We start from the raw sequence: 67,329 nt of genomic DNA, 5'->3' as shown, positions 1-67,329 counted from the left end.
AGGCTTTATTTACGTTACTGATTGGCCTGATTGACGCCAGAGATAAAAAAATCAGCCCCCTAAAACCAACTAGATGAGAAATTATTTATTATTGGACCATCATGATATGATCACCGTTTATCCTAATTCGTAGTGCATACTTATTAACATATTTTTACCTATTTTCTAAAATAAAAACTGATGGGAGAAAAGAAGAAGGAAGTAAAAAGTTCCGATGAAAATTGAGTGAGTAAACTTAATTAAAGTGTGGAATTATGGAGATCCTTATTTTGTCAACGCATCAGTAGCGTTGTGGGAAAATTTTTCTGGAGGGGCCAAAATCAATGTTTTTAAATGGCGCCCCCCCCCAATTTTCCAAAGTGGTGCAATAGTGGGTGTGGACTAGTTTCTAAACTTTTACTAATTCATTTGCCTAGGCATAATGAGGAAGGAAATATTTAGTAGAGAAAATTTATGGAAACAACTGATCGACCGCCAAGATACCCTAAATCACTAAATAAAAATAGACAAACTTGACACTTGCTAGAGTGAAAATAAACTTAAAGAAACAATGTGTAATGCGAGCGAAGCGAGCGAAGCGAGCGAAAAAATTGATGTTTTATGATTTCAATATTGTTGTCAGCAAATTCGTCTTGAGGCACTGTTAGATTTTCATTTAATAATGCTATATTGTTTGTACACAAAAAAACTCGTAAATTAGTTAGATTGCAAAGAAGTTACCCGTTAACTGTATTGCGAGCGAAGCGAGCGAAAAAGATTGCATATATTTTGAAATTATCTCAGTAAAATTGGTCCTGGGCGCAATTTAAGGCGCATAAAGTATGATTTTTGAGATTGGGGCGTTTAAAAAAATCTCTTTTGGCGCCCCTTGCTCTTCGGCGCCCCTTTAAAAAAGCTCTGCTGGGGGGGCCATGACTGCAACGCATCATGATATTTGACACTGAACAAATATCAATACCGTGATTTTTTCGTCAATCAAACAGAGAAAGGAACGAAAGAAATAATTGTAACATCTTCAAACCCGTACATACCATACGCCCAAAAGATACACGCGTTTTTTTATAAGGAACCTAAGTTAAAATTAATCTAAAATTTATTATAATTTCTAAAATTATTAACTCTTTATTTTATTTACTAACTTCTATGTTTCCCCAACACATTCTCATACTTATTTCTACCATATGTGTAGATATTAGATGTCCTCCGCTAATTCTAGCCACTCCACGTCCAATCCCAGGGGCGGGGGGGGGGGAGTGGTCGATTTTTCTGACAATTTGTTTTATAAATTAAAACTTTGAATATTATATATTTATTTATTTTAAGTATTTTAATAGGGATAAGAACCATTGTACAAGTATGTTAGATAAAAAAAGGAACCTTAACTGGGCTCCGAACCTGGAATTCCTTATTTCTCAGAGAATTTCAGCTTCAAATTCCTTATTAGCTGCTAAATAGGATTTCCTAAGTATACAACCAGCCTCAGCAGTTCCTTAACAATTCCTTATTTTTTCAGGACCATTTTAAGCCTCAAGTTCCTTATAAACACCCCTGTGTCACAGACCCGCTGGGGCTCCAGCCCTACTGTAAAATTTGGCTAAAATTTCTTCCTCGGTGGGAAAAAACCCCTAGATTTCAGCCCCTCTGAGAAATGGACCTTGATTTCATCCCCATTCGAAATCCATAGTTTAGAAATTGCACTCCGAAACCATCCCACTGGATTTTTTAACCTTGGAACAATATAAGTTTTATCTCCCCATTGAGATTTCAATCGAAATTTTCATCCCCGCTGTAGGAAAAAGTTCTACCGAGGCTGTGAGACAGGGGTGTTTATAAACGTGTTCCTTTATAAAAAAAACGTGTATTAGAATTTTTTAATTTTTGTCATAAAATTTGAAAACACAACAAAACACCAATAAACTGATCAATCGCTGTATTTCCTTTAGTTCCCATCCATTTTCTTTGTAGTAAAGGTATATAGCCTTGTTTTCCATGTCTACCGTAATTTCCTTAATTTAGTGCGGCTGGAAAAGTAAAATTATAGGACAATTTACGTCTAGATGTACTAAATTGGAGGGAGAATACACAATTTTTATTTATTTTTCTGTTTCTTTTCTTTTTTAAACTTTTTTTCAATCCCCTCTTTTCACCTATCTTCAAATTTTCTTACTTAGTTATTGCAGCGTCTTCTCCTTCATCTGCCTGTAAAGTTTTTATGGTTCTTTTTTTTTGAAGAATTAATTAGAGAAAAAATAAATAGAGACGTTGAAAGAGACGTAATTCATCAAATCTTTCTCAAAAAATGGCCACGTGCCGCAATCAGATGACAGAGTCAGGTTCCGTCAAAAAGCGTGAAAATTTTAAATGAAAAATTCTGTAAGGGACCTAAATGACGCCAATCAATAAGGACCGGCATAAATAAAACGGGACGGTAAGATAGATCGTATCACGCCTTTGGTACGATGCTGAGAGGGTCATTGTTATTTGCCTATAATTATCGATTGGACTAAAGAATCGAGAGTGTTATGAGTGGGTATTAAAGGGACATAACAGTAGTAAAATGTAAACATTGCGCGAACCACGTGTCATTAAAGAGAACAATTAAAATCACGTGTCCAAAACAAACTTGTAAAACAATTGAACAATCAAAATTAGCCATATTTGGTTTTATTTTTTATTTTGACATGTGACATTTGTTTTGATTTTGTATCCGCTGCATACAGTTTGTTTACAAATTTCGCAAGTACTGTTATGTCCCTTTAAATGAAAAAATATTCAGTAAGAAATCCACGCCTGGCATTAACCTAATAACACGAATGAAAATGTATGGGTACTGTACGGAAAATTCCCTGATATTTAATGAACGATGGAATTCTAGATTCTTCACAGCCCAAATTGAAGTTTCTATTCACGAATGCTCTTACCCAGAGAAGACAAGCTAAAAATCACATACATACTAAAAAGAAGGTTCTGCGTTTCAAACTAGGCACAGTTTTGCGCGCTGTCAGAACGTGAATTAGGTAATGAGTACGATGTGTTTCAACAATATGAATGTGGCTTCGTAACTCATGCTGCTGGCATCCACTATAAAGGGATAAGTGATCCTTTTGTAGAGGTCTGCAATACAGTGTGTCCCTAATAAAAGTATCGAGTTTGAACATGCGATTGAGTAGAAAGTTTTAAGTGTGTATTCACAAAATTGTATTCTAAGCTCTCCCTCTTTTTTCTTTGTCATTACGTAACAATAAAAACATACTCTGCCTGTTTACAAATGCAACGAAATTACGATCATGATAAAAAACGCAACAATTAAAACATGTTTGTAAAGAATCGTATGTAAAACTATGAAAATAATAAAAATGGAATGTATGGAACAATAAAAAACCCAAGATGCATCTCACTAAAGCCGATCATTAAATAAAAATTGTTTTCAAAATTTTGATGACGTCAGCAGAATTTAGTAAAAAACGAAAAATCCTATTTTTTGCTGACGTAATTAGAATTTTGAGTAAAATTTTTTTTTTATTGATCGACCTTAGTAGGATACATCTCTGTTGAAAGTTTGAAAACAATTGGATAAACAATCCTTGAGAAATTCAATCTTTATTTTTGATGACGTCATCGATTATGACGTAATTATCAGTTTTTGCGGTTTTTCGCGAAAATTAGCGAAAAAACAATTAGGTTACACATCAGGTTAGAAACTACATCATAGTACCCTTCATGTTCAGTAATTTATTTGGTCGTTTTCTGTCGACTAATGCGATCTAAAAATTATGGTAATATGGCCATAACTTACCCGAGTGCTCGGAGGTCAAAAAATTTTCACCTAAAAATTTTCACACCTTGAGCATGATGACATTTCTGACAGTAAGGTGTCACAAAAATTGACACCTTTCCAATACAAATTTATTTTTTATGTCAAATATATCGTTTAAACCGTATAATTTATTGAATATTTAGGATAAAATAAGCATTTTAAACTCAGGCAACTTTTTTTTCTAAAGCCTTTGTTAGAATACAAAAGCTATTTATAAGAACAAAGGAAATTTTCGGTATAGCATGATGAGTGACGTCATTAAAAATATTTTTTGTCAAAAGTTACCTTATGTGACAATAAGGATCTTGTGTGCCAAATTTCATCCAAAAAGACCAACTAGATCACAAGTTAAGTGGTGGTACAGCAAAAGTCCCCTAGTTTGGAACCGCCCCTAAAAGCCTAGTATGAAATAGGGTTAAATCACGAAATCACGAACTTGAAAAACGGCAATCATGCCATCACGAAAACCGCTGGGGGGGTCTTGTATACCGTTGTTTTTAAATTTCCCATTCCCGCATAAAGATTCTTTTGCCACTTTTCTAGCGGAAAAAGACCAGGACTTCGGGTAGTTGATAAATAAGCTTCGGAAAGTTAGGCAGTTTTGTATGAGATATTCCGTGCCTTTAGAAACAACCCCTTTCCAATCTCATGCCGGTTATCCAGCAAGAAATAACGGAAAGATTCTGTAAAACTGACAAGAATCTTAGTGCGAAAATGGGAATCTTATACTCTTATACAAAACGACGTTAGCCAAATGGAGTTAGAGCCAGATTTGTTTGCTACAGAATTCCCATTAGTCTTAAACCTATTCAGATTCTCCTGTCAAATCAATTTCTATGTCTAAGAAACATTGACGCAATACAGCAGTACAGCAAATTAACCAGTAACTATCAAAGTTTCAAGTACGCCTACTCCAACAACAAAGTCAATTTCATCACAAGCCTCTCTGTAACTCAAGCGCACAGATTTTTATCATCATAACGAGTTTCTTTTCATATTTCAGCAAACAAGCAATATTTATATTTCTCATATGCAAAATAGTAAAGGAGTAGGCGCAAAGACAAGTATAAGAAGCTCATTTCAAATATAATTCTCTAAAGAAATGATTAAAAAGATGTTTTTTTTGTCTTTTTGTGTGTTAACGATGTTATAATCTATGAATGTTGACATAAATCACTTTGCGACTTTTATTGTAAGAAAATTGATCAAGGTCAACTAACTGTTCTTATTATCAGTTACTGGTTCTCTCGAGCTGCTTTTTGAGAACTCGAATTATAACTTTTGACTACTTGAAATCCCTAAAATCTTATTTTCGACTCGAACACATGATAAGATGTAAGCTAGAAGTTTATCAATTAACTTAAAAAATATAATATTCTTTCCAAGAAAAGGAGAGTTGATTTTCTTTTCAAGACCAGCCGTCAGCTTGTCATCACAACTTCTTTTTGTCACCCAACTCAACTCACAGTTATAAAAAATTAAAAATTTAATATTTGTAAGCAAGATTTTCAAAGATTGGTTTATAAACTTCTGTCTGTGCTTACTACTGCTTAGAATCACCCTCGATATTAAAACAGGTCCAGCGGAAGCGGGGAGATTGGGGAAACTGGGGACTACTTCAACCTCCCCACTTTTCACAAATTCCAACTGAATTTTATCTCATTTTTAGCATTCAGCCTCCCCACTTTTATGTTTGTTCCACCGGGTCTGTAAAACATAACATATACCAGATCGGTCGAGTGGCAAAGCACTTGATTTCTGTCTATAGTTGTTAAGAAAACTTTAACTTTTGCTTAAAATCAAACAAAAACATCCAAAAATATCAAACAGCGGTATGGCAATCAATTTTTTCCAAGCAAACTTTGTGGTACAAACGTATATAACCATTAAAACAGCAATGTATGTTCAAGCTGCCAAGAATGCATACAAACACGTCGAAATAATCTACTAAATCCAACGTGTTTTTTTAACCCTGTTTCGATTTTGCTGATTTTCTTAATCAAGGGCTGAAATCAACCAATGAAAAGCCTACAGCACAACAAAGAAATATGCAGTATTTTTTAATTCGTGGTTAATTGCATGCAACCGCAAGGAAGAAATACAATAATATGAGACGCTTGCCATCAATTAAAAAGAGTTAATGTCAGAATGATCAAACATACCTCTATTGTAAGCATCGCCAAAAGAGAAATTGAATAATTATGTTCATACCACAATCCACTTTCTCATACCATGGAGATATAAATAAAAGAGGAGTTGAATCTGTCGGTAATTGGTCGTTAAAGTCTTTTGATTTCTTTTATAAAATGTATCAAAAGAAATTCTAAGCTCGCCCGACGAAATAAGACTTTTTAGTAGAGCTCAAGTTTGCTCTGAACATTCTAACTATCAGTATTGAAGTTTTCTAGCCTTCTAATATACGAGCAATAAATAAAACTTATCCCCACGAAATAGGTTTATGTTCAATTTCGTTGGATAGCTTAGGGTCTCTTCTTTCTTTCTATTTGCTTGGCTTAAAATCTCGCTGGAAAGACTCACTTTTTATTTTTTTTATTTGCTTGACCATGAAACCCAATCCAACTCCTACGAGTTAGACCAAAAATGACGATTTCTAACTCAAACTGTCTGTATACCAGACAATAACACTCAAAAGGTTAAGCTAATATACGAGAAATCAAACTTAGCCCCACGAAACAGGTTTATGTTCCATTTCGTTGTCCGTTAAATTTTGATTTGGAAAGATATTTTCTTAAGGGCTCTGACCATAGTGAATTTTTCATAATTGCCGTGTTTAAAATGTGTTTTCTGACAGATGTGACCAACAAAACTATGGCATGTTATACATTTTCTGTTAGACAAACTATTCCTGAATCTGAAAATTCAAAAATTGCATTGAAAAAATTTGATGAAGAAGAAAATGAAGACTTGTGCGAGGAAGAGTATTTCAACTTTGAAGAGCTTAGTTTCGGCGAAGAAAAAACATTTTGAAAATTTTTTCGCAGTAGATGGTGTATCTTTTACCGAACAATAAAAACTTTTGCGGAAAATTTTTGTAAATGCTTCTTTGTCTCGAAATCTTCAAAATAGTGGTTTTTCATCAATTTTTCATCTGGATTTTGCTTAAAAAAACAGTCATAACTTTTGACACATCTTTTTAGAAAAATTTTCCGCAAAATTTAAAATAGTTCAATTCTTTGCAGACAGTGTAAAGAAATTTTGAAACAAAAAAGTTAATTACCCATTAAAACTAAGCACTTTTTGTAAAAGAGGGTGATGCAACATATTATTAACATCTTTTTAAAGTTCATAACGACATTTTTGCAATCAAATTCTTAATTACTCTTAAGGGATTCGATTAAAAAGCAATTTATAAAGGCAATCCTTTGTTAAAAGTGTTAAGGAACCTGAAATATAACTTTTATTTTCAAATACCAAAATCAATTTTTGGACTACGGTCAGAGCCCTTAAGCCAGAAAATGGGAAGTTCTTTTTATGCACACGCGAATTCAGACTCAATTTTTGGAGAAAAAGTTGCTGGAGAATTTTGGGAGGAAAGTATACGAAACAATAGATTTAACTTTGAAGAAAACATTGATCGAAAAATCTTATCATTTGACGAAGGATTGTCAAGATTTTACATGCCTTTTTTAAATCCAAATATTTTCTTACAGAAAGAGTGGATGAGAAACAATGGACCTCGTTTCATCTAATTTCTAACACTTAAATGAGCCAATAAGATTTCACCATCAATAGACAAAAGAACTCATTAAAAATGCACGATATATGAGATTATGAGCATGCAAACCTGGTAACTTTTTTTAATCGTAGGGTGAGGGTGGTTATAATAGCATACATCGTATGTATCCTGTTTTTCTTAATACGAGTATGGGTACATAGAAGGAGATGAGTTGGTAGACAAATTGCTGTCAAACAATGGGAAAAGACATAACTTGGACCCCCCAACATGGACCCCAATATGAACTGTGTTATGGACCCCATTATGGACCCCAATATGGACCCCTCCTCAAAAATATACAACGTCTTGCAGTGACTTACATTTTTCTATCTAACCTGAATCATTCATGGCTACCTAACACTATCAAACTTCAAAAAAGATTCAGAAAGATATTTTTTATCACCAGGTTTCTAAGATAGAGGTGAAGTCTGTCTCAATATAAATGTGCTCGTTACAAAGATAACCAGGAGTGGAATATTTTCAAAACATTTGGAATATGAAGGTGAAAAAAGCTCCCTATGGGGTTGTTGTGCTAAGATCACTGCCGCTAAGACCGTCACCTTTAGAGGGCAGAGCCGATCACTTTTTCAAATTTAGATTTAATAAAAAAATCACAATTTTTTAAAACCAATATTTCAATAATTTCATTTGTGGAGAAAATCAGTCTGAAAAAGAGCACTTTTAAGGCACATTATGGGTTCGCTGCATAGTCTCTCCATCTTTTACCCCTGCATTTTCCGGATCATGGTGTGGGTTTGGAGAACATATATTTATAAAGCCCGAAGGGCTAGATGTCGTGCTTTGGCTGAAAAGTGTGCCGTGGTTAGGTAGAAAATCCTACCAAGTCACGTGACTTTACAATAGAATTTCAGCGCTTGACCACTCAGAAGCTTTCGCGGGTTTTTGAAAACAATAGCAACTATCGCTAAGGATGTCAGGTAGTGTTTTCATTTGCGGCGTTGGAGAGAAAAATCAGAAAAACAGAAAAATGAAATAACAAATTTCAGTCTTAAATATTATTAAAATTCATTTTAGAGCTTTTAGTTGGTGATAAGTATCTGTAAATGGAAACAGAGAAATATTCCTTCTGCTGCTCAATTAAAAAGGGGGAAAAAAAGACTTGTTAATGTAGAAAGTAGAAATACCAAACTGAAAATTTTAGGATGTGTATCAAAGATAGTTGCGATAAGAATGTTTCTTCTGAATTAAGAATTATTGAAAAATGAAAACTTTAAAATAGCCGAAAAAGGGAATAGGTTAATGAGGTCTAAAAGCTATACTACTGTGATATCCCGCCAAGTTGGTTGAATATAGGCTTTATTTTAAGTCAAATTTTATTAAGAAAGAAAAGTACAGTAGTAAACAAGGTGAAAAAACACCATATGGTAAAATACAGAAAATAAAGAGAAATTTGGGAAAAAGCATCCTGTGTGTTTTGTGTGCATTATAATGCGATAAAGAAGAAAAGAAGAAAAATTATTTATTGTTCATTTAAAATGCTGAATTTAGTCCCTCTTTAAGAGGGCCTTTGAGAAGATTTTTTAGATTTACTTGAATGTTGATTCTCAATATATTTGTAATCAATTGAATATTTGAACATCGGTGTTTTGAGTATTTTTCCAATTTATCAAAAAACACCCCTGTCTCAGTGATAGCTGTCTACCCGAGGGTATGGGAGGGCGCCACTCTTTTTTCCTGGATTGCCTCCACTTTTCCTTGATAGTGCTGTGGATTAAGCAGACGTATCAGTACCATTTTGTGCTAAAGTACTAAGTCTTCGGTAGGACCCGGCAAGAAATTGAACCAAGGACCTTGCGCACCGTAGCCGAATGCTCTACTGGTACTACGGAACGCTAGAGGTGAAATTAGCATGTGATGTGATTTCGAATATTTTTTACGGCATGAAAATCCAGAGGAGATGCTTAAACTATTTTCTTCCACTTTGGGGGTAACCTTTTACCGGAGTTGAAGAAAATTTTGGTTTTCTACAATTGGGGTAGATTTTTCTGGCGATATTGCCAGTACAAAATGGCTAGGGGGTTCACACAGGGTTTGTGGCATACGTTAGTGGTAATATGGTGCACTGTTTTCTTCTTGATTACCAACCCTCGTCGGTCTGCAAGACACCCCTGTCAACCGGGAACTTTTTTCTTCAGTAGTGATGAAAATCCATATTGAAAACTCAATGGGGATAGAAATTTTACTGTTCCAAGGTTTTGGAGTGCAATTTTTAGACATTGATTTCCCAGTGGGGCTTAAATTCAGTAGGGTGGGTATTTTCCCACCGGGGACCAACTCTTTGTCAAATTTTCCAGGGGGCTAGGGTCCCAGTGGGTGTGACAAAGGGGTGTTGCAAGAGAAGTACCTTCTTCGTGTAAAGCTACTGTAGGTCAAATTGAATCAGTGCCGTAGCCACCGGGGGGCCGGGGGGCCTGGCCCCCCAATAGATTTTCAGATTATGGTGTTTTTTTAAAAAGGTGTAAATTTCGTCAACGTTGTCTGTATATTTACTTTTTGAAAATGTAATACACTAACTATTTAAGATGATAGTCTTATGATTTGAAAATATACTAATATGCACGCGATTTCTACTTGCCTTTTGCCAAAAATTGACTTTCGGAGAGGCAGTTTTAGCCAATCTGGAGGGTATGAAGTCCAAAAATTTTTCCAACCATGGTGGGGCCTCCTTAGGTACTATAAACTTATAGGCCCCCCTAAAATATAATTTGTGGCTACGGCACTGTGAATAAATACTTTTTATCATAAAATGTATCATCTACTTTACTCCTTTATGAGAGGAATACATTAGTAGCTTAAAGTGGTAGGTGATAAGGAGCTGTAAAAATGAGAGATAGAGAGAAAAAAGAAATCAGTTCAGCTGCCACGTTCGCCGTTTGAAACAGTAGAGTATTGACTTAAAATACAATATTTTAGTCTAGAAAACCTAGAAAGGTTTTCACAGGCTATGAAGAGGTACACTAGAGTTGAGTGCAAATTAAATCTGTTCTGCTAAATGAAAAATATATGATCTAGAATTACTTACTTAAAATTTGGGAAGTTCTTACGAAAAATCTACAAAAAATGGGAAATATGTAAGATATATATGTGAAACATCGGTGTAAAAGTATGTTGTGTAAAGATAAAGTAGTGTTGAGTAGAAACGCGAAGAAAAGGGTTATTAAAAATATTGTTAGGACCAAAAGGAAAACATGAAATTGATTGAGAATATTTGAAATGAAAGTTGATGTGGTGTAGTAGAGTTAGATAGATTTTGCACGAGTTTTCGGTCATGTTGTTTTTACTCACCCAGCTGGCGCACGTTGTTTCAACGTTCATTTAACGTTGCATGGACGTTGTGAACGTTAGATAAACGTTAAAACGACGTTGTGTGTCAGCTGGGCATCGAAATGTCTTTATGGTCTGCCAGGAAATCAGTTCCACATTTCTACAACACATCTAAAATTTTTGTAGCTTACGGATGTTCTTCCGACGTTCTAAAATTTTTTGAAACTAAAATTGTACCTTTTTTTTAATTTCCTAAAAAATGGGGCGTTTTAGAGTCGGCAAAGCCTTAGAATGTTCTTAACTTGTTCTTTATATTTCGGTCATTGAAGTCTTTTGTTAACTTGGTTTGTTCTTATAAAAAAACGTGTTTGTCCTGCTATGTGTCTGTCTCTCAATAGTGTTGTAGAGTTTGAATCTACTAAAAAGTTGAGAAAGTCAGTATGTTGAATTTGCTGCAAAAGGTTCACTTGCCAATACAAGAATGCAAGAGAAGCAAAAAATATTGCAAAGACCTATATATATTGCTTTCTATAGTTTGCTGTATGCAATACCCGATAGACGAAAAAAATAAATTAAATTTTGTTTATTTTTTCTGTTGGGTCACTAGGAGAGATTTTTAGTTGCTTAGTTTTCCTACAAATACTGGTTTAGCTCAAAAATAACAAGAAGAAGAAGAGAATAGAGAAAAAATGGTCAAAACAAGTTAGTTGTATTTGATTGCTTTCTATTCTATCTCATGTTTTCTTTTTCATAATTTTCATGTTTCGTCTTTTCATTCTTTCACGACAGTTGGGTAGAAATGAGGAAAGATATTTTCCTTCAAAAAAATAAAAAAGCTCAGCTCAGTATGTGGCAGGTCTGAAAGATATTTTTTATTATATCTTTGCTGATAGAAATTTTGTTGAAATGCGTTGTTATGTTGTTATGTTAGATATTACTTGAAAATTTGCTTAATTTTTCTTGCTTCCACTGTTTCCCAGTCTTGGGTGATCGCTCTCTATCAGAGTCAAAAAGACTTGAAAGAAATACTTTGGAGTAAGCATCTTCTTCAATACAGCAGTCAGTGTTGAAACTGTGTTTCTGTAAATCTACGGACGGTAGTCATCAAAAGAACCTCTGATCTAGTTATCATTTAATTTAGGCCCAGGGGGGGGGGGTAATACCCCTGCCAACCAACGAGGGTGCCGCTGAAGTTCGAAAAATGGACTGGTTTTTCTATTTTGGTGAAAAAAGGTAAAAAAAGGTACCCTGACCAGCGGCACATTCCCGTACCTGCCCATACCCCTTCTTGCCCAAGAACCCTCCCCCCGGAACGTAGGCTACTGTCATCCACTAACGGATTCGTTCTCCTTTCGTTTTATTCGCGGTTTGTAGAGGTCTGGCGATTCAATCTACATAAAGTGTATTTCTTTTCTATCCATCCTGCTGGACATGTTACGTATCGTCTCGAAAACCATAAAAATTGCATCAATAAGTACTAATAGGGGGTTTATCTAAAGAATCCTGCATTACTAAAAATAGACAAAAAGAACGACAAATTTCACCATTCACAACCCAGACCGAAAGTGACTGTACCACCGCTAGCGATTCATTCCCCTTCGTTTATCACGGGAATTAACTTACATGTGGTTTAAAAGAACGACAAATTACGTATGCGTGTTACAATGCAGGATTCTTTAGAGAAACAGACTGTAATAGCCAAAACTAATATCGATTGTACCAAATCTTTTAGATTGCAGACAACAAAAATACTCACACAACATCAACAAAAAAAAAACACAGATCCACCAACCTATATTCATGCGAATACAATCTTCAAAGTATCGTCAAAACTTGGCTCGACATCAAACGAGTATAATAACTAGTTGATCCAATCATCTAAAAACACTCTGTATAGCTCATGCCACGATAGAAATCCATGACTGATACAAGCTAATGCACTTCGTCTCGCATAATGGAGAAACAAAAGAGAGAATTCGAAATCACCAGACCGCGTTTAAGACTGGGTTCGACTTCCAGTTCAACCTGTTCTTCATCATTAACAATAGGCAGTGATGATTTAGTTACAATTGGGTTAACAAGCGTTGAAGATAACAAATTTCACCAACAATTACCAACGCACGCACCACTCCAAAGGCGCGAAACGTTTCCTCCCATCAACACAAATGCGGCTAGTTTGCTTATCAGTGATTCTATAGAACTCAATGTTGGAGGGACCGTTTATACGACTACAGGCTGGATATTAGCCCGTGAACACACATCATGGCTTGCCAAAAACCTTGAATCGATGGCAATGCTTGATAGGCGTGGTCGATACTTTATTGACAGGGATGGAGGCCTGTTCCGGTATATTTTGGAGTATCTGGGAACCGGGGAGATCCGGATTTCAAAGAATTTTCCAGATATTGAGTCTTTGCGGAAAGAAGCCACTTTTTATGGATTGAAAATAATGAAAAGGATGCTGGATAAGCACTTGATAAATCAAGATAACTGGGATCCAAATAAAGGCCATTATATAACATTGACTGAACATGCAACATACAATGTCAAGTTTCGTGATAACCTCAACGTTGTTTTTAAAAGGATTTCCAGTATAACTGTTGCAGGGCATGTGAAGAGTTGTCGGAAAGTCTTTGGTAATAAATTGTCGTTAGACCGAGATTCGAACGAGAATTTAGATCGGTATTCATGTCGCATGTTGATTGTACAGGGTAATGAAATGACAGTTTTTGATACACTGAAAGACAATAATTATGAAATGGTTTCGAATAATAAAACTGATGCCGCCTCACTTGGGCGGACGGGATTGGGCGAGCGAAAAGGTTCGTTAGTGGATTTATCGTTCGAACAAAATAAGAGATGGATCCATGTGACGAATTATTATTTCAGACGGAAAAGTGTGAAATGAAAATGGTAAAGAAGTAGAAGTCGTGGAAAAGAGCTAAAGATATGATGCGTAAAGAGACAGATAAATCATCGCCCAATTGACCTTAATGCAGTAACTCCTTTCAGCAGCTCTAACCGAGGGGTAAATCACTCGAAAAATGGTGTACGAGATTTATGATTTATTTTTGATTTTTGATTTATTTTTGATTTATTTTTGATTTATGATTTATTTTTGATTTATTTTTGATTTATGATTTATTTTTGATTTATTTTTTGATTTTTGATTTATTTTTGATTTATTTTTGATTTATGATTTATTTCTGATTTATTTTTGATTTATTTTTGATTTATGATTTATTTTTGATTTATTTTTGAATTATTTTTGATTTATTTCTAATTTATGAATAGGAGTAATTTTATGGAAAATTTTTTAAAATCATAACGAACTGATACTCAAAATCATTGTCAAAAAAATAAAAAAAGTTGAAAAGTCAATTTTTTTTCGAAAGATTTTTTATTCATTTTTATTTATTCATGATTTATTTTTAATTTATTGATTTATTTTTAATTTATTGATTTATTTTTGATTTATTTCTGATTTATTTTTGATTTATTGATTTATTTCTGATTTATTTTTGATTTCTCATTTATTTCTGATTTATTTTTGATTTATAAAATTGTGTACGAGATTTATTTTAGTGATTCGCCCTCGGCTCTAACCAGAATTTACAAGATATTACAAGACTTCCCTTTAGAAAAATAAGCTTATCGTATATCGCATTTTCCCCATTATAACCCTCTCTTATAACACCACACCTAAAATCATGAAACTACTAAATAAGCAAACTGGCACACAACATTGTTTCAACGTTTATCGAATGTTCACAACGTCCATATAACGCTATCTAGATGAACGTTGAAACAATTCTGGGAGCTGGAAAGCGCAAGGAAATACAGAACGATATAATAAATCTATTCATAAAGTGCTAATGTTATAATATTATTCATTTAACATTCTCTAGAAAAGTTGTAGTAGAATACATACATTTAACTGAAGTTATACTAAAATCTGAAGAAAATAACATCAATCTTACAATTAAATTTTGTATATTGGTCTTTTCACTCTGAAATCATTACAGTGTGGCCCAAAAAAGTGGACAAAATTCTCAACATTCATTATCGAAAGTTGGTTTAGAATAATTGAAGTAAGATTATAAAAGCATCCAATTCCCAAAACGATTGAATGGATTTTTGAGTATACAAGCCATTGTATAGATTATAATACTTTTCTTTATATACAAAATTTGTCCGCTTTTTCAGACACACTGTACTTCAAACTTAAAGATCTGCTGTTTATTTTAAAGCCTATATTTGAATAAAATTGGATTCTTTTCACTGAGTTCTTGAGTTCGCCAAAAGGATTTGTGTGCAAAGGACCTGCTAGACTGAGCAACCAGAAGTTGCCTACAAAAAGTTTTTGCGTCAAAAATTATAAAAACCGTTACATGTTTTTTTTTTATAAGCATTGCACTTATAAGCATATGTAGGCTCAGATATGGGGAAAAATTAAGCATATGGCAAAGCATTGCTTGAGCCTACAAAAAATATTTTTTCCCTGATTTTGGCTTTTTTTGGCTGGAATTTCACGGATTTTCAGTATTTCCCTAAATTTATGCTTTAGATTTAAGCATCCCCTCAAGCATTTTTCAGCCTTATTAAGCTTTCGAACTAAGCATCTCTGAGCCTGTTTTCGGATTTTTGTATGCTTATATAAAAAAAAACATGTAAATCATTTTTATTTATGAAAAGACGATCTTAAAATTTTCAAAATTGCTAAATTTTTCCAACTTCGATACCAATAATCAATTTTTTCGATGGAGTTACTAGAAATTATAAGCATCCTCAGTTTCAAAGCCAAAGTCTTTGTTATACTGTTATAAAAATCTTTACAGTACTTTGATAGAACTAAAAATGGAGAATATAGCTCAGTAATTTTGACAATTATTTGTTTGGAATAGGTTTGTTCGATTGAAACAATAAAAATTATAATAACAACTTATAATACCAATCGTAATATATATAATATCTATATAATATATAATACATAAAACATATTTACACCCAATAATATCTTTGATCTTTATTATTATATTGAATTAAAGTGTTGTTTTACTGCAGTATGTTTAATGCAACGCAATCAATAAAATATCTATTATTCTAGAAATTAAAAATGGATTTTATAAAAATGGTAACGAAAGTTAAAAATTAAATAAATATGGCAAAACCTTCCACCCGAGAAATATTTACGGAAAACTGGGCGAACTTCGAACTTTTACCTGGATTTAAAATTGAAGCATATAGACTAGAAAAAATGATTACGAGACCATTTGATTTGTTGTTTTACGGGCCCGACCGACCATGGAATTCTAAAAGTCGAAATAAAAATAAAATTGATTTTTTTTCTTCATTGCTTTATGGACTGCCAAATTGTCAAAATTTTGATAGTTTTCCAAGGTTTTGAGAATTTATGTTCAATGTTTCCTTTTATCCATGAATTCGAGCTTTTGTGTCTTTTTATTTTCTAGTTCGCATTTTTGTCAAGATGTAGTAGCTTTTGCTGCCTTTTTAGGAGATTTTATAGGTGAGATTCTACTTTTATTATTATTTTTTCGCAGACCGACCGGACCTCTTTATTGGGTAGCTTGGCCCGTAAAACAACAAATTAAATTGGCCTCGCCTTACGAGCAACCAAAAAGGGTCTTGCACTTTCCAAATTAGTACATCGAACATATCCTTTTTGACCCTAATGAAATATGTTCCAAGGCTCTTATACGAAATCAATTATAAAATATGATATATAGTTTTCTGTTAATTGTATTTACAATCTTTGTAAAAAAACTCAAGGAAGCCTACTCTCGGGTACCTAATAGCCGGGGGGGGGGGGGGTTGGAAAAAATCTCCAACTTAATAAGCTGGGGGATGTCCTTGGTGGAAAATTTTTGAAAAGGAGGCTAATACAGCACAATTAGGACAAAAGAGGGGAAATTTCAAAAACATTTTCCCAAAACTTAATTAGCGGGCAGGGGGAGACGGCTATTAGGTACCCGAGAGTACTTGAAATCACTAATTAGTTTAATGGTATACAACTCAAGGTAAATCACAATTTTCAGGAACATTTTTTAAAAATGAAACAAAATACAAACAAAACACATTAATAAAAACAAAATTTAAAAAATTGTCATTAATTTACCCTTCTGAGTGCAGAAACAGGGAATCTGCCTCTTGAATTTAGGACCGATAAGAGAGCATTGTAATTGACTTTTCCCAACAAAATTGTTGATTATCCTTTCGTTTCTTCCAACGTATTCTTGTAAGAATTATATTATCATATATTATATTATATATGTTATCGATCCACTGAAATTTCACCTATCTTCTATAAAGGAGTTGTTTCTCTGGACAAACCATTCTAGACACTACTTTCTTTCATTAGAAACGGGAGAAAGCTGTAAGACGATATCTGTGCTTTTTAGCCGATGACTGCTTAGAATGAAAAGACGTAGTAGCGACGAGTCCTCCATCAACGACACTCCAACGTTTTCGGTTTTATTGGTTGTACAATGGTCTGCACGATATTTTCACTTTTTGCATGTTTCAATTTAATCATTACGTCATTATAGCAGTAATACAAGCAAGAAATGCAGTAAAGATACCAAAAAAACTGAAGCGCCATAATTGATGGTTCCGCTACCGTTGACTTGTTTTTGTGTGACCACCGGCTTACTCGTGGACGCTAAACAAGGAATATAGCAACATATAGTTATGGTATTGTACAAGATACTCCATGTTGTGAAAGAGGCCATCTAAAGTAGTCAAAATATTAGGAGCTACTACTAATAATTATTCAGAAATGATCTTATATTCTGTCTTTGAGAAAATCAATGTTACGCTACCTGGTAAACAAGTCTCTTCGCACTTTTAAAGGGTTTTAGAAGTGAAATAGGAAGTTACGAGGCTTAGATCACAAGAATACTACGCTTAGCTACGTTTCCAGAGATGGAGCTCCACTATTTGTACATTCACAATAATAACCCATAATTATCAAGTGTGACAAATAAGATCAAAATGATAATTACCTCCTGCATTTTTAACAGTCAAATTGTACGTCCTTGCACCATAATCGTTGCTGCCTGAACAAGTATATGTGCGAAAATCACTTTCATCTTTAATCTTGTATAAAAACATCTGGTTACTGTTTTTGATGGTGTAGTTACGCGTGGTCTGATTGAATATAAGCCATTCAATGTTTTTGATGATGGGGACCCCGATTATTGGGCAAATTTTTCGGATGCTATCACCGATGTTTAGTTCTATGGTTTCACTGTCAGGGCTGGGTGCCTTCAAATTAATGTCTAAAATAGTAAAAGGGATTAAAATAGAAATGAGATTCTTAAAAAAGTGTTTGGAATCGAATATCTGAGGAGGCTTTGCCTCTTCGTCGAATCTCCAATAGAATCATCACTCATAAGAAAAATCAGGAGCATGAACATAATTGACTAGCTCATCAGATGAAATTTAAGGAGTAAAAACTTTACACAACTTACAATGAGCTAAGCTAGGGAACGTCAGGAAAATACATGTTGATTAAAAATCTTACATCCAACTTCAAGATTGAATTCTTGTTGATCAGAACCTCCCACATTCTCTGCAATACATCTGTACGCTGCTCTATCTTCCAATTTCAATGGTTTGAAACTCAAATACACTTCTTTAGATAGTGCAGTAATCTTTGAAGGTACAACTTCTTTACCAGCATCATCGATCTTTATCCATTTCATATTAGGAGTTGGTACAGTGTTTCCTTCAACTTTACATCCAAATTCTGTTGGCTCGTTTATTGGTCTTGTTTGAGTCTTACTATTCTCTTGGAAGAAGAAATTCACATTGATCTTGGGAGGTACTAAAATTGTAAACAAAACAGTTTCTGATATTCTACATCATGTACAATATTGTTGCCAGTGTGCAATGCACTGGGCTCTGTAGCTAGTGCACAATGCACTGGGCTCGACTTCAGTAGCTTAGAATTATTCAAAGGCCCAATTGTAGCAAAACAAACCAAAAGATTAGTGCCAAGGCCCCAAAAATCTAAATTTTTTGAACAATAATAAAAAAAAATACCCCCAAATATTTCCTTAAGGAACAAGTGTGCCAAATTTCATCCAAATCCACCATTTTTGAAGTCTCCAGGCTATCCCAAAGTTTTTGGCAGACACTGACAGACATTCTCAGATTCTAGCTCAACTGAAGTTGAGAAATTTCTATGAGTTTTGGCTTAAAAAATCTAACTGAAACTTTGCCCTGAAATGTAACAAATATCTTCTTACCTGCAGCTTTTAATATAGTTTGATTTGATGGTTTGACCCATCTATCAAATTCATTCTCCACAATACATATATATTCTGTATCAAAGTCTGTTGATTTCAAATTTTCTATTGTTACAGTCAACCTTGTGTCTTGAAATACTGAGGTAACACGATCTTTATAATTATCATCTAGATATTTTGGGGGAAGTGAAGGTTTTCCTTGGTCATCGAAATTGATTTTGAATAAGGTTGAAGATGAAACTTCATTTACTTTTGAAGCTTTGAAACTTATTTCTACACCAAGGTAAGCATCATCGTCAGTCTGTACTTGAAATTTAAGTTCCACATTAGCCGCAATTCGTGAATATGTTATTTCATTGGAAAGTCGTTTTACTTTCAACACCTTTGAAAATATATTTCCTGAAAATAAAGAAGAATGTTTCAATCTAAGCTTACACAGCTTGGCAAAACCACTTTTTCAAGGTACTGTAAGCCAAAAAAAAATAAATCAAAAAAGTAAACAGAACAACCTTTTCAACTACAAAATTTAAATATAAATATGATATGAGGAACAAATGAAACTTTCAATAAGTTTACAAATTTCGATACTTAATATAAAAACGAATTATTCTGAGACTTAGAACCCAGAGCAACCCTAAAGGTTAAGAATTTTTCTATATTTGATTTCTAACTGTATGACCTTTGGGAAATGCAAAAAAATAGGAATAATCTTACAATTAGCCAAAAGTTTAGTAAAGCTTTTCTCAGTGTGTGAAATTGTGTTTTTTTTTTAGTTTTCCTTTCCTTAATTCCTTTTCCTTTCCTTTCTATTAGCCTTTGAAGAATTTTCCACGTACAATCCCTTATTACTTGCCTTGATAGAGCTTTTCCTAATCAGGATACCATTTTGACTCCAAAAGATTAGCTGCATACGTGATACATGTTTTTTATAAGCATACAAAAATTCAAAAACAGGCTGATATATGATTAGGTCGAGGACTTGACAAGGCAGAACAATACTTATAAGGATGCTTATATCCGAAGAATACTTTAGGGAAATTCTGAAAATCTAGTAAAATCCAAACCAAAAACAGCCAAAATCACCAGTATGGATTTCGTGTAACTAACGCCGAAGTTCTTCGGCGTACAACTGAAACGTTTTTGGCGCATTGGCGTAAGGGTACTTACAAAGATTGTTTGATTTTCAGTTGGCGTAAAGTAATAATTCCAGCTCGGCGTGAATGACTCCATAGCATAATCCATCAATTTTTAGCTTCCGTTTGGCAAAATTTGCTTTTGCTCGCTTGCGCTCGCGTCAATTTATTAATTATGTTGGCGCATGCGCCTCTTTTCCCATCTTGCACCCTTATTGAAAAATTGAATGTTGGTACAAAAGAAATTTTGCTTGGCGTGAGGCTTGCTGCACGGAAAAATATCTTCGGCGCGAGATTTCGTGGAATCCATACTGGCAAAATCAGGAAAATACATTTTTCTTACATAGTTCGGAAGGGGGTCACTACCCCCCCTACCCTAGAGCTACCCCCCCTACCCTAGGTTCTTCCCCCTTTTAAAATTTGATGCTACCCCCCTCAAAATTTTAAAATCCTACAAAAGAAAATAGAACACACTGCATTGCGAAAAAAATAGAATCATTTTGAATCGAATGTTTCAAACATACTAAACAATTAATAAAGAAGACGTTGCATTGTAAATTAAAAATAAAACTTCTCATTTGGGAAAACACAAAAAAAAACATACCACTGACATCTTACCCCCCCCCTTTCTAGATGAACCCCCCCCCTTTCTAAAAACTTCCCCCTTTCTAGAAAAAATTCTCTTACCCCCCCCTTTCTGAGATTTTCTGAACATCGCTACCCCCCCCCTTTGGGGTGCGAACTATGTCTTAGGCTCAAATTTTGCCAAATCTGAGCCTTTTCTAGTTGCTTATAGGTGTAATGCTTATAAAAAGTGTGTATGGGCACTCTGTTTATAAAAAAAGTAGATCAAATTCCACTGTTCAATTTTATCTAACTTGTATTTTTCCTAAAAAGAGTGTCTACGTACAGATTAGAGTGCCTACTAAGCACATGTACTCATTGGGTTACAAAAGTCTGACTACGAATGTCAAATAGCCTGATAATTTGTGTTTGAGTCAATGAAGACCCTCCGATACGCTGCGGCTCTTATCTTAACACTATACAAACTATATTTATAGTAGATATTGACTTGACTTGCTGGGTCAATTTGTACCCATTTTTACCATTCTCTGCACTTGGGTAAGTTATGGTATGTCTTAAAATCAACATAATTTTTAGATCGCATTAGCCGACAGAAAACGACCAAACAAATGACTGAACATGAAGGGTACTATGATGTAGTTTCTAACCTGATTGTGTACAACCTAATTGTTTTTTCGCCTATTTTCACGAAAAACCGCCTGATAATTCTGCTGACGTCATGAAAATTTTGAAAAATTTATTTTTTCAAATGATTGACTTTAGTGAGATACATCTTTGGTGAAAGTTTGAAGACAATTGGATAAACCATTCTTGAGAAATTCAATTTTCAGTTTTTATGACGTCATCGATTATGACGTCATAATCAGTTTTTGCGGTTTTTCGCGAAAATCGGAGAAAAAACAATTAGGTTACATATCAGGTTAAAAACTACATCACAGTACCCTTCATGTTCAGTCATTTGTTTGGTCATTTTCTGTCAGCTAATCCTAATGCGATCTAAAAATTATATATGGTACTTTTCAGTTTTTCAGACATGCCATAACTTATAAAAAATACAGTATTTCTTACCTATTAGTGATAAGAGAAGAACGAAAATCGACAAGAAATCCATGATGTTTTAGCTATGACACAGGAGGCGTGACAAAAGTGATTTGATTTTCCCAACAACGGTAGATCAAGCACTGGACAAACCACAGGCTTTTTAATGAAAAATGACAGACATTCCAAGCAAAATATTTTCTTTTACTTTTTCTAAAGAGAAATAAATGATTTCAATTTTAAAACTTGTCAGAAAATCTCAAGAAAATCTCGACAAAGTGTGTAGTGTGATTTCTTCGTGCGAAAAAGTCTGAGTTTGTTTTGAAATTTCTTCAATTGAAACAGAGCTCGTCAATAAAAATCGAAAAAGTTTTCACACCTCAAAAAGAGAATTTCTTTATTTCCGTTTGCTAGAAAAACACAGTGTAGTTTCTATTTAAAGAATCTGTGTCTAACAGATGGAAAAGCGGGAAGAATAATCAGAAGCTCGTGAAGAATTGAAGCAAATTTCTATCAAACAAAATTCCTATTGGGTGTTTTTCATACATGTTTTTTATTAGAACAATTTTATTATAAACGCAACGATTAAAATTCGACTAAATTAGGGAGCGGTCATAAAGTATCTACTAGGGGGGGGGGGTGGGAGGATTCTAGGGGGGGGTTCGAAATTTTTTTCGAGGCCTTAGGGGGGGGTTCCAAAATTTTTTTTAGGGCTTAGGGGGGGGGTTCCAAATTATTTTGGGAAACTCAAGAGAAAATGTAGGAAGTCTAATTTCATAGTTTTACGTTTGAAGATTTCAAAAATTTTTCGGACTTACGCCCGACAACTCATAATTTATCTTATTGGATATATGTACATTTCCTAATGGCATTATTTGGGCATCGCCTTGCCCTTTTGGTTTGTAACATTGAGCTAGGCGACGGAAGTAGATTAGTGGCTCTCACAGCTCATCAGGGTGGTTTGAAAAAGTACTTCTTAAAAGAAATTTGTCAAAACGAAGTGTCTTTTAGCTAAAATGGTGGTGAAAAATATTGAAATTTTCGCCCGTCGGCGCAAACCATGGTTGCGCCTCCTTAGCATCTGCTAATGTCAAAACACCTTAACATTTCAAATTACAAAAAACAAATTCCAAGTTTCTTGACTCAAAGATTCCGGGCGTTACTTTCAACCATACTGCTCTTACAGTTTAATATTTTCACTTAATAATGGAGGGCGCAAGTAAGGACAGAAAATACCAGGGGCGCCAATTTCATAGTTTGCACCCCCAGAAAATTAAGCCAGGTCGCTACTGGGGAAAATAAGCCGTATTTTTTTCCAAATTTTACAGAGCTCAGAGGAAAACCACTTGATGATTCTTGTCTTAACCCTGTTATACTTTAACTTAACAGGGCTAAACTACTATCTCCCTTACCTTATTTTGACATAAAAAACTGTCATACAAACAAATAATACTCTTTGTACCGCATCTGGATGAATTCTTTTTCACGTAAAGATTTTTTAGTTGGGGGGGGGGGGGGGGGGGGTGTGCGAAAAAAATATGGGCCTTATGAGGGGGGGTTCGAAATTTTTTTTGAGGGCTTAGGGGGGGGTGCGAATTTTTTTTTGGATTTTTCAAAATATCCTCCACCCCCCTCTAGTAGATACTTTATGACCGCTCCCTTAGGTCCTTATGAAAAATATATGAAAATTGGTGAAATTTCATGGATTTTCTAGTATATATTAAATTATTGAAAATGTTTATTATATATTTACAACACAGATAGCTTTAAAAATTTTATGCACAAAATGGCCTAGCCTCTGACCTTACGATATCTTTTTCAGACTAATAATGAAGAAAAGTGCAAGGGGGTGCAAACAACCGGGGGTACTGAAGTGAATCGTGTCAGATAAGAATGTTTGATAAATAAGAAACCCTGGAAACCCTGACAGAACAAAAGAATTGAAACATCTTCCCATTTTCCTCCTGAAAGGCGGTGAAAGGTATGAAAGTGGACGAATAAGTGAAATTTTTTCTAAGTTTCGACCTGCAAATTGTCCAAAATAACCGAAAGTCGACCCTGTCAGATAAACGGCAATATCTTGAAAATCATCAAAGTTTGAGACCCTTTCAGATATTTTCAAGGACCCTGACCAGCAGCACGTCCCGTACCTCAGCCGGTGCAGGTGAGAGAGTTAAACAGCTATTTTAATGCAATAAAATCAAATGAAAAAGATCGAGACGAGAAAACACGGTTTGCGAATGAAAAATCACTTTTAAAAGTCGTCAGGAGCCTTTGAGTAGACAGAGAGACATTGACGCAAACAAACTGCCAGCAAATACCAACAAAATAAAGTGAACCAGTAGAAAAGCCAAGGGGAGGGTATTAGCATAAAATGGTAATCAAATTAAATGACATGATTACTGTCATAAATGACAGAAGAAACAGTCATTAATTAAGATTGACGAGATAAGCTGATTAGAAGGTCAGCCGTCTATGATTAATGACAAACGGCTGTCTGTGCTGTGATACTAACGGGCGTGGGAAAATTCCTTTCACCTACTAAAAGCCGCCAAATATACGTGTGGTTGCTATTCTGTACAAGAGTGTATCTCACGTATAACGTAACGCATTACGGCAATAAACTTAGAAGTTTTCGTAGATATGGATGCAGGGATTTTTCTAACCACTTTGAGCTGGGGCCGCTTTTGTAAACTTCGATTGAATTTCTAATATCTTAGATCGAGTATTTTGGCCAGTATACGGACATTAAAAAGTGCTTAGGAGAATCCCTGGGATGTAGCTCGATCTCTACTGTATTATTCAAACTCTAATGACGAACTCTCTGTAATTCAAACTTTCGTAGATATGGATGTAGCTCGTTCTCTACGGTATTATTCAAACTCTGATGACGAACTTCTCTGACAAAACATCACTCGCAAGATTGAACGAGAAAACAACACGTACATAAAAGCTTCTTCGAACGACAAATGAAGTTTGAAATTTGAAATATTATCAGTTTTTTAGGGGAAATATGGGGAGGAAAAAAACGGGATAATATGATTAAACAGATGGCCCCTCAAAACTTGATGAAGTTAAACCACATTAGAGACAAGAAAAAAAGAGAGAGGTTCCTTTTTACAAAATGGCGGAATAGAATGAACAATATTTGTAATACATGAAGAAGGGATAGGGAATAGAATTTTTGCAAAATGAAAAGATGGAAAGAGGTCTTTTTGGAGAAAAATACCTTTCCCTCCTCAGGCAGGACGATAACTCATCGATCCGGATAGGCGTATGTGTTTATTCCTCGTCGTTAAATTTTCCCCGGAAAATACGGCGGGTTTCTTCACAAGCGGTTTTTTTCCATTTTGTTCAGGTCTTGGTCAAATGTACCGAAACGAAGATCCAAAGAGTTTTAGGCCTCTAGTCTAGGAAAAGGTCCTCTTTTCATCATACTCAGAGAGGCTAGAGACAGAAGCTTATTGAGAAAAATTCTCCCGAGGGAAGTTACAAGTGTTATTTATAGGCTATAAATTTATCAGGTGGCCATTCATTCACCTTGATATAAAGAATCTCACAAAAACGAACGAATGAAGCACTTCCATGAGAGGAAATATATCTACAGGGTCCTCATCGTAAAGTGCAATCATAAAAAGTGCAGTAAAGTGTGCAGACTAAAAAACTGCCTTTTCAAGACAGTAAAATTTTGGAAATCAAGAATATTCCAACAAACATTTATCGACTGCCACGACCAAGTGCTTCGATGATCTGGTTGTTGATTTGGTGGACCATTCCTCCAACATTCTCTTTGAGACCACTGAAATTGCTTTCAGCTGATTTCTGCGCTATGACTGTTCACAACAGAAAATTGAATCATTAGTTAAGGAAAAACCAGCGTAAAACAATCGAAACTGGCGAAAAGATTTAAAAAAATGCTCTCTCTGATTCGAATATCTTTTTTAACACGATGTGTCTTATAAATCTCAATTACCACTCCAGCTTTCAGTAAACAAACTCCTACTCGAACTTCGCAACTCTCTAGCTATAAATCCAACACTATCACCCGAGTCAAAGAGACATGGATAGAGAATAGAAACTATAATACGAACCCACTTTTCTTTAGGAATCCCATGCCCAATATCAATATATCACGAAAGTTTTTTTATGAAAGAGTTTGAGAGAGACACCAAAGTGGACATATGATACAAATTATAAGACATTTGTTAGCCAGTATTGTATTGATGGTTGGCGTGTATTTCTGGCTTAAAGACCCGACCATTGAGACAATTATAACACACCATTTGGCTTCTTTTAAACTAACTTTGAAAACAAAACTTCATGCTCTCTCTCTAACGAACTTCGTTTAACAAAACGATGTAAGCCAATATAACTAATTCACCTAATTACGTCAAAAAATGAGGAGAGAGAAAAGAGACTTTTATTGCACCAGACTGTGTTGTCGAAACCCATCTGCCGCCGTTTATAACACGTCTTTCTAACGTCCCCAAAGGACCGAGGTGGTCTAGAAGGAGTAGTTTGACGTTCGTGTGTGATCAGGGAAAAGGATTGTGAATAAAATAAAGTTAACATATGGCACATCGACCTTTTTAAATGGGAGCATATTTTCTTAATAACATTCCTCTACAGCTTTTGTTATGCTATTGTACTTTTCTACTGTTTTCTCTTTGTTTTGATAGAGAGGGGACGAAAAATTTGTAGAAATAAGACCTATGTTCCATAATATTCTTCCAAAACTTTTTAAATATTCTTGAAATTTTCAAACTACTAGATATGTTCAAATTATCAAATATCATAAATAATACATCCATTGTTACGAATCTAAATAGAATTAATACGTATTGTTGAGTTTCAATCTTGAAGAGTTTTAAACCTTTTTGAACCAACCTTAGCTCCTCTAAAAATTCAGTATCCAATGAAATCAATAAAGTAAAGTAGTTAAAAGTCTGATGAAAAAATATACAGAGTACACATAATTATCAAAGGAAACTTGAATCTAGCGATAACGATTATGTCAACCAAAAAGAGATGCTGTAACATAAAAAGACCAATTTTTTCTAAAATTATGTAATTTAACATAGTTTGTAAGTTTATATAAGCTTAATCAGTTTAACAAAAAATTTCGAAGCAAAAATGAAACTGAAAAATTAATTTCATCTTCATCAGAGAAAAAAGGGCGATTGAAAAAGTATTATTTTTCATTTTGAAAAGAAAAAAAGAAAATGGAAGATCAATTTGAGGTTCAGGTCAGGAAATAGTAGTAGTCCTATTTCACATAAGATAATCCGAAAAATCAAGGTTCAAATAAAACTCTAAAGGACCAAAAGTCCCAAATCACTCCAAAAACGAACATTTTTTAAAGTACACGTTTTTTATATAAGAACAAACTATATAAGGACATAAGGCTTCGATGGCCAAGATAATAAGAACAAGTAAATAACATTTCCAGGCTTTGTGGCCTCTAAAACACCTGATTTATTAAGAAAATGGACGAAAATTTTAAGAAAATTTTTGGGGTTAAAGCTCAAAAAGTTGAGAACATCCGAAGGCTTAAAAAATTGTGGATACCCTTATAAAAAACGTGTACATGAAACGTCCAAAACGACCAAATTAAGTGTTAAATAAACATTGAAACAATTTGTAGCTTGCACCCTGTCGAATCATTCAGACACGCAGCCACAAACACAATCAACTCACCCATTAAATCGAAAGGCCCTACAAACAGACCAACCAGAGTTTCCAAGTTGTAGACAATAGTCACCAAGTCACGAGGCAACAGAGAAATAAACAATCGCAAGGAAAAATCCCGTCGAATTAACCTTGTGGAAATTATAAACCGTAAATTTCATATCTCATATCCTTATCAAATACTAAATGTAGAAACCATGCCAAGCGAAAATATGAAGTATCAACCTCACCTGCTTTGGTCTGGTTTCCATATAGCAGCAGTAATCCTCCCAATGAAATATGAGTCCTTCAGACAATGTCATGAAAACCAAACAAACAAAATGCTCATATTTCAAATTTCAAAATTTAAAATTAAAATTGAAAACTCTCTATTTTTCAAAGAGGCGTATCTGATGTTAGTTTCCAAAATTTATGGTGGTGGGTATTAAACTCCCACTACAGAAATTATGTGACTTAATTTTCCCTGAAGAATAGGTCTTTAGTAAGAAACATAGCAAACACATTATCATTTATAAATATTTTCACACAAATTTTCACATACGAATTTTCAAAAACACTAAAGTGCAAAGCCAAAACAAACTCCTGCTCAGGAAAACAACCTTCATTTTCTCTTACACCTACCAAAAGCAAAAATTCACATTATCTTAAATCCATCTATCAACGAAATTGTAAAAGTTAAAATACAGAAATAGCTGGAGAACGTTAAACTGTGTTAACTATGCTAATATAACATTTTTTCACACTCATACTTAATATTTAACATAGAGAACATAGAGCGAGTCCTCGTCATATAAAATATTGGGCCCTCAAAGAAATCTTTGTGAAGTTACAGTTTTTTTATAAGAACGTCAAATACTTTTGAAGTCATCGGATGTTCTTAACTCAACTTTTTGGGTTTCAAACCGATAAATGTTTTTAAGATGTTTTTATTTTTTAGCATTTTGTGAGTATTTTAATGTGGTCTTCTAAGAAAAAGTATACTTCAGAGTCTGCAAGGCCTTAAAATGTCCTCTTAATGTTATTTAGGTTATTGGGCCTCTAAGTATTATGTTCTTATATAAAATCTAACGTGTAATTTCTGTCCTTTAGAAGGTTAGTAGAAAATTTCATATTTTAAAAAGACTACAGGCAACATTTGTCGAATTCTCATTAAAAAATTAAGTTACTTTATTAATATGGGGAGCGTAAGGAATTTTAATAAAAACAAGGACCAACATAAGGTTCATGTAAACACAGAACAAAACAAACAAGCAAAACAAACAGATCGAACAGATAGAACACTGAATATAAAAGTAGACATTATAGAGCAAATACCAAACCACCAAAGCTAAAAGTCACCAAAATTTCATAATATATACCATGTAAACAGACCAGTACTTTCGTGCTTTGTGCAATATTCTTGATAGACTGAATATGCATTTTACCATTATTATCCTTCGGTACGATGAATAGGCATGAAAAAGCATTAAATTAAATCGAGTTAATGTCATCTAGTTATGACTATGTAATTTCATTTGAACTTTTTTGTCAAAGCCATCAGAGGTCATCAGTATTATTGTGGTCTTGACTCAGTTCTTGTGAAAGTACTAATCCGTGACATTTCAGTTTCGGGCTCTGGCCAAAACACAATTTACGTAGCCTGTTTACAATGCTGGACAAAAGGTTGTAGACAAATGGAATTTCAGTGAAAAATGATGAGAAATAGAGCAAAATGACTCTTCAATGTGTCTGAAAGGGGATGGAAGTTAAGAAAAACACTCTTGAGGTCGTTGCATTGTTTTTGAATTGCTTTTGAGGGACCCACAAGCAAAAAATCAGCGTTTTGATACTGGTGTAAGCCAGTTAATCAAGCCCTTGTGATTTGCCCTTGTGGTTAGACTGCAGTGGGTGACTTTCAAAGACTTTGAACAGCTTTGAATGGGTTTGGAAAGCACCCAGAGCCTCTTGGGAACTTGTTTTTGATCGATATTGGAGTATTTTGCAAATATTACAGAAGTCTACAAAACTTTTGTCCAGCATTGTACCCTCAACAAAAGCTTTTTTTTTAAGAACAAGTTATAGGATTTGGCAAGAATTTCAGCCTCGTGTTGTTATAAAATTGTTCTTATAAAAAAAAAGTGTATGTAATTTCATTTGAACTTTCAGTGAAGGACCTCGAAATTGTCAGCATTTTGGTCTTGACCCATTTCTTATGAAAGTTCGAATGCATGAAAGATCCAATTAATATTCTTTAACGTACCTGCCTTTAAAAAAAAGGATGGATTCTATTTTTCGGATTCTACACTCACAATGTTGATCAATGATCAATCTAAAAAAAGTCCATATACCATGAAAAAACAAGAGAAACATAGACGAGTCACTTTATACATCACATCAAATTCACCTCTCACTAATTAAATTTGTCGGTTTTTATCGCACATCAGAATAGAAAAAAATTCACAGATCTCGAGAAAAATAGTGTCGGAACTATGTCTTCTGGTTCCTTCAATGTATGAAGGGTAGACGAAAATTTGATTAAGAAAGAAACGAAATTTGTAACACACACAAAAGTAGAGAGAATGACAAATTTATAATGACGTAACTGATAACAAAGACGCGAATGCTCTGAATAATTCATACATTTTTTGTGGGAATATCACACAGAGAAAAAGAGGCTTGATGTAGAAAAAGTTGACAACATTTTTCCTGCTACAACCGCTTATTTCGATCTGGAATAACATCTCCCCATCTTAAATAAAAAAAATTTGGTCCCTTGAGAATTTAAAGAGGTTTGTTTTTATCACTATAAATGCTTGTAGCTCTATTTCAATCTCTAACAAGTTTCCTAGCTAGTTTACAAACATTTAGTTGGACATGAGATATTATGATTCTTATAAGATAATTGTTTTGGAACTGTTCCTTCCCTCATCAAAAGAAATTGAAGTAAAATATGGTCAAAGAAAAAACAAAACAAATTTCATCAAATTTCCATACATTCAGGTTCATATATAAAAACAAAGAATTCAAATCATGACCGTGAAAACTTTCGAAAAAGGGAGTTTGGACTAAAACTAGTTTTTTAAAGCTTTTTTCACATGCACTTAAAATTTTACTTTAGACCTTACGTTAAATCGTTCGTAAGGCTGTCTTTTGGGAATTTCCCCGACATTATGTAGAGTTTTTGTTGATTAATAGGGTCTTACGTGACTTTTCCTTCCCTTCAAAACTTTTTGTACGTAAGCAAACCCTCCATAAGGCCTTAAAACACTACGTAAGCTTATGGAAATTCCCCACCCTTAAGGTTTTAAGTAAAATTTTACGTACATGTGAAAATAGCGCAAAGGAACAATTTAAAAGGGAACAACAATCTTGTAAGAACACAAGAATCGATTCACATCAAATCTAAAGAACAAATTAAGGATGCAATCTCGAATTGCAGAAATAGCTTGAAAAGATACTATATGTTTTTCAAACTGTTACACTTTTTTTATAAGAACAATGAGGCTCAAAATCGCCAAATCAAGAACAATTTAAGAACAATTGCTGAGCCTGGAATTACTCAATTTCAATTAATTTAGGGGTCAGAGTAGTAACAATTGGGTATGAAGCCTAAAATACCTCAATTCCATCATATAAATAAGAACAGAATTAGAACAATTTGAGGCTCAAAGTGCCAAAAAAATAAGAACAGACGAGTCTTATCAAAATGGGTCATTCCATTAAATTTCCATACAAGGGGGATGGACGAACCTTTTCAAGTCAAAAAGATTTCTTGAAAATGTGTAGATACCCCTGGAAAGTGGAAAAATTTGCAAAAAATCCCTTGGAGTCCTTCAGTCTTTTACCCCCTGGAAATTTTAAAATACTTTTTGACCTCCTGGAAAAATGAAGAAACACTCTTTTAGACCCCCTGGAAATTCTGCTCAAGTCACCCCCTGGAAATGTTTGTCCACCCCCTGTATGGATATAAAATGGAATGGAATATTTTCCTCAAAGGAGGGGCCTTTATTCGGTACTAAAATCAATCGAATAGCGCTCCGCCTCTCACACGTCATAATTATTTCATCAAGAAAGTTGTACGAGTTCCAATGCCATAGCTCATTTAAAAATGATTGGAAAACCATGCAACCTTTCTTTTGATAATGATATTTTAATTAATTAACGTGAAAGAGCAATTAACGCAAAGGATCGCGTTATGCTATCAAACCGATCTAATGTTTATCTTGAATACGCTGTGACCAGGACTGACTGACTGATAACAGGTGCTAAAACAGTTTGCTTGTATTATAATACAACCTGCAGGTAAGCAATAACATTCCATATTAAATGAAAAGGATACATTCTTTCATTGCGAAATTGTTCTGCTCAATGTGTTGCCATTTACGTTCCAAATTACCAAGCTATAATAAAAGAAAATATGTTTTTCTTCTCAAGGTTACATAAGATGAATATCATTTGCTGGTGCTAGGCCACTGAGCTTAATATTAAACTCCAGGTTTATTAATATAAAGTTCAGTAACCTAGGTACGTGAAATTCGGTAAAAATTGATACATTCATATAGTTTATAGGATGGAAATTTAGAAAGTCACGAAAGCTGCTTCTTTTTCAATGATTATAACAAGAACAGCCGCTCGCGAGGGGAATGATGAGCTCGTTGCAAACGAGAATAAACGTTCATAATTACACTTGAGATTCGGTAGAATTTCAAGAAGACAATATTCAGCAAGAGCTTAAAATCTGCATAAGGTTTTTTTATTTCTTAATTAAAATAAAGTTTCCAATCGAATGCGAATAAATTCTTATAAAAAGTGCAAGGGTGAACCTCTGGAAATGAGCAACTGTAAAATGGAGAAAAGACAACTTCAAGTAAAAATGCGAGCTTCTGAATCCCAAAAACTATGTTTCCTAGTTTTTAAATATTCATTTTCCCTTTATTTCTCTCATAGTGAAGAAGAGAACAGTTAGTCAAACTGATGAATAGAAAAATATGAAGAATAATAAAAAGATGTTTGAAGAAAAAAACAAATCTTCATTGAATAGCATGAACAGTTGAAACACTTTTTCGAATTATCGATTATTCATCAATGTATATTTTTTTCTCATGTAAAATAGAAAAAATCTAGAAGTTGCGTTGTCAGCAGTTTTTTCATTCATGACGTCATTTTTCTGCGATTTTGTTATTCTTGATATGCGTCAAGATGTGTATATTTTAACGGAAGCACTCGAAAAAAGCCGGATTTTGACCTCTGTGTTTCTATTTTTAGTAACAGAGAGGGGTCAAATCCCGAATTTTTTTCGGGTGTTTCGGTACGCATATCAAGGATTAACATTGTTTATAAGAAAATCCTATGGTATCTTTGAGCTAAGACTTGGCCAGGTGATTAATAATTCAATTAAAATCATTCGAACTATAGCAAACAAAATTCATACGTCACGAAGGTTAAAAGTTTACAAGGTCAGCTAAAAATATTCTCTAAAGAAAAAAAACTATACATCATCTAACGGTAAACCTTCAAAGGATTGAAAGAATATCAGATAAGAAAAACGAAACCTTTGAAAAGAATTCCAATGAACTTTTGAAAATGCAAAATTCAAGTATGAGGAAACGAAAGAACAGTGTTGAATTTTCAATAAAAATTTCCAAAGATAACTAGAAAGGGGCGGTAATAAAACCATCCAAGAACAATTTTGGTTGTTATGCTTATAACAAACAATAAAGGAACACTCCTAGAAAATGGTCTACTGCTATAGTACAAGGAGAACAAACCTAGGTACTTAAACTTTCTCGAGTGCAATAAAGTAGAAAATAATTTGTAAACGTATTTAGATTAACATTGGCTCCTCTTACCTGAGAATAAGTCTCATTTTCTTCAAGTTTCTTCTTGGTGGTGTTGTATTCGTTGGATTTTTTCTCTACGTCTACAGGTGAGAGATTTGGAAAATAAAGAATTGGATGGTGAATTCATTTTGTACAATTTTGAGTATTTCCCATCTAATGTTTTGGGCCGCAATCATATTGCTCTATCATTGGGGTGACTTGGGCTACTTTAATGGGATAAATTTTCGCGGGGGTTACAATTTCGAGGTTGAGCTCATCCACGAAATTTTAAGGTTTATGCTTAGAATTATTAGAGTGGATTTGCAAGGTATTTGGGTTTACGGTTTAAATACGAAGTGAGATCTTTTAAACGATACTTACCGCTCTTTAACCTGACTTTCGCTTCTTGAAGACCTTTATTTTCATCGAGTAGGTACTGAAAAGTGACAAAAGTAATCATTCATATAGCTAAGTCAGACCTCGTGGATAGTAAAGCATAATTTTAGGCACATCTGACTATAAAAGTTTTTAGTGTAAGCAATAAAGATTACAAAAAGTCAATCTCTGAAGTCACAATGGAGAAACATTTAAAATTATTTAACTAGCAAACAATATTCCTTAACCCAATAAGCAATTTATCATATAAGGGGTGTTACAAAAAAAATTTCCAAAAAATTAAGCTAGAATGCTTACGGAAGGAGCTCAAAATGGAGTTTCTTGTAAAAAGAATGTGTTGCAATCTTCTAAACACAACAAGGCCTAAATAAAACCTTGTTCTTAATCGATAAAACTGCAAGCAGTTACTTACATTTTTTTTTTCTTCTGCGTTCTTCTTCAAAGCACTCAAGTCGGTGAATGTTTCCAGCTCCTAAAATAGAAAAAATGACAACGAAACACTGAAAATAATTTTTCTCATGAAAATTTCCCTATTTACGCTAGCAATAAAAAGTAAAATTATCGACTTTCTTCTGACCAGCACCAAAGCAGTAAAATACAGGTCTTTCAGAAAATGAACGGCAAGACAAGACATACTCCTTCCCAACTGGGAATAGACTCTAACCTAAGTCAGAGATCACTGCACATGAAAATACCAATCAGAAAGTCAGACCAATCGATGAAAGACTCCACTTGTCAGGGACATTCTTTACAAACCTCAGTCATCTTTGAAATTCTGTCTTTCAACGAATTCAATTCCTCCGTGATCTTTGTCTCCAGCTAAAATGAAAATCGTCCATTACCTAAAAATGTATATTGCACCTTTTCGCTATCATGTGGAATCTATTCCAGTGTAATCATACAGTTGTCAACGCAAGTTTTTTTGACAGAGACGAGACGGATAATGGACTTTACACCAGCAAATTAGCACATATTTTGGCGAATTATACATACATTCTGATGTGGAAAAGCCTCTTTATATACTCCGGAAGAACATTTAATTATGAGAGAAGAGTGGACATTTAAAGCAAATGAACTTTAGTATAGGAAGTGGGCGATTTAAAGGATCCACAATCTCCACTTTAAAAAACAAGATTTCAAGTGGCGGCTCAAATTTACCTGCTCAACTTTTTCCAAATCATTTTGTAGACGGGCGTGCTCTAAATGTAAAAGGAAAAAAAGAAAGTTGTATTAAAATCTTTCTTGGTAAAAATCATATATATCTTATATGAAACACCAACCTCGTTCCCTGTGTATTATACGGCGTTTCACATATGCGCCACACCTACTCTCAGCTCCCAGTGACTTACAGTCCAAGTTACTCATTTGCAGAGTTGGCAGTGACCTGGAATTGAACCAACAACCCTTAGATTGCGAGGAGAATGCTCTACCGACTCGGCCACCAAATAAAAATATCAGGGGTAAAAAGATACAAACAGACCAAAAGATTGATTATTTGAATGCTTTTTTTACCTGAATCCAGTCCTGTACTCGTCTCCTTTGATTTGTTCATTTCTGTCTCTTTGAAATTCAAGTCAGCCTATAAAAACAAAGTTGTAAGAGTGTGGGAGTGAAGCACGATTAACAATATAAGCTTTGAAGAATTTCTTTTCAATTTCTATTACGTATTTATGTATGCTCTTGCTTCACAATCAGAATGAAAGTAATATTTCAACCATATCTTATTGAGGCTTTAAAGAAAACTTTGTCCCTTAAAGTTCAATATCTTGTAACTTTAAATTTAATAAATGTCTCAAAAGTTTCCATGAAATATACAGTATATGGCCCCCAAAACGGAGACGGCCCCCGAAACTGAGGTCGTCATTAAAATGAGGATTCTGAATTGTAGATTTATCAGAATTAAACGATTTTTGTTCATTTTGAAAGAATGATGGTTATACTAAAAAAATGAGCAATGTTTTTGAAGGTTTGGGGCCCCAAACCACCGTTTTGACAACCAGGGGTTTACTGTAAAAATTTTATCAAACAAATTTATTCCCAAAACCGTCTAAATCACATTTCAAAACTATGGTCAATATTCATAAACTATATCTCGAGAAATCGCTAAAATTGCAAACCTCCGTTTTCATTAGAAAAAAGTTACCTATCTTTAAGCGATTGAAAAATATTGTTGAAATTGAAAATTTTGAAAAAGAACCAGAAAGAACTTCCAGGAAATAAAGTAGAGATGTTAAAGCTTTTCATGCAGCAAAGATTTTTGTAAAACCTCTTTTCCTCTAGATTTGAGAGAAATTTAAAATTTTTTTCAAAATAATTCAGGCTAAAATTCATTTATTGAACCTACCTGCATTTGTTTAAATTCTTTCGTTGATGGCATGTGTTTCGTTTGAACTGTAGCCTGAAATATTGAATTTGAAAGTTACTGATGATTACATACATAAAGGCAAACAAACCTTGATATGTAAATAAAATGTTTCTCATCTAGAGACATTTTGGTCAAGATGAAATTTGGGGCTTTACCCTCTGTAACTCTTTTGTTCATAACTTTTCCCCAGCAGCTAGGAATTGATTCTAACCCTTATTTATAAGCTGATAGAATTATCTTTCCAACAGAACCTTTTAAAGTAATTTTTCAAGGTTGAAACTATCTCTAATGGAATTCTAATTCTAACTACGTATGTTTCTTCTAAGTATTTAACCAATAAGAATATGTGGAAAAAAACTACCGGTGATATAATATGGCTTACCCTACTAATCTTCTCGAGAGTTTGAACAATGCTTGTTTCTAAAGTTGACCTTTTGTCCTTTGAAAAAAAAAGAAGATACTTGAAAAATTGAATACCATAAGTTTTATATGGTTTTGAAAAAGCTTTTTGGATGACTCATAATGATTTGAAATTGTGACCTAGAAATGTAGAATAAGCAAGTAAACAAGAAAAAGCAAACTTTAGGAATTAAATATACTTCAGCTGCTGCTTTAGTTGTATCAAATGAATCCAAAAATTCTAAAAAGAAAATTTAAATTGTTGTAGTAATGTGCCATAAAACTGTACCTGTGCAGAAGAATAGACCGAGAAGTCGAATCAAAAGTTAATAACAAGTAAAACTTATGTATGGACTGACTTCTTTTATGCTTTGTCATTGTGAGACTTAACCAATGTTATTTGCATTAATACGAATAAGAAAATGACAATATGAAATACCTTGCATATCAGCTTCTCGCTTCCGTAATTCTTTGTATTTCGCTGTTCGTTCACCTGAAAAATATTGAAAAATATGACTAACGGATCAAATGTAACATCTAACAAAACCTTAACAAAAGTTCATTTAGAAAAAGTGCTAAGGTGTTTACGCAAATGGTTCCTTAAGTCTAAGCCTGGATTATTATATCTTGACAATCAAAGCACCTTCAAAGTTTTTTCTTATCTGAAAATATTGTTATGAAATTTTCTCACCTAATGGCGATTTTATGTATGTTGTTTGTTATGCAGTGCAGACGGTTCGTAGACAATTAGTTTTTCCTCTGTCTAGATTCCGACTGACTGAGGACAACGGTAAATCAGAATTTTACCGTCGTCGATTGCAGCACAAAACTGCTCCGAATCAGTACATTTATTTATTCATAGAATTATATTTCACAGGTCTATCGACCTCTACGAAATAATTTTAGATTTATAAATTGTCTAATTCTTCATCTGTCGTCCAGTCGTGAAGATATGGACAGAAGAGAAGACGTTGTTTTGGTCTTTGTCCTAGATTTTCGAACTAGGCGAAGGTTTGTTCTAGGGCTTCCTCTTACATGCCAAACGAAATCGTCATTTTTTGAATTCATTTTTTTCGCCTTTTGGCACATATCTTTAATGATTTTTCTTTCGTTGATGGTGAAGTCGTCTGTGATGCTAAAGCCACCAATTTCATTGAATCGTTTCAGCTTATGCAGATTTTGCATTATCCGTTCTTTTTCCTCTATACTTTTTAAGATCAACTTGATTGGACGCCAATGTAGCCCTTTTTGGTTTTGTCCAATGCGATGATGGTGGGACGGTTTGATATCTTGAACGCCAATGTTACCTAGTATACCTTCAATATCTATTTTGTCCTGTTCCTGTTGTTCCTCTTTGTTGTCTACCTCTAATTCCACCATTCCATGTATAATAATATTTCGTTTTCTTGATTCGATGTCTCTTTCTTCATTCTTGTTTTCTTGTTGGTGTTCTCTCACTGCTGATTTGAAATTATCCTTGTGTTTCTTAGTTATTTCAGCATATGTTTTTTCTGATGTTTTCTCTATGTAATTCGTCGTTTGCTTTATTTCTTCTTTTATAATCTGCTTGGTTTTTATTTCAAAGTCAGCCATCTTATTGGTTAAGATGTTTTCGATATCGTTCTTAAGGCTGCGGTTCTTGGCTAGCTGGTTTTTGAGCTTTTTAATGACGTCGTCCTTCTTCTCAATCTCCCTCTGCATCATATGATACGAGTTCTCACCTATTTTACTCATTAGAGATCGTGTTATCCGCACGCAATTCTGACATAGATATTGTTCGTTATAAGTGTTGGCAAAAATTTGCAGCTGATAAAGCGGTAATTGTGTGCACTCGTAGTGTACCATGCGGTGGCATTTTCGGCATTTTAGACGGTTTTGGTCATCGTCATCTGAGCAGGAGGTGGGAGTGCATGTTTGGTTTTGTTTAGCTTCTTCAAATGGTTGTTTTTCTTGCTTTTTGTCGGTTTTTTCGTTCATGTTTTTGATTTTGCTAAATTTCAACCATTTTTGAAGAACTGCACAAAATGCGTGTTGACTAACTGACGTCAAATAAAAACTTATAACTTTATAATTTATAACTTTATTTTATTATTAAAATAGCCTGGCTCTTCAAAACTATTAGTACAGTCAAATTCGAACCACCATTATTCGAATCTTTCTACAATTCGAACTCAAGTATTGGTCCCCTACAGCTGGAAAGTGGTTTTAATTACATGGTCCCTTGAAGATCGAATTAGAGAGAGAGTCAACTGTATTAACAGCGCCGTCAGAACAATGAAGTTCCTTACCATGGTGTTCTTCAAGGTCCATATCGAGATTTCCAATTTCATCTTGCAATTTTTCAGTCTTTTCACGAATTTCATTTGCACTGAAGGAAAAAAAGAAAAATATATACCATGCCAGAATGGTTGCATTTCATAGCACTTGCTTGCTACATGTCAATAAATGGAAGTGAAGAGGTATATTGCGCCATAGATAGTTTTACAAAATGAAAGCCCAAATATTAAGAAATTTTTGGGAAATTGGGGGAATCTCAAGAAAATCCGCAAAGAGTCGCAATCATAGATCACGCAAACTTTTTCTAAAATTCACGCATTCACACAACTTTTCCATCGATTCATGTAACCAAATAACCCATTTAAGCAAACTGCTGGAAACGCCTTTTTATAAAATTGATGATTTGATCAAATTTTTGACTGAAGTATAAAGTTTCAATTATAAAAAGTCTCACCGTTTTTCCATCCTGGCTATTTCTTGGTTGTCCTCTTTGACCTGAGGGATAAATAAAAAAGAAGATGAGTTAAACTGCAAGAGACTGACTACTTTAACAATCTGCAAATGATAATACATACATCAGAAATCGGTTGAAAAACTAGGTAGAGCTGAAAAATAAATCTTGCATATAGGATCCACTTGAAACAAAAAAATTAAATAGGAAGGCTACCTGTCTTAGAAGTCTTTCCCTTTCTTCAGTTGGCGATTCTTTCTTCTTCATTTCTTCAATCAAGGAAGCACGTTTCTCTTCAAGTTCACTGATCTTCTCATAAAGTGACACTGGAAGATGAAATTTCAATAGTTTACAGTCGAAAGAAAAAAGTTATCGTAAATACAATTAACAATTATAGTGGAAGAGCGATAACTCATGTTGGTTTTTCGATATCAATCTGAATAGGTCATTTTACAGCGTAATGGATAAATCAAGACCACTGCGCGCTAATGACGACTAACTATTGGTCCAAAATTTTGAGAATTTCTGAGGATTTTAGCGTCTAACCAACAGAAAACCGTTATCGGGCGCCACCAGTCCTGATTACCCACGATCCATTTCGACTGTGAAATGGCCAATTTCTCTTCCCGGATATGTTTCAAGTGTGTGCTGATGATAGAGTACAATGATAGAGGCAGAATATGACAATTGTATCAGAAAGTAATGATAAAATTAAGAAGAACGTCTGTTACCTGCTTCTTGTTTGACAGGAGATTGGGAAACTTCCTATGATGAAAACAGTGGAAATGGAAATTCAGTTTTTGTCAAAAATTAAAAGAAATCAGAATGCATTATATGATCCAGTGATTATAGCGTGATATGTGTAATAGATGCTTTCGAAAATACACAAAAATAATCAAAACAAAAATTCCTACCTCCTCAAGATCATCAACTTTTTGATTTAGATTATCCAAGTTTTGTTGTTTTGTTTCAAGCTCCTTTGAAGAAAAGATGGGAATAAATATAACTTTCAAATAATGTCTGGAGAAAAGATCATAAACATAGAAGCCTGATTCCATAAAAATCATTTTGTTTTAAAACTTTCAATTCTTGTTTCTGATAAGCTGGCCACAAATAGCTGTCCTAACGGAGTCAGGCAAACTGCTGGGGGTTTGTTAAGGAATTTTGCTATTGAAAATGGTTCGTACTTGTTGTAACTGCATGCTGTGTTTCATCAATTGAGAATACTTCTTTTGAAGGTCTGGAGTCTAAATAAAAACAGGAAGAGGTATAAAGGCTTAGCTTAGATTAGATTATGAAACTTAAAGATTACCAAGATTGTAGGTGCAAAAACTATCAAAATCTTCAAAGAAAGACTCAACGAAGCTTGGAAAAAACATCCAAAAAGATTGAGACAAGACAATTGTAATCAAGATCCGGTTCTCAGAGGCCCTTGCGTGCCTTGAACTTGACTATCTTTAAGTTTTTTGAATTCAACTTCAATCATAGGAGGATCATATCTGAGTTTACTAACGTTGAAATTTGTATTGTTTTATGCACATAGGTTTTGATGAAGTGTTTGATTTGTGCAGCATATAAGGTATAGTGTACAGTTATAAGTAGAAGTTATAAGTAGAAGTTATAAGAATAGTTTGATGATAAAACTTACCATGTCTGCCACAACACTTTGAGTTTTACTGCGTTCTTGTTGAAGTTCTATCTCCAGTTGTTTGAGTATCGTCTCTTTGCTGATAGAAAATAAAGAAATGATTTAAGGCCTGCTCCCGAATAACAAAGAAAAGACCAAGAGAATATGTAAGCCAATCTTTAAATTTAAAACAATTTCAAATGTCGCGGTGCAGCTTTGAGAGTGATAGGATCTTGAAAAAAAGAAGGAGACACCTCCATATGGTTGGTGTTGATGGGAGAGACTTTTGATTTTTAGCATCTTTTGAACGTCCAAGACTAGTGTTTTCAAGGTTTTGAAGTAGAATGTGACTCAATTAGTAAATTTCGTTTTGTTTTGAAAAGTTCTTACTCTTGTTTTTGAGCAAAAAGCTTGTCAATCGTCTTTGCTTCTTTGTCGTTTTGACTTTTGAGCTAAATAGGAAAAAAAAAGGATTAAAATCATTCTGTCCTATCTAATACTGACCTTTTCTCATTTTTTCTGTAGATGGCATTTATCTTTCTTCCGAGAAAACGAACGAACGAACGAACGAACGAACGAACGAACGAACGAACGAACGAACGAACGAACGAACGAACGAACGAACGAACGAACGAACGAACGAACGAACGAACAAACGAACGAACGAACGAACGAACACTACTAGAACGAAAAGCATTCGTCGTGGACACACGAACGGTCAGTCATTCGTCACGAACGGTCTATCCGTTCGTCACGAATGCTTTTCGAACGACTTTCTTTTAAAGCGTTCGTCACAAACGCTTTCTAGATTTCGACTCATTCGTGACGAACGCTTTAATAGGGAGGCGTTTGTCACGAATGCTTTATGATTTATGACGAATGCCTAAGCGTTCACGACGAACGCTTTGCTTTTAAACGAATGTCTAAGCGTTCATGACGAATGCTTGTGCATTTTTCACGAACGCTTTTCAAATAGGGTCAAATCCAAATCGTTCGTGACGAATGGTTTGGTTCAAAGGTGTTCGTGGCGAATGACAAAAAGAGGTAGACTATGTTTAAAGCGTTCTTCGCAGTTGCTTTGTTGTTTGTTACAAATTATATAATCATTTCATAATTTGTTTTATCACACGAGCCTTATCACTAGTTAGATCTCGATAAAGCGAACAGGGAATATAATTTTGTTGGAATTAAACATCCCTTTATCACAGAAACAAAGAAACAAAAATTTACTTGAATTTCAAACTACAATCATCCACTAAATATTTGAGACAAAGGGGAGTTCCCGGTGTAATTTTGAACACCACAATTGATCTTTAATACAGTTGGAAAGTAGAGTTTTAACTCTGAGTTTTAACACGAGACTTAGGACTTAGGACCTTAGGATCTCAGGATTTAGAAGCTCAAATTTGCTCGAATGAGGCTTGGAATATACCCTAGAAGCCATCAAACCCCTCTAAAATCGAAATATTCAATGGTAGAAAGTCGAAGTGCTAAAATAGCAATTCTCGCCCGAACTTTAAATTCTGAAAAACGTTAAAATACACTAAAATCTCAATATATTTCGAGGGTGATTGTAGGGTCAATAGAATTTCAAACCTCACTTGTATAAACCAGGAAGTTCTCTTTTAGACTCATCGCGTCCAGCACCTCAATTTATCCCTACTGATAGTCAACTTTTGACTTGTCACTGAAACAGGAGTGTACTGAATGTAATTCGTAATTAAAGGGAGTTTTGAATTGAAAAGGGTTAAAGTATCTAGCGGTGAATCAAATCCCAACCATTCTTTGCATAACTCTGAATTTTAATACACTCAAAAAATATAATCTTAATTCTTATTACTTGGACAAATGTTTCTTGATTTTTATTACTGTATGATGGCAATTCGTTACGAAAAAAATACCCTCGGAAGTGTGGAGTGATTAGGGCTTCTGTTTCTTACCTACATTACACCCCCTTCTCACCGACCCTCTGAGACCCCTTGGCCGAAATATCGTTCCCAGTGGAAAATTAGACTCTAATTTTTGTCCCCGTTGAAAATAATCAAATAAAAAAATCCTTGCTTAAACTTGTGTCCTATTTTTCTCTATCCCCACTGAATTTTCTGACAAATATATATTTTCTGGGAATGTTGAAAATGTCTGTAAGGGCAAAATATTCATTAAAGATGTGTGTTTTTTCTTGACAGATTATAAGTCGTAACAACACTCAATGAAAACAAGGAACATTGGCTCTATATAGACTTCTACTTTCTGAAATATGTACATGTTAGTATCATCCCCATCAAGTTTTTGTCCGTTATTTTTACCCCCTTCCCACCCCAGGCTGAAAAATTCTACCAGATCTGTGAGAAGGGGTGTTACATTTGCTTGATTCCAGATTCTTTTTAGGTGTGATCAAAGTTTCAGCCTGATTTGTAATTGGATGAAAATTTGCGTGACTCATTTTATGTTTTTCATATTTAAAAAATATTACAATGAACAAATTTAGGCGATTTTCTTGATCGTAACGAGAACATGGTATGATGTATATGGGGGGATAAGAGAGGGCTGCCGATCGGGGACTAATTTATTTAGTCTCTTTTTTCAGCATGATATACACTATTTAGATTTAAAAAATTTGAGACAGTGCTTGTAAGTACAAATTACTGAGAAAAAAAACATTGGTGGTTAGAAGTTTTATATCGTGTAAAATTATCAAGGTGAAGTACTAACATTGTAGGATTCATTTTCTCCCAGTTTGAATATTTCGGCTAGCGTCTCTTCGACTTTTAAATTGCCGTGTCGAGCTTTTATTTAGGTCAAAGGAGGTTGTTGTTGTTCTTGAGGGGGTATTACAAAAAGTGATGATTCTTAACTTCATCTCTAAAAGGTTAAAAGGTCTTCTTAATCGACTTTCTACAACCAAAAAGTATAAAATATCAATTCTATCATGCGTCGATCTGACATGAAAAGCGAGATTAAAATCATGCATCTTGTGATGTTTTTCTTAAACGAGCCGATCTATCAATTTGTACGTATTTTTCCGTCCGACATTAAGTGTCGTAACAAACTATACACTCTTATCTTTTTCCTTAGAAAGACAAATCGTTGAAGCACCAAGGCAAGAAGCATAGTCATGAGTCAATCGTTCTCGTTTGAAGATAGAGTAAAGAGTATAAAGAGAATTTTTTTAAAGACAAGCCAAAGATACGTTTCAGCAAGATGAGATACGAGCACTGCAAAAAATTTGTCTCGCAAATGAACTAAATACAGACTTGAGCAGTATTTCGGCTGTTATTTTCTTAGTATGATTGAACCCCCGGTGGGGTGGGGTGGGGTACTTCGGCAAAAATATGGGCGCTGGGTATGACGTGTGCCTTAAGGGCTGGGTCACCTTCCCAAAGTCTCTCTAAGGTTTACCAAGGCTTTGGCTCTTTTTTGTGACACTGTAATGTCTTCTTTCGAGAGTAGAAAATGTTGCAAGAGCTTGTCAATCAATTAATTTCGCAAATTTTCAAGGAAGAAAGAAAAGAAACCTATTAAGTTTACCTGATTTAGTTAAGTTCAAAGAGAAGGAGATTTTTTGGCCTTTGATTTTAATGGTCAAGCAACTTCGAAACTTATAAAATTAGTTTTGTTGATATTTTTACCTAGCTGTTTCCTTTTACCCCTCTGTTTAATAAATATGTATTTTAAAAATGTTCTCTTTAATAAATCCCTCTTTATTCCAGTTTATATTTGGGCTGAAACTTTGAAGAAACTAGTGTAAGTCGGGTGTAAGTTAAGTTAACTATATACATATAAAGGCTTTAAAAAAAACTGAAAAAAGAAAGTTTTAAAAAATTTGCAAGCGAAACACATCTCTTGATTGACTCCCTCCCTCACGTATGCTTTTTGAAGAACCCTTTTTGTTACGTATGGAAGTAATTAATTAGGAACCCGTTCTTACTTCTACCGACGAAGCTTTCCGCGATATTTCTATCCCCAACCAAAACTTACATTTCATTCCATTTTTAACCTCCCACGACCTTTTTGCACTCTTATAGAATTTCATCAAAATGAGGTGAAATTAGTGGTTCTCCCTCTGGGTGGAAACACTTATTTTCAAAACTACTAAAGTAAAAATTTTTGAATGTTCTAAGGTGAGCCAATTTTTCCCGTCGAAGCTTTGGCCTAGGCTTCTATTATTCTCAAACGAAAAAAGCTTCTTACAGGAAGTATATCTATAGGGTCTGTGAATCAGCTATTGTTTTTCCTCCACTAAATTAAACCCTAAGATTTTTCACCCGAAAAGTAAGTGACTTGCGAAAAGGTACTATGTAGAATTTTTCTTGTTTAATACAAACTGTTATTTATTTGCAAACTTTTTGATTGTTTTAAGACAACCATTAGGCGTACATACTCCCAGACTTTCACTGGCAGAAACTTTCGCAATTTTCACGAATTCTATTTTAGCCCTTTTCGCCAAGGTATATGTCTTTGAAAATTCTTGACAAAATAAAAAAATCTGTAAAACGTCTAACTTAAAATAAGATGTAAGAATTATGGCACTTTTTAGCCTGTTAAAGTCTCATAAGTCAAAAGACATAAGTTTCAATCCAGTTCTAGAAGTATATGCTCGCGAAAGTAAATGTTGTAATGTTGTAAATTTCGTGATTATTCGAAAACTTTGCACGCCTCAACAAGTACGCAAGTACTCAATTGCAATCCTTTATTTTCGACAATAAAACTGAAAATCAGAGAAAGATAGTGAAGCACGTTTCTAAGAGCGTGGGAAATTTATATCACGTAATAAACATTGGAATGTCTTCTTTTTCTTTTGAATGTTGCAAAAAAGGAGAAAAAAATGTTGCTCAGTGGCGGCTTATTTGATCTTCATAAATGACAAATTTTAAACTCTTTTAGAGCAAAAAAAATCAACATTTTCGATCAAAAATTTGCAATTTTTCCCAGATTTGCTGAAATTTCTACCCTTACAGTGCATTTATCAAAAGTCAAGCCTTACAGTGCATTTCTGATATTTTGAAAAACATACCCTTAACCGCCGCACGTACCCCTCGGTCAATTTGCCTGACTACCCCCCCCCCCCCGGGGCTTGACATGGGTAAATGTATCAAATTCAAATAAAAAATGATAATCAAGCATCATCTGATTATGGTCATTTCTCCCTTAACATGTTGCTAAATAGAGAAACCAAGAGAAAAGGAGTGAGCCTATAAAAGTCATTTTCCACTAAATAAAGACAAAGTACTGAGACATGTAAAAAAGGGAAACATTTCTTTCTTTAAAACTTTATTTATAAGTAGATACCTGTATTGGACTCGCCCGTGGTGATGACGATCTTTAATATGTTCGAGACGGGAGTTAAAGTCAGCGCTTATTTATGAAAATCAAATTTAAGAAATCTTTGGGCCTTTTTATCGATTATCTTTCCAAGATTCGAACTCGTATGTCGCATACTCCATTTTGTTTTTGAGATACTGCCCATAATGGTTAAGCTTAAATACTGCTGTGGTGAAGTGTCTATCTTGATTTGAAAATTGTCACTCGATTTGTCTTTTGAAATTCACTAACCATGTCAAACGAAAACGGCGTAAATTAACCCACATTTAAGGTAATTTTGAACAATATCTTTGAGCTGCCGTAACTAATTAACGATTTAGACCTTTACAAAATGTAATTAACAAATTCAATTGCCCATTCTATAGTATAGTATAGTAAGTATAGATTAATAAAATATAGAAATATGCGTAGTGGGAGCTGATAATTTCTACAATCTTTCAGTACTTACTTTAAAATCTATACTTTCGATAGACCTTACAAGTATTTTTTGATACCAAAAATTTGTACTCGTAATGACTGCCTCAAATTTAGAAAGTTCTTTTATTTATTTCATAAATTATCACTGAAAAAGAAAGCAAATGCATATTATAAAAAGCCTCTTCTGATCAGGATGGTATCGGGGGAGGTATACTCGCTTCCCTTTTTACACCTTCCAACCAAGGGCCAGATCTAAAGTAAAGAGTGGTTAAATTTAAAGACTTATGGATTGAACTGAGATTGAACTATACAAGTAAACTTTAGTAAGTAATAATGTTGGAAAGCATCCACCGAGAGGGCCCTTTTTCAATTATCTACAGTTGTTGCTCACTTTTCGATACGCTCCATTACTTGAGGAAAATCTAACACACCCCTGTGTCACAGACCCGGTGGGAAAATATCCTAGAATTTCAGCCCCACTGGGAGTATGACTTTGATTTCATCCCCACTCGAAATTCAATGTTTAAAAATTGCACTCCAAAACCATCCCCATGGACTTTTTACCTTGGATCAACAGAACTCGGGCGCTTTTTTCAAGTGTCAGCCGGAAAAATTGAATTCTAATTTCACGGTGTAGACAATATGGTGTGTGTAATTCTCCTTGTGCATGCTTTAATAAATAGCTCTAAAATTAATTTAGTCTTCGTTTGAAATTTGAAATACATTTGTGCTTAAAGTCAGTAATAAGATTATTGTCATAAAAAATTGAAATGGCACAGTATTTGATGTCTCACGTCTTGGTTTGGCTAAGTCGTTACTTTGTATGGCATTTTAGCATAAAGTTTCCACATGATAATTATTTTCATTACTGGATTTTATATTCCATGACATTTGCAAATTTACTTCGTAAACATAACGAACACTTTAATAACATAGTCTACCTTTTTCTGTCATTCTTCACGAACAGTTTTTATTTTATTTGCGTGACCCTATTTGAAAAGCGTTCGTGAAAAATGCACGCATTCGTCATAACGCTTAGACATTCGTTTTTAGAGCCAAAGCGTTCGTCATGAACGCTTAAACTTTCGTTTAAAAGCAAAGCGTTCGTCGTGAACGCTTAGGCATTCGTCATAAATCATAAAGCATTCGTGACAAACGCCTCCCTGTTAAAGCGTTCGTCACGAATGAGTCGAAATCTAGAAAGCGTTTGTGACGAACGCTTTAAAAGAAAGTCGCTCGAAAAGCATTCTTGACGAACGGATAGACCGTTCGTGACGAATGACTGACCGTTCGTGTGTCCACGACGAATGCTTTTCGTTCCAGTAGTGGAACAAACGAACGAACGAACGAACGAACGAACGAGTTATTAAAAGTCATAAAAGAAGAATTTTTCTTTAGTTAACTATCTTACCCACTCACAATCTTCTTTGAGGTCTTCAAAGCCAGCATTGGTGTTCAACTTATCTACAATCTATTAAATAAATAATAAAATAAAACAGGAGCTCTTTAATTTTCAAATTATAATTTACTATTGGAAAAACTTTAAAGGGATAATCAGTTGGTTTGAGATCTTTAGCCTGTTGATTCCTCCATGGTTCTGAGCAAATCTCCAAATCGCCTAAGTCTTTTCAAAAGTCGAGAAAATGACAATTAAACATTCTAAACATCTTAAAAAATGGGTTCTTCCACGGTTCACATGTCAAAGTTCTGTTGTACTTGTGAGTTTAATATTACAACTTTTTCTAAGAATTTTTGGCCAAAACAATTATTTAAGTTATCTTCGAGTAAAATATCTCAAACCACCTGATTATATCTTAATTTAAACATTACAACATAAAGGTAAAAGTATGGACATATCACCAGATGACATCCAATAGGTTTAAAAATAATTGAATAATTAACAATGTATTTTACTTACAGCATTATAATCTGCTAATTCCCCTTGAAGTGATTTGATCTCAGCAGCCAAATTTTCAGCCCTAAAGGAAAAAAAAAATCAAAAAAAACTTCATAAAGGTTATAATAAAATGTTGTCAATTATTGGCTATTAATATTATTAACGCAAAGTATCTACTTTATCCAAAACAAACATTCTCATACGAAAAGGCTGTTCATATTTTTCTTGATAAAAGTAATTTGATAAAAACCTCTTTTCATAAGATAGGTAACTGGCATTTTCTTGATTGAACTGATTTATTTCTTTGGTTAGTTTTCCAATTTCATTGTTTAATTCAGCCATTTTTTGCCTGAAATAAAAGAAGGAAATTATCAAACAGCATAGTATAGTAATTTCAAATTTCATTCTCAATTCTTATATCATGTTATCTATTTCTGAATAAACTTGCAAGAAAATTTCCATGCTATTCAGCTATTTTCTCAGTACACTAGATATTTTCAGAATAATTGAGGTTGCATCCATGAATGTAAAGATCAACCCATGAACCATTTTTGAATTCTTACCTCAAGATTCCCAAGAAATAAGACTTGTCCATAACTTGTCTTTGAGGTCCTAGAAATGCCAAAATAATATAAAATTAACACATGTATCAATAACAATATTAGTTCTAACAGCACAAAAACAAGAAGACCTACTATTCAAAAGAGAGAAATAATACATAACAACCAACCTTGGCCTTGAGTCTTTATTCCACCCAAGCCTTGTCTTGTGACTGGACGGTCTGATATTTGAACCATTGAGTTAAGAGCTAAATGAGAATATATTGAAGTATCATTAAAAAGCTGTCTTCTGCTTATGTGAATTGAAATATTCACAATACCTAATTAACCAATTCCTAATACTACTGATATCACAGAAACATAATTTTTCTCATTAACTGGAACTTATGTGATTCAAATTGAAGATAAAAATGAATAAATTTGAAGCTCTGCAGATTAGAAATTTGACAGATAAAAAATTTGCAGTAAAAACTAATTAATCAATTATGTTTATGAGTTTTTCAAAGATGGCTTACCACCTCCAGGCCCCATTCCACCTCGTGTTCCTGGTCTTGCTGTTGTTGGCAAATTCTAGAAAGTTATTAGGTAAAAATTACACTACTAAAATATGTTTCCTATCAATGTTAAGTAGTGTGTAGTTACCTTATTACACGAATATTTACTAGGCAAGTATTCAACGGCCTTGAAATTTGCACGATCTGAAATTAACACAATTTTCTTTTGCTTTTTCAAGGAGACAGCGGCTGGTTTTAATTAAGGGGGTCTTCATTCAATTTGTGTTAATAAAAATGACTAGTAATATTTGTAAGGTAATCAGAATTATATTATTCAAGCCTGAATACAGAAATATCTGTAATATGTAATGATTATTGACAGATAGAAGATTCTCTTGATAATATCTACGTTATGCTATGAATGAGATTTTGTGTTTTTGCTGTGAAAAAACATTGGAAGATCCTAATAAATTGTTTATTTAGAGCTTTTTAATGTATGAAAACAGCCATTCTAATTCGCGTCGGCATTCGATGTAATAGTGCTTACTGTACTTAAGAATTCAGAATTTTTTGCCAACGAAAATAAATCTGAATTAGAAAGGCTGGAAAACATTTACAAACAGTGAATATTGGGATTCATACACTGCACTTCAAAACAAAAATCAAGACTCACCATTCCTGTAGCTGGTGGCCTGCCCATAGCTAAAAAAGAATGATATAATTTATTTTGCTTAGATTATAAAACCTCCAGATTAGGTGTATCCTATCCCCTGAAATCCCAGTGTTTTGGATAGGTCTTCTAATCAAATTCTAGACGAAACATCTAAATTGTGAAATTGTTACCTGTTACCTGCTAACTACTCTTGGTTTCAAAATTATAAAAATATTTCTTGATCTTTATTATGACTATAGTATGGTGGCCTAGGAGTGCAACAGTGAAAAATATAAAAAAAACATTTGAAAATGAATTTAAAACCAAAATTAAATTGAAATTAATATCAAAGTCAAAATCAAAATCAAAATAAAATTGAAATCAAAATTAAAATTAAAATTAAATGAAATTAAAATCAAAATCAAATTAAAAATGAAATAAAATTGAAATCAAAATGAAATAAAATTGAAATCAAAATTAGAATGAAACTAAATTAAAAATAAAAATAAAAATAAAATTAAAATCAAAATCAAAATGAAATAAGATTAAAATCAAAATTAAATTAAAATTAAAATCGAAATCAAATTAAAATAAAAATCAAAATGAAATAAAATTGAAATCAAAATAAAACCAAAGTGAAATTGAAATCAAAGTGAAATCAGATTTTTTTGCGTACGTGGCCGAGGAGTGCAATAAGGACAAAAATACAACCCCTCATGGCCTAGGAGTGCAATAGTGCATGGAGGTTGTAAATGAAAAAGTGAGCATGCCAGCAGGAGTTGGTGGTTCTGGTGAATCTGCAGCAGGAGAATCACCAGAACGACCAACTTGTGCTGCGGAATCACCAGAACGACCAACTCCTGCTGCAGATTCACCAGAACGACCAGCTCCTGCTGCAGATTCACCAGAACTACCAACTCCTGTTGCAGAATCACCAGAACCACGAGCTCCTGCTGCAGATTCACCAGTACCACGAACTCCTGCTGCAGATTAACCAGAACCACTAACTCCTACTGCAGATTCACCAGAACCACCAACTCCCGCTGGTATGCTCACTTTTTCATTTACAACCTTCATGCACTATTGCACTCCTAGGCCATGAGGGGTTGTATTTTTGTCCTTATTGCACTCCTCGGCCACGTACGCAAAAAAATCAATTTGATTTGGAATATTTTGACTATTGCACTCCTCGGCCATGAGAGGTTACATTTTTGTCCTTATTGCACTCCTCGGCCACGTACGCAAAAAAATCTGATTTTGATTTTGATTTTGATTTTGATTTTGATTTTGATTTTGATTTTGATTTTGATTTTGATTTCATTTTTAATTTGATTTAATTATAATTTTAACTTTGATTTCAATTTTATTTTCATTTTGATTTTAACTTTGATATTAATTTCAATTTAATTTTGGTTTTAAATTCTGTTTCAAATGTTTTTTTTATATTTTTCATTATTGCACTCCTAGGCCACCATACTATAGACTTAAGATCACATATTTAGAGATTTTCTAGGTACAAATCAAGCTTGAAAAAAGAAAATCCTAAATTTGAAAATAAAGGACCACAGAAAGGTTTGCATATAATTTAAAAAAATAACACACCTGTTCCTAATGGAGCTCTTCCACCAGCACCAGTGCCAAGTCGAAATCCAGATGGAGGTCTTCCTGCCATTATATTATATATCTATATATTTTATTCTGAATTAAATTAAAACAACAACATTTGTTAACAATTAAAAATTATTAGACACAAAAGGCATTAAATGATCATCATTCTTGATATTTTTGTATGGCTTTAGCAACGCACAATTTTTCGAACAATTTGAATCCCTAGTGATAACTTAAATGAGCCTTTCGGGGTTTTTAAAAGACACAAAATTTCCCTTGAGATAATGAGCTTTTCACACTACTAACCCGATCACCATTCCTCACGGACATCTCCATTCCCCACTATTCCTCTTCTATTCCTCACCATTCCTCAGTGTTCCTCGAACGTTCCTCAGGAATGGATATTTCAAAACTTTGTTTTAGCATTCCTCATCTATTCCTCGAACGTTCCTGAGGAATGGACATTTATGACGTTATTCTTAAGCGTTCCTCACTCGTTCCTCGAACGTTCCTCAGGAACAAAGATATTTCAACTTCATTTCAGCATTCCTCATCTATTCCTCGAACGTTCCTCAGGAATGGACATTTATGACGTTAATTTTAAGCGTTCCTCACTCGTTCCTCGAACGTTCCTCAGGAATGGACATTTCTGACATTATTTTTAAGCGTTCCTCACTCGTTCCTCGAACGTTCCTCTGGAATGAAGATATTTCATAACGTTATTTAAAAGTGTTCCTCGTTTGTTCCTCAGGAAAAGACATTTTCGGAGCTGTTAATACATTTTCATGGATAAGATATTCAATATCAAAAACTTTTATGTCGTTTAAAATTTCAGGCTCTGCCTCCAGAGAAAGAGAGAGGGCTAGAGAAATACTTTTGTCCTTTAGAACACATTAGTAACGGAAGCTAAATTAACCCATATTCGTGCGTCCGTTTGTTACCAACTTTTCTCAAGATTGGCTCATTCAAAGTTTCTGATTTTGGCACAAAGGTGCATGACTAACAAACCCTCGAATGTGACAGAGCCCGATTGGATCATTAGTTCTTTCACTTTTTTGCATGAAAGTAGGTGCATATATTATCGTAGGTAAATTTTTGCAAAAAAAGATTTTTCAGCTCAAAAAACGCATCTTTATCGCTATATAAGAACCACTATTAATAAGCATACATCAATGTTATTAGCCAAATTACTCAATTTTTTGATGAGATAGATGTTTCACAGCCCCAGTGGAACTTTTTCCTCAATAAGGGGTAGGAATTTTATTGTTCCAAGGTGGAACAAAAATCCAGTGGGGATGGTTTTGGAGTGCAATTCTTAAACATTGAATCTCGAATGGGGATGAAATTCCAGGGTATTTTCCCACCAGGGACGAATTTTTGCAAAATTTTCCAGTAGGGATGAGGTCTCAGTGGGTCTGTGGCACAGGAGTGTATTTGTGTTTGATCATGAAGTTTTGGTTTATAAACTCGTTTTTTCGGCTGCAAATACGATGATTTATTTTGACGTTTCAAAAAATCTTTCACTTGTCTAATTATAATTATAACTTGAATAATTGCAAAATAATTAACCAAAAATTGTATTGGGTATAATAAAATACGTAAAAGTGATGAACACTTTACATGAATGTCTATTCCTGAGGAACGTTTGAGGAATAGATGACTCTCTATGAGGAACAATAAAATGAAAAAGAAATATCTCCATTCCTGAGGAACGTTTGAGGAACAAAAATAACGTCATGAAACTCCATTTCTGAGGAACGTTCGAGGAACAAGTGAGGAACGTTTAAAAATAACGTCAGAAATGTCCATTCCTGAGGAACAAGTGAGGGACGCTTGAAAATAACGTCATGAAAGTCCATTCCTGAGGAATGTTCGAGGAACGAGTGAGGAACACCTAAAATTACGTCAGAAATGTCCATTCCTGAGGAACGTTCGAGGAATAGATGAGGAATGCTGAAATGAAGTTGAAATATCTCCGTTCCTGAGGAACGTTCGAGGAACGAGTGAGGAACGCTTAAGAATAACGTCATAAATGTCCATTCCTCAGGAACGTTCGAGGAATAGATGAGGAATGCTAAAACAAAGTTTTGAAATATCCATTCCTGAGGAACGTTCGAGGAACGCTGAGAAATGGTGAGGAATAGAAGAGGAATATTGAGGAATGGAGATGTCCGTGAGGAATGGTGATCGGGTTAGTAGTGTCACTTTCACTACCTTAAGGTAGTGCTTTCAGGTGCTTTGCTTTTTTGACGTTTTGATCACTTTCCTGTTGTACTTATTATGTGCTCACTTTTATCTAATTTCTTGATGGCGGCAATCGAATTGCAACTACCTTAATATTGGAACATCATCCAATAGAATATCGAACGTAATTGAAATGGAAATATATTTGATTGGTTTTAACAATTGAATCGCAATTATTCGATTGTGTTCAATTAATTCAGCGTTCGATTTGTTCAATTGACACTGTCTGGCAAATTGAGCAAAACTTATTTATAGGTTTTTTTCTGATTTCCCACTTGTTTTACTTGCATCTACTCTGAAGTGTGGAGTAATTAGTTATGCAATCAGTTAAGTCAATATGCCAAAAACATTTTGTTCAACCACCTTCACCTAAAGATAGGCCACCATAGAATGAACTTCGTTTTATAGGATGAACCATATTCATGTGGCTTTCAGCCTTGCACTCCATCACAGAGCCTATTTGAGATATTTTACTAACTAGCCCAGAGAAAAATTTTAAACCTTTATTATTTGAATGCATGGCTTTTTAATACTCAAATATAAAAAAATTAAAATTTTTTAACTTGGTCATTAGTCAAAAAAGTCATTAAAATTGATTAGCCTCTGTGATGAAGTGCAAGGCTGAAAGCCACATGAATATGGTTCATCCTATAAAAGGAAGTTCATTCTATGATGGCCTATCTTGAAGTGAAGGTGGTTGAACAAAATGTTTTTGGCATATTGATGTAACTGGCAATAGACTGTCACATTCTCCCAAACAATAACTATTATTTGGGCGCTCCTAGCTTCAATATTGTGGATAGACGTATAGAAAACCCAGCAATAATCGTGATTGATAAACGGGTAGGCTTACATCGACCAATCATCATTTGCATCCTTGCTTTGACACTTAGGCTGGACTTAAAAAATTGTTGGTTTGCCGCCACCTGACCGACCCTACCTCGAAACATGCCGACCCAAAAAATTTTATTGCCATTATCCTTCAAAAACTTCAAACAATAAAAAATCAAAACTCGTATCTTGTTTTTCTCAAGCATAAGAATCGTAAATACCCTGCTAGCACTTCTGTTTTTTATTCAAAATTACCTAAATGTAAACAAACTGTGAACTGTTAACCCTTCCATGGACGAAAATTTCATTAATCGCAAAATAAAATAAAAATTCCGACCGACCGACTGACCTCCAAAATCTAGGGTCGGACAGGTCGGATGACGGCAAACCAACAATTTTTCAAGCCCAGCCTTACCCCCGGATTGTTTTAGTAGGCACTTCAGTCATGTGACTTAAAACCGCGTAGCCTAACTTGGTCTAATGTCAACATCCCTCCTCTAATTCTGACACCCTTTTTATCAGCAGAAATTGATAGAATGGTGGAAACTGTTTTTCTTGGCTTAGTGGTCACAGAGGAATAATCCTTTTTTAATCAGTGATTCAAGCTTTCATTTTATTCCTGTCTCTAAAGAAAGGTGTCAGAATTAGACGAGGGATGTCGATATTAGACCAACTTACGGTATATGTTGAACCCGACTGACCAAAACAGTAATTACATAAATTATTGTGGAAGGTGTACGCTTGAAACGAATGTTTGGGAAATCAAAAAGACAACTTTTGTAAGGATGTTGAGTTTTGTGTATATCACCCTTTGTGCACTGATTATTTTGATTGTGTTCAATTGCGTTCGATTGATTCAGCGTTCGATTCGTTCGATTGACACCGTTGTCTACTCCAGACGGTACTAATCGAATGTTCCGAACGTTCGATTGTAATCGATAATAATCGAATATAATCGAACGTCATCGAATGAGTTTATCCGCGCGGCCATACTTTCGATTTTCGAATGCGGAACATACGAAAATTAGAATGCGGGTATTGTGAGATAACGGTGTTTCAGAATCCCGATCCCGCCACTCCATACTTATTTTTAGTTCTCCAGTGGTCAAGATAGGATGAATTACAACAATTCTTCTCTCGCCGTTTCTTCTTTTTCTTTTTTCTTTCAGTTTTCATTTTTTATGGGAACACAATTGCGATCATATCCAGGTGAGACGTGTATTTTCCACATTTTCCAACGTTGTAGTAATATCATAATGATACACATTCATTTGCAAGGGCGAGAGTATGATGGAAACCCTCTGGAGAATACCCTTGTGTCAGAGATCCGGTGGAGCCCCCCGCCCCACTAGAAAACTTAGCCAAAAATCGTCTGAACACTACGATTAGATAGAAATTTTCATCCACACTGAAGGAAAAAGCTCCACAGGGGCGGCACAGAGACAGTGGTGTATGTGCGTGAGAGAATGAAAACAACGGCCATAAAGAAAAGAAAGACCAACGAAATTACAGTCTATATTCTATTAATTTGATTGTAATGATCAATGGCCTCATTTTTATTTTTGGCCACTTTTTTTAATGTTTTATTTATTTTGTAACGTATATTATTTTATAAATTGTTAACTTTAATAAAAAAGATGGTTCTTATTTTCTTCTTCACGACTCTCGAGCAACACGCTCTCCCCAACGGATTAGAATAGGTGGATTAAGAACTCATAGAAAACACTCCTCGTTAGGTTATCAAACTTTTTTACGAGTTTGCTAGCAATTAAAACTTGATAAGTTGTAAAAAAGTTGTAAAAAATCATTACTTTCAACATTTTCATTGGTCATTACGTATCACGTGGTACATTTTAAATAAGAAAATGCACTTTTTTAGCCCTTTCTATCCAATGCAGAAATTAGCCAAATAATTTGAAATTTATTTTCCTAATTCTAAATACAGTCTTCTTTCACCAGTATGCAACCCATTCGTGACCCATCGATAGTTTCTTAGTTATAGACCATACGTTAATTTTCACTTATCTGAAGATTGCCATTGACAAAAGATTAAAAATTTACATTAAAACTGGTCTAGCGTTTGTTGATGCTAAAACTTAAGTGCAGGATTTAAAATATTTGCAAAATCATCAAAATTGATTGAATCATAGGACAAATTCGTTTTCGAAACTGTATAAATTGGAAAATTGTTCTTATAAAAACAATGAAAAAACTAAACGAGGAGTGCGCAGAGTCATTTACAGATTTTTCTTGTAACAATGAGAAGACAATGGATCTCTCTTGGGAGCAACGAGAGAAGTTAATCCACCTATTCTAATCCGTTGCTCTCCCTGAACAGCTCATAATGGTAACAATCGGTAACATTGGTGGCGGCACACTAAATAAAGAATGAAAATTGAAGTTATGACTGTGGAAGATCCGTGGTACGGTAGATTTTGTTAAGCTTGAAACTAGAAAAAGTGATTGTCGCTCAAAAGTCTGTGGATAAACTGCCGAAGTTACGCCATACGGTAACAAGTAACGCACACTAATTGATGGGAAGCACAAAAATCGATCTAGATTTCAACATATATCTAGATGAGATAATTGTTTCATACATACAACATTGTAACTTACGCTGTCTCTTGAGTTTAGTGAAAGCAGTCCGTAATGATTGTGATATTGACAAATCGTCTCCACTTCATTTGATCCATTTCTCCTGAATAAAAAGAAAAGTAAAAACTTTATTTGAGCTTGAACTTTCAACAAAGTATTGAAATAATCGGATCAGTCGTTTTTGTTAGCAGTGAAGCTAAGTCTAATGTTTGGGAAGACAGGGTCGGGAAAACCCGTTGCAAATGCACACCCCGTGCAAATGCAAGGATTTGCCTGACTGTCAAAGATAATCAAATAATTTGCAATAATCAAAGTCATTGAAGGGTTATCAAACGTCATCGAAGCGTTATCGAAGTCATCGAAGGGTTTTCAAACGTCATCGAAGGGTCATTGAAAAGTAATCAAACGGGTAATCGAATACTCACCCAATTTACGAAATCTCAGTGATCGAATGCATTCGATTTTTGTAATCGAATGCGTTCGATTACCTGTCATCGAAAGCAGCAATCGATAAATAATCATTCGATTACTTCGAGTATCTTCGATTACTTCCGTAATCGAAGCGTTCGATTAATACCGTCTGGTCTACTCCAGACGGTGTCAATCGAACGAATCGAACGCTGAATCAATCGAACGCAATTGAACGCAATCGAATAATTGCAATTCGATTGTCGAACACAATCGAATCGCAATCGAATATTACCCAGGATTTACTGTTCGATTGCTTCGATTACGTTCGATTGTATTCGATTACGTTCGATTGTATTCGATTACGTTTGATTGATTCAATTGTGTATTACATTTTATTCGCTTTGGTATGGTACTTAAGCACTCGGCCGCCCACGCTAAAAAGCTCTAACAGAGTGATCCAATTTGATCTAATTGCAATCAAACTCATCGAACATTAATCCAATGTAATTGACAATCAATCGAACCAATCGAGCATAGTCAACTATCAATCGAACATTACTCGAACGCAATCGAACACAATCGAATATTACCCAGGAATAGGCCGTTCGATTAAGATTCGATTACGTTCGACAATCGAATCGCAATTATTCGATCGCGTTCGATTACGTTCGATTGGTTCGATTGCGATTTTTGTTCGAAGTTGTTCGATTGACACCGTCTGGTCTACTAGACACGCTTGTCGTTCTAGGGATAAAAACCTTAATATGTTATTATGACATTGCACCGAATGTCGACATCCCTCCTCTAATTCTGACACCCTTTTTATCAGCTGAAATTGATAGAAAGGTTGAAACTGTTTTTCTTGGCTCTTATTAGTGCTAGTAGTGGTCACAGAGGAATAATCCTGTTTCAATCAGTGACAGTGATTCAAGCTTTCATTCATATTACCAGACAATGTCAATCGAACGGAATCGAACGAAAATTCCAATCGAATCAATCGAACGCAATCGAACGCAATCGAATGATTGCGATTCGATTGCCGAACGCAATCGAATATCAATCGAACGTAAAATTCTGGGTAAAATTCGATTGATTCGATTGATATTCGATTACGTTCGATTGATATTCGATTACGTTCGATTGATGTTCGATTACGTTCGACTGCATTCGACGGGTGGTCGATTAAATTAGATTCCAATTTACCTCAATTCCTTTCAATTTCGAGCGCCTCTTATTAGGGAGGTTAAGTATCGCGATACGATAGATAAATCAACGCAACGAACGGGCTTTGACACACAACTTGCAGTAAACATGTGGGCCTGCATGATCTGCATTTTCTAGAATCCAGGCTAAAATGATTCATATCATCTCGTTTAACTATTCAAATGTTGAACGAGAATCAATGTTAATCAACAGAATCAATTAGTCGAACCAGTCGAATGCATAAGCCAACCGAACGTAGTTGAATCAATCGAATCAATCGAATACATTAGTCAATCGAACGCAATCGAATCAATCGAATCAATCGAATCCAGGCACTAATCGAACGCAATCGAATCAATCGAGAAAATCGCGGTAATATTCGATTGGCATTCGATTGCGTTCGGCAATCGAATTTCAATCATTCGATTGCGTTCGATTGCGTTCAATTGATTCGGCGTTCGATTCGTTCGATTGACATCGTCTGGATATTATTCCTGTCTTTAAAGAAAGGGTGTCAGAATTAGACAAGGGATGTCGATATTAGACCAACTTAAGGTATGTATGACAAGTGAAACAGTAAAAGATGAGTATAATTTGATGGATACCCCCTCCCCAGCCAGGCCAGCAGTGAGCAGAGCGAGAGCAGCAGCGCTGTGTTGTAAAAACTTAAATTCTTTATTTTTGAGGTGTATGGTGTATATTGTTGATTCAATTTTACCGCGTAGGTAAGTATATGCCAACCATGCATAGGTTTACAAGTATATCTAGTCCAAGTAGTAGAAGACCAAACTTGTTGGCAAGCATAGCAGAATTTACATCAAAATAAGAAAACAATTTCCAGGCTCTACTATTGGCTATAAGTAAGATGTGTATGGATGTCACCCCTTCCTTAGCTTAAACGTCTAATCAGGGTCCGTTTTGCAGAGAAGAGAAGTCCTCCTAATCATGATAAAAGTAACCAGGTGTAAAAGCAACAGAGAAGACAAGAAAGGACACCAGTTTTCGGTTTTCGAAAAACAAATCTCAACAAAAACGCCGCAACTTTCGTAGCCATCTTGAACAATAATCGAGGCAAAAGTGTTTGGATGTTTCTAGTACCCGGCTTTTGGTAAAGAAGGCCAGTTCCGTTTCTTTTTCTTTCCGTTTCCAGCAAAGCAACTCACACCGGTGCGAAAGTGCCGTACTGGTGGTGATGATGATTGTGATTTTCACTTTCTTTATCCCGTTTTCTTCCAAGCACTTACTTTCCTAACACGTAAGAGACGATCGAGAAAGGATTCTTCAAGTTCAGCTACATCTTAAAGACCGACGCGAACTGAACAATTTTCAATGAAATTGAACTTGCAAATTTAGAAAAACAACCACCGAGAAGGGCTCATAAATATATAAGAAAAATTTGGGATCGCTTTTCCGAACGACAAATTTGTAAAGCACTTGCTCAGTTCTTCATTACGGATGGTATTTATTAAAATAGTACAGTAAAATAGTGATGCAACATTGGAAAATAAAGACAAGTGTTATCAGAATGAATTTCTAATACATTGCAAGTTGTATTCAAAAAATAATTGAAATACGTTTAAAGGTACAAAAAAATCATAATTAATTAATTCCTATAGGGAGGGGCACAGTTAAGGGATTTTCATTTGTTTTTCAAGCACAGGGAAAGAAACTTAAGCAAACCAAGTTTCGTCTAACAATTAAATCTCCGTAAACGTTCATGGGCTCTAGTGTTACCATGAACCGTTTATATTATTCACCACATGACCCAGAGAATTGTAAGATTAAATATTTTCTCAATTCAAATTCAAAAGTGTAATCAAAAATTGATGATGAACAAATTAATTGGAAATACTAGTTGACAATAATAAGTATCTTTACGATTCTAAAACATGTGTATCAAAATATCTTGAAAGGTGACTTTCATAAAACGATTACATTCGAATCAATCGCTTTTGATTTTTTGTTCAGTCAACCGGTAGATGATGCTATCTCTTCCAGGGTCCATATTCCACATAGCGACAGAAATGGCGTAAGTTGCCAAGGCTAAGATCACCAATAACCAGAACCAAATATTGAAAATGACAGGAAACATTGAGTCATATCTCGACGCCAAATTCAAAGATTGCTAAAATAGGAATTAGAAGATGTAAAAGAATTTAAAAGTATGACATTGAAACACGACAATCTTTACCTCCAAATATAATTTAACAGAAGATTGAATCATAGGCCACGACAAACAATGTACCTTAAAAAGCAGACAAGAATTTTATACATAATCCCCAAATGTTTTCACTTTACTTGGATAGAATGCAATAGTTAAGAAGAAATTCTGCAAAAGTCCCAATCATATTAAGCGGAAACAGTAATGCAAATAAAGAAACTCACCACAGTTTTTTTACCAGCAGCAATCAGAGAACGCCTGTACACCTTGTGAGCAACATCTCCTTCATCGTTACATTTGAACTGTACCAAAGAAAAAAGTTAAGAAAAAAAATAATAAATAAAGAACATTAATATATTCATACTACTTCGCTAGACTTCACTGTCATCAAATATCATTAAGAAGCAAAGTTAAGGAAGAAAAAGTTGACTCTAGTCTAATAAAAGGCTGACTCAGATAACATTGATAGTTAAAATTAAAAAACAATCCCACAAGTTGAAAAAGGCAGTTAAACAAAATCGAGTGATATTGTATTGATCAGGATTCTTAAATTGGAGCTTTCAATCAAACACGACGATCCAAATTTCATTTCTTGGTTTGAAAAAATAGGCCAAATGGTAACTAACCTTCAACCCTGGAGCGAATCTGACAATAGCTCCTTGCACAGCACCGCACAAGTTCTTGTGAACTGATTTTTCCTAAAAGATAAGATATGATTAAATCGAAACAATATTAGTAGCAGGAATCGAGACATTTGAGCTCTTCAAGAAAAGTTTGGGGGGGGGGGTGGAGGATATAACATTTTTGGAAATTTACCCCCACGGACATTGCGAATTTTGACCCCCGAACACGATCTCACACCCCGGACAATCAAAATTACCCCTAAACAGAGCAAGTTTGCTTCCAAAACTAAGCAAATTTTGCAGATTTTTCACTACCCCCCGGACAAAATAATTCAATATATCCTCCATCCCCCATGCACAAAAGTTTTCTGGAAGAACCCATTGCCGATTCACTTTAATTGAAGGATTCCCTTCCCAGCATAGGGCAGCCATATTTACAAAAAAATAAACCATTAAATCAAGCACACTTACGACTTTTGATGAATGGAGTTCAGGGACGATATGTTTAAATTCTTGACCGAATTGTTCTTTCAAGCTTTTCAAAACGTGTTGTAAATCCTCTTGGTGTTTTTCGACAGTACTATAAGAAGAGATAACAGGTTCTAGAGATATGAACAGGTTCTAGAGATATTAAAATAATAAGAAAAACGAGAAAGGTCACTACGTGTATGAAGACTTTTTTGTAAGCATAACGTTTATAAGCATACTTAGGCTCAAACTCGGTAAAAAATAAGCATTATGCTAAGCATACCTCCAAATGCAAAAAAACTTGTGCAGCTTTTCTAAAACGCTGACCTTTTCGAGCCGACATTGAGTTTCGACTTAAAAATTCAAAATTAAAAAAAACACAAAGAAAATCAACAAAACGAAGTCTAAGCATAAATAAGCATAAATTAAGGCTGATAATGAGATTTTCCTAAGCACTCAGTATGCTCGACCTCGATCCTCAATCCTCGACCCGATTTCCCCGTATGCTTATAAAAAAGAGTGTATCTTACAACAATGAATCAAAATTCAGTGACCGCTATTAGAGAGATCGAGCCTTGTTATTTTATAGGAAAGTGACTTGTTGGCAATCATACCTCGCATCAGAATGAAGATTCAGCCCAACGATCAAGATGTCTCCTTTGTAAAGAGATTGGTAATCAGCAACTAGTTGTGGAATGACAGCATCAAGGAGAAGAAGTGCAGCTTTCATTTGCTTCGAGTTTTCACCATACTTTTGTTCAATTCCCTTCAAAGCTGAGATGGATAGTAAAAAGACGTCAGGAGCGCCATCAACAACCAAGTTCTTCTTGTTTGAAAGCTAAAAAAAAAAGATTGAGACTCCAGTTTTAGTTTTTCTGCTCTCTATAACCTGATCACTAACATCTTCAATGAAACAAAAGACTTATCTACTTGACTGTATTATTTAGGCTCACGGACATCAAGTCGCTGATTTCTCAGATCAAGATCAAGGAGTTTTTTGACATTTATTGGAGCTCACTGTCACTTAACATTTCCAAGATAACATTCGAAAGGTTAACCAAGATAATAGTCATTAAAAACAAAAGTAATTCAGTGATCTCTTTAACTCGCCAAAAATAAAATTAAAAACAAACCTCTTCGTATTGAGATTTCATGAAGACAAGTTCAGAAAATACGTTAAAGTCAACTTGATTCTTCAGATCAAAAGTGACTTGCAAATCTTTTGTGTTGACAACCACTTTCTTTTCTTCGTTCTGATGGATGAATCCTACAATACATTTCATCTGTTAAGATTGACTTTGTAAATTTAAAGATTCAAACTTTGTGACATCTATTAGCAAACATATGGAATGCATTTGTTGATAACATGTACTTAGTGAATATTTCTTGGTCTATTTTCTTACTCTTTATTGGACAGTGCTTTGCACTGCAGTAAACCGATGCATTTCCATAAATCCTTTATTAGCACTTCTTTGGGAGTCAATGAATGAGTTTGAAAAAAGATATACCTTTGGGAAGTAGTTGAGAGATACGCTTGTAAACAGCATGCTTTGTCATTCCTTCTTTGGTATGCCCTTCACCATCAACACTTTTCCAGCTGTCAGTCTAAAAATTTGAAACAAATCTCATTCATTTCTCATTAACATAATTTTGAACAAATTTACATCTTATCAAATTAGATGAATGTGTTTTTTTATAACTTTGTAATGAGAACCCAGGGGGGGGGGGGTCAACATTAATAATACCAACCCATAGCCCAAAAACCTGACTTTTGACCTTTTGAGCTAAGTTAACACCACCACCCCAAAATTGGTATCGACACTAACTTGAAAATCATAATTTTCAGAAAAAAGGGGGACCCACCCCCTTAATTTGGTATCGATACCGACATGACTTTTTGAATTTGACAAAATATCACGGGACCCACCCCCTAATTTAGTACCAATATCAATCTTACAAATTTGAGTTTAAAGCTGTTTAAAGGGAACCCACCCCCTCCCACACAAACAGGGTACTAAGAGAAACTTCAAAAAAACTCATTTTTGAAATACTCTTTCTTCAACACAACACAAAAAATGTCATATGCTAAAATAGAAAATGACTGAAAACTGACAATATAATAAAAACAAACCCAATGAAGCTAGCAAAATCAAATATAACCAGACGGTGTCAATCGAACAACTTCGAACAAAAATCGCAATCGACCAATTGAACGTAATCGAACGCGATCGAATAATTGCGATTCGATTGTCGAACGTAATCGAATCTCAATCGAACGGCCGATTCCTGGGTAATATTCGATTGTGTTCGATTGCATTCGAGTAAGGTTAGATTGGTTTGATTGATAGTTGACTATGTTCGATTGGTTCGATTGATTGTCAATTACATTGGAATAATCTTCGATTTCATTCGATTACGATTACGTTCGATGAGTTTGATTAATTAAATTAAATTAAATTGGATCACTCTGCTAGAGCTTTTTAGCGTGGACGGCCGAGCGCTTAAGTACCAAAGCGAATAAAATCTAATACAATACACTCTTCTCGAGATGCATAAATTCATTGTTGTCCTCGTTTTCAAACAGATTTCATTGCTGCAAAATCACATATTCACAATGATAATTGTGTTGTTTACACCTCATGAGACATTTTGAATTTCAAGTACTTTTGTATTAGAGTTAATGTTTGCCTTTTGGGAATTTAAATTGGTTTAAATGTATAATTTCATAGCAATGAAATCTGTTTGAAAACGAGGACAACAATAAATTTATGCATCTCGAGAGAGTCTATTGAATAAATCGAACGTAATCGAATACAATCGAACGTAAACGAAGCAATCGAACAGCAAATCCTGGGTAATATTCGATTGTGATTCGATTGCGTTCGACAATCGAATTGCAATTATTCGATTGCGTTCAATTGCGTTAGATTGATTCGGCGTTCGATTCGTTCGATTGACACCGTCTGGATATAATTGATGTGCAAAAACTATGTATTATTAGTACATAATTTTAGAACAGAATAGATTCACTCATTACCAAATGCTATCACAGAAAAAATGTTTTTGCTTCAGGCTTGATCAAAATAAAACTTGAAAATATTGAAAAAGTCCAAAATAAACAAACTTCAAAGTCATTTATACTTATTACTCATTTACAGTCATTATTACTCAAAAGCTAAAACAAATCCAATTGAAACCTGTTTAGACTGATATGTACCCGGGGTATTTTCTAGCTATAAGGGCAAAAATTAGGAAAGTTTTGCTGTCATTTTGATATGGATACCAACTTTCTGAATCATATTATTTAAAAAAAGGGGTATTTTGGTATCAATACCAACTGAGGATAACTCTTTTTTTCTAAAAAAAGGGGGACCCGCCCCCATCAATACCAACTTGCCTTTTCAGACTTTTAAAGGAAAAAAAGACACCACCACCCGGCTATGGGTCTGGTATCTGGATGTTGACCCCCCCCCTGGAGAACCACTACAAACGATTCTTATTGTTGGTCACATAAGCCTTTTATTTTGCGGCTCAGCATCAAATCAAGCTTGACACAAAATAAACGAGACAGAACAAAGAAATCTAGTATTTGACTAACCATATCACTCCAAAAAGCTGTTTTACTTTGATCACCACGACTGAAACCCATTGCAGCAGTCTGAAATATCAAAAAAAAGATAAAAATATCGGTAAGAATTTGAGCATAACAATTCCCCCAAGAACCTTTAAGTAAGTAAGTAGTACTACCTCAAAAGAATGGCTTTGTAGAAATAATGATGAAAATAAATTTATAAACTGATATAATACTTCAAATGCTTGACATTTATCTTGCTTTGGTGGAGAACTGAACCAAAAAAAGTCAACATCTCTGTAGTTATAAAGACGCTGTCTACAAATCTGAAAACCATCAAATTACCTGTTCATCAGCAGAGATGGAATACGTGGTGGATCCACCATGCATGATGTTGTTCACGTGAGAGGTCAATGACTGTTTGGAGCTCATCAAGTAAGCATCTCCAACAGAGCTGACATCATCATTCTAAGAAAATAATACAGAAAGTTAAATTAAAGAAGTCTTACAAAATAATATAAAAATTATCATTTTCTTTTTTCATATAATACCAGAAAAACTTGCCTGTGAATTAGTTTTCATTCAAACTATCTCTCAGAGTTAGAATTCCTTGGAAACACATAATCCTTTCTGAACTATACCAAATTAAATCCTCATTTAATAAATGGATTGTTCAAAGACATACTACTAAATAACACTTGATACTTACCAACTCAACCGGAATCCTTTGTGAAACCTTTGATGTTGCAGTTGTTCCTAAATACAAAGGTAATTTTGTTAAATTTCAATTTGTGAAATTAAATCAAGGATATTAAAGCTTGCCTCTAACCGTTGCAATGGAAAAAGTGAACACACAAAAGTGGTAAAATATGAGCATGACTCTAGGATCCTAAGGATGGATGGCTACACAAAGTTCGTGTAGAAATTGGAAGATTGCAACAAAGATCAAATTCTTGATGGAATAATACATTAGGTTAATTCGCTAATTCGCAAGATCTTCTTTCATGGAATTTGTTAAATCTGTTTTTTTTTGGCCTTAGAAATTTACTTTTTCTGCCCAAACTTGGTGGTTGCAGGGTCATCATTTTACAGTCATTTTAAGCTTATTTGAAACAAGAGCCGCAAAGATGCGGATAAATATTTCCTTTACAAATGATAAAATAATTATTGATGTCCTCAAAAGATTTCAAAGTGCTTTATCTCAGATAACATTAAGCAACACAAGTCCCCAAGAATTTCAAAATTCGTTTATGTAATTGCTAGTATTTGCAGGATTTTCCTAAGATGACGAAGGTTCAAACCTACGGATTACGGAGTATATCCAAGCTGAACTCGACTGAGAATAACAATACAGTAACCAAATTGGCTAGACAACCTTTAATTTTCATTACTCTCGGGTACCTAATA

General features: G+C 34.5%; 4 protein-coding genes and 1 long non-coding RNA gene across 5 annotated transcripts in view; 1 reads left to right on the top strand and 4 right to left on the bottom strand.

Annotated features, from left to right (window-relative positions):
- The first annotated feature begins 12,574 nt into the window (after positions 1 to 12,574).
- Positions 12,575 to 13,888, top strand: LOC136817086 (BTB/POZ domain-containing protein KCTD16-like). The gene has a single exon (XM_067073426.1). The coding sequence runs from the start codon at positions 12,793 to 12,795 to the stop codon at positions 13,744 to 13,746; it is 954 nt and encodes a 317-aa protein (XP_066929527.1). The 5' UTR covers positions 12,575 to 12,792; the 3' UTR covers positions 13,747 to 13,888.
- A 2,973-nt stretch (positions 13,889 to 16,861) lies between these two features.
- Positions 16,862 to 22,079, bottom strand: LOC136817070 (neural cell adhesion molecule 1-like). Its single transcript, XM_067073412.1, has 5 exons — positions 21,895 to 22,079; positions 19,109 to 19,507; positions 18,382 to 18,684; positions 17,861 to 18,136; positions 16,862 to 17,517 (listed from the first exon to the last, which is right to left on the bottom strand). The coding sequence occupies exons 1-5, from the start codon at positions 21,935 to 21,937 to the stop codon at positions 17,399 to 17,401; spliced, it is 1,140 nt and encodes a 379-aa protein (XP_066929513.1). The 5' UTR covers positions 21,938 to 22,079; the 3' UTR covers positions 16,862 to 17,398.
- Positions 22,080 to 25,480: 3,401 nt separating this feature from the next.
- Positions 25,481 to 51,904, bottom strand: LOC136817069 (intraflagellar transport protein 74 homolog). The gene is made up of 28 exons (XM_067073411.1): positions 51,810 to 51,904; positions 50,229 to 50,257; positions 49,577 to 49,631; positions 49,232 to 49,309; positions 49,065 to 49,113; positions 48,752 to 48,850; positions 48,523 to 48,583; positions 48,016 to 48,075; positions 41,256 to 41,317; positions 40,887 to 40,965; positions 40,426 to 40,485; positions 40,153 to 40,215; positions 39,970 to 40,003; positions 39,455 to 39,564; positions 39,242 to 39,282; positions 38,799 to 38,878; positions 36,950 to 37,003; positions 36,711 to 36,751; positions 36,494 to 36,550; positions 36,091 to 36,144; positions 35,259 to 35,325; positions 34,905 to 34,945; positions 34,503 to 34,565; positions 34,159 to 34,218; positions 33,732 to 33,786; positions 33,381 to 33,451; positions 31,871 to 31,931; positions 25,481 to 25,697 (listed from the first exon to the last, which is right to left on the bottom strand). Exons 1-28 carry the CDS (start codon positions 51,877 to 51,879, stop codon positions 25,582 to 25,584), a joined length of 1,770 nt encoding a protein of 589 aa, XP_066929512.1. The 5' UTR covers positions 51,880 to 51,904; the 3' UTR covers positions 25,481 to 25,581.
- A 5,219-nt stretch (positions 51,905 to 57,123) lies between these two features.
- Positions 57,124 to 57,585, bottom strand: LOC136817087 (uncharacterized). The gene is made up of 2 exons (XR_010848024.1): positions 57,507 to 57,585; positions 57,124 to 57,267 (listed from the first exon to the last, which is right to left on the bottom strand). It is a non-coding gene; the product is annotated as an uncharacterized lncRNA (long non-coding RNA).
- A 3,040-nt stretch (positions 57,586 to 60,625) lies between these two features.
- The window catches only part of LOC136817071 (renin receptor-like), a gene marked incomplete in the record, with an annotated part of 14,279 nt that continues 7,575 nt past the window's right edge, over positions 60,626 to 67,329 (bottom strand). The window contains 10 exon segments of the mRNA XM_067073413.1: positions 60,626 to 61,224; positions 61,485 to 61,562; positions 61,887 to 61,958; positions 62,355 to 62,463; positions 62,966 to 63,189; positions 63,485 to 63,618; positions 63,860 to 63,956; positions 65,950 to 66,009; positions 66,268 to 66,390; positions 66,632 to 66,678. Coding sequence (XP_066929514.1) covers positions 61,042 to 61,224; positions 61,485 to 61,562; positions 61,887 to 61,958; positions 62,355 to 62,463; positions 62,966 to 63,189; positions 63,485 to 63,618; positions 63,860 to 63,956; positions 65,950 to 66,009; positions 66,268 to 66,390; positions 66,632 to 66,678 — 1,127 coding nt within the window.

The sequence above is a fragment of the Clytia hemisphaerica genome, unplaced genomic scaffold (assembly GCF_902728285.1).
Source record: "Clytia hemisphaerica strain Z4C2 unplaced genomic scaffold, Clytia hemisphaerica genome assembly, whole genome shotgun sequence".
In the NCBI taxonomy this organism is placed as follows: domain Eukaryota; kingdom Metazoa; phylum Cnidaria; class Hydrozoa; order Leptothecata; family Clytiidae; genus Clytia; species Clytia hemisphaerica.
This window is presented reverse-complemented; position numbering and strand designations above follow the sequence as displayed.

Coding starts and splice junctions, on each gene's coding strand:
- LOC136817086 (XM_067073426.1), top strand. CDS start 12,793: ATGGAGAAACAAAAGAGAGAATTCGAAATCACCAGACCGCGTTTAAGA.
- LOC136817069 (XM_067073411.1), bottom strand. CDS start 51,879: ATGGCAGGAAGACCTCCATCTGGATTTCGACTTGGCACTGGTGCTGGT. Junction 49,632..50,228: donor GGCCACCAGCTACAGGAATG/GTGAGTCTTGAT, acceptor ATAACTTTCTAG/AATTTGCCAACAACAGCAAG. Junction 38,879..39,241: donor ATAGCCAGGATGGAAAAACG/GTGAGACTTTTT, acceptor TTTTTCCTTCAG/TGCAAATGAAATTCGTGAAA.
- LOC136817070 (XM_067073412.1), bottom strand. CDS start 21,937: ATGGATTTCTTGTCGATTTTCGTTCTTCTCTTATCACTAATAG. Junction 19,508..21,894: donor TCTTCTCTTATCACTAATAG/GTAAGAAATACT, acceptor CTTTATTTTCAG/GAAATATATTTTCAAAGGTG. Junction 17,518..17,860: donor GACTGTTAAAAATGCAGGAG/GTAATTATCATT, acceptor TTCCTTGTTTAG/CGTCCACGAGTAAGCCGGTG.